At 39.2% G+C, this 61,661-nt stretch overlaps 3 protein-coding genes across 3 annotated transcripts; all 3 read right to left on the bottom strand.

Annotated features, from left to right (window-relative positions):
* Nucleotides 1–12,084: 12,084 nt before the first annotated feature.
* Nucleotides 12,085–15,616, bottom strand: LOC148845184 (protein NRT1/ PTR FAMILY 5.4-like). Its single transcript, XM_088954988.1, has 4 exons — nt 14,804–15,616; nt 14,466–14,683; nt 13,822–14,351; nt 12,085–12,999 (listed from the first exon to the last, which is right to left on the bottom strand). Exons 1-4 carry the CDS (start codon nt 14,865–14,867, stop codon nt 12,162–12,164), a joined length of 1,650 nt encoding a protein of 549 aa, XP_088811114.1. The 5' UTR covers nt 14,868–15,616; the 3' UTR covers nt 12,085–12,161.
* Nucleotides 15,617–20,680: 5,064 nt separating this feature from the next.
* Nucleotides 20,681–49,177, bottom strand: LOC148845185 (signal peptide peptidase). The gene is made up of 12 exons (XM_088953520.1): nt 48,846–49,177; nt 48,407–48,631; nt 44,781–44,896; nt 43,310–43,461; nt 43,102–43,187; nt 41,169–41,296; nt 25,620–25,670; nt 24,576–24,662; nt 24,363–24,432; nt 22,620–22,756; nt 22,298–22,375; nt 20,681–20,982 (listed from the first exon to the last, which is right to left on the bottom strand). Exons 2-12 carry the CDS (start codon nt 48,444–48,446, stop codon nt 20,884–20,886), a joined length of 1,044 nt encoding a protein of 347 aa, XP_088809646.1. The 5' UTR covers nt 48,447–48,631; nt 48,846–49,177; the 3' UTR covers nt 20,681–20,883.
* A 9,464-nt stretch (nt 49,178–58,641) lies between these two features.
* On the bottom strand, nt 58,642–60,012 carry LOC148845186 (uncharacterized). Its single transcript, XM_088955853.1, has 2 exons — nt 59,893–60,012; nt 58,642–59,559 (listed from the first exon to the last, which is right to left on the bottom strand). Exons 1-2 carry the CDS (start codon nt 60,010–60,012, stop codon nt 58,642–58,644), a joined length of 1,038 nt encoding a protein of 345 aa, XP_088811979.1.
* Between the last annotated feature and the right edge of the window lie 1,649 nt (nt 60,013–61,661).

The following is a 61,661-nucleotide window of genomic DNA, read 5'->3' on the forward strand; positions in this document are numbered from 1 at the left end:
AAAAAAGAGGCTTCATTGGTTGCTTTATTGTGGTGGAGAGAAGCATAAACAGAAAAATAAAAAAATAAAAATAAAAATAAAAAACAAATAAGACTTGGGTGATGAAGAGGAAATACGAGAACTTTAGGTTGCATTTGGAAACAATGCAAATAAGTGTGAATGCAAATATGTAGAGAGTAAAACGGTTCATATAAATTACAAAGTTGGGTTTGTTTTACATTGACAAATTTACCCTCTTACCAAACAGACATTTAGTTATAATGGATGCAAACATGAATTCTAATAAAGCATATGTTTTTTTTTTATCAAAAGCCCAATTGAATACAAATTTATTTCTTTTTTATTAATGTACTTTTACATCTTATTGTCAATGTAAATATGCATTGGTATATCATTTGTCAATGTATAAATATAATGTTGTCAAACACAAGCAAAAGTGAACCAGAGTGCAAATTTACCCTAAACCAGGATTTACACTCCATTTGCACGTTTCCAAACACAACCTTAGTGATATTGGGTTCCTTCATTTGGAACCTTGACCAAGAAAACCAATGCTTTTTTCTCCCACCAAATCCTTTAGTTCGCACTTGTTTTAGGTTGTTAGGATAGAAGACTTCATTGGAGAAATCAGAAGAATCATAGATATGTCAAGAACAAGAGAATGAATTGAAGAATATTGTTCGGTGGTTATCTTAAGCACCAACCGTATTATATTTATATTGAGAATAGTTACATGCAAGGTAGAGTTCTACACGGTGTGGGAATGTACAGATAAGAGAGAGTTTACAGATAACCACAACTAAGATAAACTGATATGAAGTACATCCTAAGTGCTAGATACGTGATGAGCTGAGTCATGTATCCTTCCAGTATCGTTATCCTCAATATTCCCCCTCAAAAGAAACGGAAGACGTGTAGCTTGGGTCAAAGATGAAGGAATTGTGGAGTTGGTATGGCGTTTGTCAAATTATCAACTATCTGATCTTTAGATGAGATGAACTTTACCATTAGCTTCCTTTTGAGAATTAAATCACGTAAAAAGTGAAAGTCAACTTCTACGTATTTGGTGCATGCCTGGAACACTGGATGAGCAGCCAAATGGGTGGCGCCAACATTGTCACACCATGCAACCGGGGGCACCTTAGAGAGAAAGCCTAGATCAGTCAAAAGAGATTGAATCCACAACATTGAGACCAGTGAGCATCAATGGGAGCATGGAGATATCTACAAACCTTGTTGATGGAGAAGGCAATATCATGCCGGGTTATTGTAACATATTGTAGTGCCCCTACGATGCCCCTATATTCTGATGGATCCAGAAGAGCAACACCTTGAAGTTATGACAACTTGCAAGACGGTGACATAGGGGAAGATATGGGTTTGGCGTCAGCCAGCTCACTTCGCCATAGAAGATCAAGAATGTAATGGTGCTGAGATAACATCAGTCCACTAGATGTATGATAAGCTTCTATGCCCAGAAATAAGTGGAGTTGGCCCAAATCTTTTAATGCAAAGATAAGAGAGAGAGAGAGAATAAAGAACTTGGCAAACAACTTGAAAGGAGGATCCGGTGACTAAGAGCATTAACCAAAATGAATATGGTTACCTGGTCACGTTGGTATACAAACAAGGAGGGGTCAGCCTGAGAGCACCGAAAACCAAGGCTGATGAGTTCAATACTTAGTCGAGAAAACCAGGCCCGTGGAGCTTGGCGTAGGCCATACAATGCCTTGCGCAGTTTACATACATAAGTGGGATTAGATGAATCCTCAAACCAATGATTATACGCACCATTACTGGTTTTACCACAGGACTAAATGTATCAGAAAGATGATACGGAACAAGTTGCCAAGTGTTGTTATCAATAAGAGCACAATATTCTTATTACATAGCATGCTGCCATAGAGGATTCTTAGCCACAACAGAGTATGTGGTGGGTTCACATTGATCCTGACTGATGTCGGCAGTGAGGGCAATAGGAATAGGATACCAGGAAGTGACTTTTACAAGAGAGGTTGCATAACTCATCAATCTCATTACCATGGTGTGAGGTCATCTGGAAACAGGGGCTGGAACAGCTGGAGTTGAGTTGAGTAACTCCTGAACTAGTTGAGTTCATTGTGGGGGGTCTGAAGTAGATGAGGACCTGGAGGTGGAGTCGGCAGCAATTGGAGTAGTGGAGTTGACTGCTACAGCTGGAGTTGAGTCGAGTAACTCCTGTACCAGTCGAAATTGTTGTGGGGGGTCTGAAGTGGATGAGGGCCCGGAAGTGAAGTCAGCAGCAGTGGGAGTAGTGGAGTTGATTGGGGAGTTTAATGGTGACGTTGATTCATGTGAGTGCGTAGCTATAGTAGAGTCAGCTAGAGAGGGAGAATTGACGTCGTTCATTGTTGGAGATATACCATCAGCATTTTCATGAGAATTAGATGAATGTGGGATACCAAGAAAGTATTTAGCCTGTGAGTTGCGTTTTCCTCGTCTGGGGTTAAGTTGTGTTTCTTCTGTCTAATGGGTCTAATTATAAGATCAGTATTTAGCATATGAGTTATGATGTTAGAGTCTATGTCGGGCATCTCTGCCGTGGACTATGCAAAAACATCTAAATTTCGAAGTAAAAAACTTACAAATTGAGATCGCAGGGGCTCCTGGACTGAAGCGTCGATTTGAAGTGTCCGAATTGGGTCCTCCGTCGAAGTGGGCACAAGAACAGTCTCTTCTGTAGGTGTAGCTCGTTCTTCGCATTGCTCCGCAGGTCGCTCCATCTTGAGGTCATCGGCCACCTTGGCTTTCCCTTTGAGGGCAGCGACGTAGCACCCCAACTCCGAAGTTTGTGGGGAACTTCATCGCCAAATAATAGGTGAAGACCACCACACAAAGAGCATGGGTGATGGGCCGACCTATTATGGCATTGTACGAGGAGGGAGTTGCGACCATCAAGAAGTCGTGGTTAAGCCTCACTATGCTAGGCCAAGTGCCAACCTCCACAGGAACTATGATTCTCCCTAGGGGCTTGACTTCCTCTCCACTGAAGCCTACCAAGGGAGTACTTGCGGGCTTGAGGTCGCTCTCTCGGAGTTGAAGCTTGTCGAATGTTGCCTTGAAAAGAATATCTGTAGAGCTGCCGGAGTCGACTAGGACGCGCTTGACTTCGAAGTCATTAATCCTTATCTTTACGACGAGCGCGTCATCGTGGGGGTAGTGGACCCCGCGTGCATCGTCCTCAGTGAAGAAGATTGGGTCTTCTGTCCTTGGCCGCTTTGGGGGGTTCTGCTCCTCCCTTCCGACCTCTCGAGCTGAAATCCGAGTTGCAGCCAAAGTGCAGCCCGCAACGATCGAACCTCCGATGATCACATGAATAATCCCTCAAATTGGTCTCTCTTCAGGGGGCTGCTCTGCTTGCCTAGTGCCGGGCTCGGGATCATCTCTACCATGCTCCCCTTGCCAACCTGCCTTATTATTATTATTATTTGTACAAAATTTCTTAAGTATCCGCAACGAATGAGCTCTTCTATCTCATCGCGAAGGTTCTTACAATTCTTGGTACTATGATCGTGATCTTTATGAAAACTATAGTACAAGTTCTTATTTCTTACATTGGGGACCCCTTTCAGCCGGGGTGGCCACTTCACATACGGGGCATCTTTGATCACCATAAGGATCTCTGCCCACTTCACATTCAAGGGTGTGAAGTCAATCTTTTCTGCTAGAGGAGCTCGGAAAGGATGCCTTGGCCTTGCCCCCCAAGCTGGGTCTTTTTTCTTCTTGTTGTCCCCTTTGATCAAGGACTCACCTTCCCTTTTCCTTTTCTCGGGCACACTTTCATTTTTATGGTCGATCTCCTCCTCTGTCCCTATGAACTGGTCCGCGAGCTTGAGGAGCTTGGTTACAGTCTTGGGCCGATTGACCACCACGTGTCACTTGAACTCTTTGTGCGTGATGCCTCTCTTGGCTGCAGTGAGCCGCACTACGGGGTCCAAATCGGGTATCTGCAAACAAGCGTCATTGAACCGCTTGATGTAACTCTGAATGGACTCTCCTTCCCTCTGGACTATGCCGAGAAGACTCTCCTAGGTTCTCGGGCACCGCTTGCTGGTGATGAAATGAGAGGTGAAGACTTGTACGAACTGCGCCCAACTCCTTATTGATTCGGGCGCAAGGATCCTGTACCACGTGCGGGCTACTCCTTTGAAAGTGGTGGAGAAGGTCATGCACATACAGGACCCACTGTCCCTTGCCAAGTGCATCTGCGACTGGAAGGCGTCGACATGGTCATTCGGATCAAATGATCCGTCATACTTGTCCAAGGAAGGAAGCTTGAAGTCCTTTGGCATAGGGACAACTAGAAGTTCTGGAGACAGGGGGATGGTACTGAGAGGAGCGGAGTGGCTTTCACTTTGCCCGAGCTTACTTCTTCCTTACCCTTGAGCTCAGGCAAGTTGTGAGTGGCAGTTCGGCGAGCTCGACAGCGTCTCCGCTGCTTCATTGGCCCGGCATTAATACTTCTTGCTTCTGTGTTGCTAAGCTCAATAGGCCCAGGAAGGGGCTCAGATTGCTACTGATGGCTATGAACTGAAGGGCCCTGCCTATGATTCGCAGCCAAGACATCAAGCTAGTTCTCAATGAGCGGGATCTTGAATTGCGAAGGCCGAGGCGATGCAAGCTTGGTTGGCTGAGAGTCTCCCAACCTGACCACATGCTGCGAGGTGGGGGGGAGTGGCTTGCCTTTCCCTTCCGCGGGATGAGACCTAACTCCCAAGAGGGTTTGGACTTCGGGAGGTCTCTCCCCAATGAGGGGTTTGCTAGCTACGATAGTAGGGCTTGGCCTGCTGTGCAATGGGGTGTCGAGGAGAGACTTGTTGTTGGTTCTGGGGCAGTGGTGGAAACTGTTGTTGATACTGGTGCTGATAGACTTGGTGCAACACTTGCTGCTGATACAGCTGAAACTATTGAAACTGTTGCATTTGGGCCTACATAGCTCGCATGCAGTGTACCAGGTCTTCAAGCTGGTTTTGGCCAGTCACCGGAGGGATAGAAGGTTCAGCGAAGGTTGCTCCTACCGTGGAGGGAAGTGGAGTGTTCACGGGTGCCATTATCTGAGGCACGTTCAGAGTAGGAACTCTGTCTGCAGAAAGGGGGATAGTGAATTGTCCAATGCACACCGTCGGGACCTGGAGTTGCTCTCCAATGGTGTTCATTTCTGCGCTACGTCCGGCATTGCTAGAGTAAGCCATGAAAACTGAAGTCTGTAAATTTAGTGGAAGAAGGCTTTTTGAAGTGTTTCCCACAGACGGCGCCAAATGATGGCGTGCAATCGGGTCACTCCTATCTGGCAGGGGGCCACACTCCAAGCTGTTGACGGACGGTACCTGAGAAGAAGAAGAGAATGAAGGATTCTCGGGGAGCTCTCCCGGCAGGAACACTTCGATGCTTAAGTTAGAACTCTGAGAGAGAAAATTGTAGAGAAGATGAAGGAAGCTAGAGTGTACATAGCGCAAATGCAATTACCTTTGCTCTTTCGGGGTAGGAGCTCTTATATTACGGTGCTCTGTCAAATCTGACATAACTGCTTCTGATTCTCTGTCACAGCCATTACTTGCCAGGGCTATGCAGATCACCGTTGCAGGGTACGGCTCTGTCAAGCGGGGGACACCTCTCAGTTTTGGTAGGCACGACGCCGCCTGGCGAGAGACGTGGGTGCAGGGCTCCAAGTTTGGCAGGTAGGGTTGTCAGGGGAGATCTTCCTGTGATACACCGAGCTGTCTTCCTACAAGCTACTTTGCACCAAGCTACCCTATGTCAAGCTGTAGGTGCCATACTGAGGTGATTCTACCCAAGGTGGCCTAGTTAGTTCAATCGGAATAAATTTATTAGGAGGCTCCCGAGCTCACCCCGAAGTGCCTTGAGCTCGGGAGATCCCTGCCTTGCAATACCTTGGCTTGGGATGCCTGTGGAAGAATCTTAGCTCGGGGTGTTCCCTTCTTGAGGAGGAGCTCGGGGGCTCCTTTACTTAGGAGGAGCCCGGGATAATCTGAGTGTCATCTGGTGTCGAGCTGCCACGCTGGACCTTGGCGGACTAGTCGCGCTGAGCTGTCACTTATGTTGAGTCACACCCACGTGTCCCCTAATGATGAGGCTGGGGCATTATGGACGGACCAAGTCCAATATTGGCTCAATCCAATATAAATTCATTATGGACGGACCAGGTCCAATCCAATATGTCATATTGGTTCGTCTAGTCCGTCAAAATTCAATATGTCTTATTGGTCTGTCCAATCTGTCCAAATGGATTTTGATTTGGATGGAGTCCAACCCAAAACTGGTCCATTGACACCCCTAATTGAGACTGGTCCCCATACATCTGAGTAAATAAGATTTAACGGTTATGCTTAACAAAAAGAAGAAGTTGGAAGATGTTGCATATGACTCTTGCCCATTGACACGACTAACATATAGACTCACTAACATGACTCACACATGGGCAAACCATACTTAAAAATAACTTGACTCATTAATTTGAATGCAGCATGACCCAGTCATTGATTCCATCCGGATAGGGTTGTGTGCTTTCCATCAAAGGCAACCACTTTATTGTTGACTTGTATTCCTCCTGGAAAGTAGTAATGACCATCTCTACTGGCTCCTCTAACTATGTCTCTCCCCATATAATCCTTCACAAGAAAGAAGTCCGATGAAATTCAAAATAAATGTCATTGTCCTTGGTGAATTTGCTTACATAAATCAGATTCTTTGTAATTTAAGGCACATGATAAATTTTGTTTAAAGCAAAAGTATGATGATTATGTTGCAAGGATGATGACCCAGAACGTAAAAACCTCAAACCTGATCTTTTTTACCAACTGTAACTTGATCCTGACCCGTGTAGTTTGATCGGGTCTACAAATTCTCTATGTTTGGAGTGAGATGATGTGTGGCACCTAAGTCTGAATACCATGTGGGGTCAAGTTCAGTCCCCATACCCGAGTGATATGTTGTTGGGCCTAAAGTTTTCTGTTGCTCTCCTTGATAGGCTAGATCGTATTGCCTTCTGCAAGTAAGTGCTTCATGTCCAAGCTTGCTGCAGACTTGGCATATGATAGATGAAGAGTTTCCTCTACCCCGTCCACCATTGTTTCCTCTGCTATTGGTGGGATGATTTTGATAACCCCTTGGGTTGCGACCACCATGACCCCTACCATTGGATGGAGGGAAACCACCACGATTTGTGTTTTTGCGGTTCCAATTATTTTTTTCCCCTGTACAGCCAGATTTGTTGGAGGAGGATTATCATAAATAGGTTGGTTGTGTTGTTCCAATCAGGCCTCATGATTTAGCAGCAGTCCCATTACATCATTAATAGTGAGATTATCAAAATCATGTTTATTAGTAATCACATTAACTATAGATTCATACTCAAATTCAAGTCCATAAATAATATAAAGAATAAGATCATCCTTGCCTATGGGTTTAGAGATTGCGGACAAATTGTCAACCATTACCTTGACTGTCTTTACATATTTTGTTATGGATTGGGAGCCCTTCTTGATGTTTTGCAGTTGGCGTTTCAGGTGGAGTACTCTCCACCTAGATATAGTGGAATAAGTTGCAGACAAGGCTTGCCATACCTCGGCTGAAGTGGCTAGGCCAATTATTTCTGTTACCACTGATAGCTATAAATATAACCCTAGCAAGTGCACTAGTTATTAAATAGTATAAAAATATCGTTCCCACGGAGACTTAACAAAATAAGTATTAGAATTACAGCCTTCTCTAATTATTTAGACAATCGAATTTCAGATTTAAGAGTAAGAACTACTAAAAATAGAAAATAGAGAAAGAAAATAAAAGTAAGGGCAATCAATAATCGAATATGCAGTGATTGAGTAAAATTGCTAGGACCATTGGTCCACCTAACCATTCTAATGAATATTAATGGATGCGATTAACCAAGATCATTTGTCATTCCCATAAGTTGAAGTTTTTCTCAATTTTATTTAATATTCTTTCCCAATATATATTAAACATATTTCTATCAAGTAACCCCTCGATCCCTCAACTAGAGTTCTCAATGATAGAAATGCATTAAGTGCAAGAAAAAACCCATATATTCAGATGAATCATGTGTATATATCCCTATAAATCATTCAATTCACACCATGAATTATGTAGTCGAATATATAAATTCCTCTCCCAATTCATTCATATAAACCTAATCAATTAAGAGATGGCCACTCCTAATCGCATTAAGCAAATAATTCATAGACTATATGGAAATCACGATCTTGGATAAATCAGAATGATAAAAATATAGTCATTATCATGGTTAAGCTTTCCACAGCCCTAGCTATAAATAAATCAGTTCATATTAGAGGAAATAAAGCAAACAAGAGGAAAAAAGAACTCATGGTGTCGCCCTTGGAGCTGAGATTTCCTCTTCTCCTTGCCGCCACCTCCTTCTTGCAGTCTTCTTGCTTGATAGATTGGTTGCTCATCTGCTTCTTCATGACTCTCTAGTCCGCCTCCCATCACTTTATATAGCTTAAAGGGGAGGGGGTGGTCTCCAACTCCTTCTTGGAGTTTATCTTTCGAAAATAGAAAGTCCTAGTCTAATCCTACTCTTATCTTTTTATCTAGTGAACTCAATCTCTTTATCTTTTTAGGATTACATCACAAATTTAAATCTGGTATGACTCTTCTCAGTTTCTTGTTCTTGCATTCGTATTAGGCTTCCTCTGCGAATTGGGTTGTTGCAAGGCTTTTCTACAAGTTGGGCTTCAGCTGCGAATTGGGCATTCCTACAAATTTGTCCCGAATTCAGGCCCGGATTTGACTTTGATGCAGGCCGAATCTGTGAAAGCCCAAAACATGAAAGTTGTAGCTTTCTCTCTTATCTTTTCAATGAATCTTAAATCATCCCAATAGGATCTCTGATACGATAGTTAGGTTCAGATTACTGAACGGTGCTGAAACTGTGAAAAATCATCTGATTTGCCTTGCTTTTCTCCTGATACCTTCTTTCATGCCCTGAACCAAAATACAAGAAATATGAGTCCAAATAAGTACTAATTCAATATAAAAGACTGAACATTTGGGGATAAAAATATGATAAATTTTGTTCTCATCAACCACGCTTCCAGTGAATGAAGAGATGATTCATCCAAATACTAGTTGATCAAGTTGCACCTAGTTTTCATAGTCTAGATTCACCACTCTTCTCTCGTTTGGTCCATCAACTTCAGTTGGTGGTGCCTGCACTGTGCCTTCCACAAGTCCCAGTAACTTGTGTGTTCTGAGGACAAGAATCATATGTGCCTTCTAAGAAAGATAATTATCATGGTTTAGTTTGATTGGGAATGAGTCAGAGATGTTGGAGATGTTAGAGACTACCGATCCCAAAACAGAGCTCACTAGAGGGTTTGGTCCACTCGTGTTCGAGCTTCCTACAGAGCTGATGCCGTTGAGAGCCATGGCTCTGATTCCAAATCAGAGATATGCCAAGAACAAGAGAATGAATTGAAGAATATTGTTCGGTGGTTATCTTAAGCACCAACCGTATTATATTTATATTGAGAACAGTTACATGCATGGCAGAGTTCTACATGGTGTGGGAATGTACAGATAAGAGAGAGTTTACAGATAATCACAACTAAGATAAACTGATATGATGTACATCCTAAGTGCTAGATACCTGATAAGTTGAGTCGCGTTTCCTTTATCCTCAATAAAAGCAAGATGGGAAACAGGAATTATTGGTTTTGATCTTTTGCAGTTTTTTCATAAGGTTTGATAAAAGTTTTAGTACCAACTACCCACTTGACGCAATCCTCGACCTTTATTCGGACTTGGGACCTGTGCCTAGCGGTGTAAGACAAACTTATACTTGGACCTAATTTGAAAAATGTTTTGCCAATTAAACCTCAAGAATATGGATCTTTTGGGGTTTTTTCACCTAGTGTGGAATGGAAGGGTTTGAATGTAAAAGCCTAAAATAGTATTGTCATGGACATAATTACAAGGAAACAAATGTTTATTGAAATAAGAAGCAAACAAAATGCTTGGAATGTGAGGAGAAAACAAAGAGAAATTTGTTATTTGGTGTTCTCATTTCCCCATATAATCACTCTAAACGGATGTGTTCAACTTACCCGCGAATCAAATTATTTGTTTGGAATTTCTGAAGGGATGTACTCCTTCAATCCTACAAAAGAAAGATTGTGACAGGCGCGTCGAGTAGGAAGTTTTAGTGTTGTTTTGGGTGTGAGTACTGTACTGAATCGGCCAATCACCACCTTCTCTAGTGCCCATGATCTTCTGTCAACAAAACATTTTCCCCCTCTAAAAACATGATTTAACACCGCATATCTCACTATGAGATTGTAACCTATCATGTAGAGATGCGAGGTGAGGTCATGTTGGTAGAGGGTTAGAATGTGATTTGTTAACAGGAGATCTAGAACATCTCATACACGGTGGGTCCCACTTTTATGATACACTCCGGTCTTCGTAGTAAGATGTACAGTGTCAAATCATGTTAGGTAGGGTGTTGGAACATGTTGCGCAGGAGATCCTAATTCTATAATTCATGACTTATACGCAACATGGGTGTTCTTTGATTAGATCCCAAACGTGTGAGGCTGTAACTGGAAGTGCAATTAATCTGCAAGTAAAGGGTGCAGGAAATTCAGACACTCTAACGCAATGTTTGGTTTGAAGGAAAGAGTAGGGAAAGGAAGGGAAATCTATACAAGATTTGTAAAAGTTTCCCTTCCTTTCCTTTCTTTTCCCTACTTTTTCCTTCAAACCAAACATAACCTAAAATGAATGTAAAATGGAATGTAACATTTTTGAGAACTGGAGAATCAACAAATTTTCCAACACATGTGGCAACTTCTTTTTTTCTTCCAAAATAGATCTATAATTCCAGTCCACATTTGCAACAATATGGTTTTAGTACTAAATTAAACCATGAAATACAATGGGGGCCACAGTATAGCTAGCCATTGTTTCACAGTTTTAGCCCAGGATTAGATAATCCAGGTAGGATCAGCTACAAACACATGCATGTAAAATTAGCTACGTAACCAATCATGAGGAAACACGTCAGTGCTCTATACTCATGATTGGTACGTAGCTCGTTTTTGCATGTATGTGTTAACAGCAAACCCAAAGTGGACTACAGTAAAACCACATAGAAATGGATTGTCCTAATTCCTATAATGTCAAAATATTAAGTGCTTAATCAGTTTGCTCACAAGGGTGTGCCTACTAGATCATATCCAATCTCCAAGATAATTAGGCTATTCTTTGGATTTCACTATTGAACCTTTGAACGGCTACTATCACTATGGAAAAATATGCAATAAAAGGAAGGGGTTAGGGTTAATGTGGACCTTCCAAATGAACACTTGGGGTTGACCATAAGATTTTATTGAGGTGGATAAGGTAGGTAGAATTAGGGATGAGCATGGATCAGCCCGGTTTGGTTCCAAGGTAAAACTTTGGACCTATCCCGTAGGGGTCAGTTCCAGACTTTTAGGTTTTTGCAACGAAAACCTATCCTACGAAGAAGGGTTTTAGGGCCTGTTTTGGCCTGTTCCAAGGTCTACCTATGGAGTTTGTCCTTTCTTTATCCCCCAAAGAAAATGGACCATGTTCTTTAAAAACTATAATATAGTTAAAACTTGTATTGCCTCATTGATCAAATTGATTAGATTGGGTAATTTAAGATGTAGATCATAATATATTAATATATAATTCAAAACTTATCTTTATAATTTAAATTTTGTAAATATTACCTTCTATATTGCTTATTATACACATTCAAACCTTGGCATCCTCAAAATATTTTTGAGATTTATTTCAAGTCAAGTTCGGTTTTAAGTTCAGTTACGTTCCACCAAGATTGGTTCAGGTAGGGTAAATCCCTATACCTAGAACCCACTTAAGTGGGGGTTGGTTCTAACTTTTAAGAATTTAAAACCAGACCCTAAAATTGATTCAAGGCCAGTTTGAGGTCGATTTCAGGTAGAACCTACCCACTTATTAAGACATTCATATAGCCATGACCACCATAACAAGCACTCATCATGTACTAATTTCTATCCTTGAACCATTAATTTGTTACCAACTCTAGAGCTACTTCTCATCTGGATGGATTTGAATGGTCAAGCAGCAACACCACCACCAACCTTCTTGTAAACAAATGACTTAGCCAAGCCTATATACATAGCAAGCCATAGGCTACTCAGCCCTGCTAGCACCCAGTAGTAGTACTCAAGGTGAGCTAGGTTGAGGTTGTCACCCAACCATTCATCACCAAACCTTGAGCTAATCGACTGCACAACAGATATAATGACGCTGCTGAGCAAGCTCCCGACCCCATACACACTAAGGAAGGCCGCAGACCCAATACTACGCATCCCATCTGGCATCTGATCGTAGAACAGCTCCTGCAACCCAATCGCTGCAAACACATCACAGACTCCTGAGCTCATGTACTGTGGAAGCAACCACCACACACTCATGGGCACAGTTGCATTTGTTTGTTCAACGAGACCATGCTGTTTTGCAATCCGATTCCTTTGGCCCTCTACTAGAGCTGCTTCGACCATGGTGATTATCGAAATGGACAAGCCGACTCCGATCCTTTGTAGCATTGTTATACCAGATGGGATTCCAGTGAAGCTTCTCGCCAATGGAACAAGAGCTCGATCGTATATGGGCACAGAGAAGATTACTACTAGGGTAGTAGACATCTGAAGAGATGCAGCTGGTACATGGAAGTTGGATCCGATCCTTCTGTCCATTGTGCTACCTTGCTTTGTGTAGAAGGTGCTGAGCTGCGCAAACACCACCGTGTACATCAGGCAACTGAACCAGATCGGAACCAAGCGGAGGAGAAGCTTCACTTCTTCAACTTGAGTCACAATGCAGAGCCTCCACTTGTTTCTGCTGGTGCTTGACATATCAACATTGTCTATGATCGTCGCTTTGTCCAGAAACCTGTAGCTTTGTTTCTTGTTAATTCGTAAGTTGATGGGAATGGGAAGGCTAGACATATGCATATGATTGGGTTTGAATTGACAACTTCCTACCTGCTAGATGTGTTTGTGACAGATCTTAGTCTGATTATATGATTAGTAAGGACTCGGATTTGGCCCTGCTTAATTCAACTGTGATTTACAACATGATTTGTGAAACTGCAGCTAATGTTTGATTCATGGTCTTCCAAGCATGGATCCCAATTGAACCCAATTAAGTGCCAATCAACATGAATGGAGTCTGGATTTGATCCGTTTCATCGTCTATATTATGATATTTATTTAGTTTAAAGGCTAAGGGTACGTCCTTACAGTATCTGTCTCGGGGCACAGGACCCATAGATGATTTTGATTTTTGAGGCCCCATTATATGTTTGACTGGGTGACAATCCAAAGCAGTCCCTAAAGCTGAACTTGTAGGGAAGGCTAAAACTGAATGACTTATTGCTGTTTATTGTCATATAGTTAATAAAATATTTTGGGGCCGGGTGTAGTAATTAATCAACCAATTAAACATGCTGTTCAGCCATTAAGCTAGAAACCATTTATTCATCACTAAAAGACAAAGCACTAAGTCATTCAGTTCAGCCACTCCAGCTGTTATCAAACAGCCCCTTTAATCTTAATAGATAGACCAAATTAAAGATGATATAGTTTATAACATTTTAATTTTGAGTACGTTTCAACCTAATTAATTATAATCAAAGGCTGTACTTCTTCAGTTTTCCATATATAGTAAGCATTAAATTAATGATATAATCATGAAACTTTGGTGAAACATTACCTAAACTGATCAGTAGGAGCCAGGGTCCTACTGGGCTGAACCTCCATGGCTAAACCATCTCTCCTATCTTCAGCACATTCTCCATAGCCACCACCCTTTGAGTCAGGCAAGTGCCACTTACGAGCAGCAGCCACAAACACCTGAGCCACCCGGGTTAATGGGCTTCCAACCGATGCTTGTCGCCTATATGATCTCCAACCCAACAAAAACAACACGAGCGCAACCGTCATTGCAATGACCAGGATTCCGAAACCAACACCCCACCCCACATTGTCCTGAACGTAAATTGCTATCAGCATGGCTGCCGAGGCACCACAGCTCATCCCAAAGTTCCACCAATTAAAGAATGAGCTCTTGGCTTTCCTCTCCTCCGGCTTATCTTCACTGAACTGATCCGCTCCAAATGTCTGTACGCACGGCTTATGCCCACCTTCCCCTACTGCCACCATGTAGATAGACAGAAAAAACAGCTCTCGTCGAAAGCTTTCAGGCACCACCGTCGACACCGATAATGTTAACATCACTAGTCCCTGTGGTTCAATATTAAATTATATTGATTAAAGCATCCATGATCAAGGCCAGACTTAACCATATATATCTAGAATATTTCCACAACCCCAGAACTCAATAATCAATTAACCCACCATGAGAAAGATAAAGGACGAGAACAAGATGGTTTTAAAACGACCCAAGTAGGAGTCAGCAATGAGTGCTCCAAACAAAGGGAGGAGGGTAGCTACGCCAAACCAAAGGTTCACGTTCTTGGCTGCTGTTGCAGTAGTCTCGTGCAGGGCATCTGTTAGATATGTGATGAGGTTCCCCAGGAGGCCATAATAAGCGAATCGCTGTGCTGCTCCAATGCCTGTTTTGCAGGATATATTCAGAATTAAGAAAACAGTAGTCAAAACCTCAACAACCTATAGTTTCATGTTACGTAACTACAATTGATGAAAGATGATGTAGTCTTCAAAGCGAGTCTTACCAATGATGTATGTAGCTGATTTCCATCCCCCTTTAGGTGAGTCTTGTTGCAGAGGGGCCTCCATATCTTCTTAATCATCAATGTTTAAGAAAGAAGATTATAACAGAAAAGTCCCCCTACTATATAAGCACTAAACAGTGTATATGGAGAATAGATGGGGACTGGCCGTGTAGTTCATCACTGCACTGTTCGTGGTGGAGTAGCAGCAGCACAGCGCATGATTCCAGCCCATGATTCATTGTAATTTCCAGTTGATTGCCATCACAAAGGCAATAGAGGATTCAGGAGATGTGGCCAGCAATGTGGTTTTCATTCATGGGTGATGGTTGGATGCATGCATGATCTTGTATTTGGAGCCTAATGTATCTGGCCAGTCCCTTTTAGCTTAGAACGACAACCCATGTCGTCCATGGCTAGCTCTAGCTCCTCATTATTGAGCTTTCTGAGGTAAAAGTTGTCTACACCTTTCCATGTGCCAAGCTGCGGTATTGGGGTTTGTGGGTCAGCTTGGCCATTGTTTATCCAAGTCCCTAAGTGCTCCTAAAAGAGAGTTGATGTGATAAGTCTCATTCTTTATAAAGAAAAAGTTTGGTTCAGTCCTTTTGAAGGGTTTCCACATATCCCATATACACCAAGGCCGTGTTTTGATGGTGGGAGTGGATTTGGGTTTGAATCCAAGTCCAAAGTTGATTCCTACAAGTGAAATGACTACCCCTTCTATCATGTCCTCTTGAATTCCCCTAAAAAGTAGAATTTGAAGAATCCAAAGTTTTTGATCTATGTGTCCTGTCTCAGAAATTCTGGCAGAAGTCCAATTCCATCTCCATCCTCGTCCGTTATTTAGAGTGAAGGGGTGATGGGCTGGTCTTACGAAGCACAACACTGGACAATGGGCTGAAAGTGGTGTTGGACCAAGCCCGGCATTCAAATTTATTCAGAAGCTCTGTTCCAGGCCCAATGAAAAGTCATGCAATTTCAGGGTGTCATACCTGAGTGACCGATTCCTCTCTCCTTCTCAAGGCTGGGGTCCATATTTGCTGGGGTCCATATTTAGAGTTGGTCTTCGATTAGACCTTAACCTGATCCAATCCATCTAATTTATACCTATACTTAAGTTATTAAAGAGAGTCAAAAAGAGGTTGAGAGATCTAAGAGGAAAGGAAGAAGTTAATGAGTTAGGGGAGATGTTAGCATGTTAGAAGCATTGACTACAGAATTTTAAGAATGATCTTATGGGCTTTATTGGAGACAATTAAATACCTAAGAGAGTCTTTATTTTAACTATTTATATTTTTAATAATTAATTCAAAAATAAATAACTATATGTATAAAAAATAAAAGAATAATGAGGGAATTTGGATTAATTGAATGCATTAGCTGTGTAGCAGGCTGTGTGACAGTGATAAAATACATGAGACCCACAGTGATGGGTTCTATGGTTGTGGATCCCATTGCAGTAGAGCATTATTATTGATTCCACAGCCTGTTGAACAGCAATTGCATTCAGTTAAATGTCATGTCACGAAAGAAGGCATTATCTTCAGTGTTGGCCCATTGGATCCTAATTTACAGGTCATCCCATATTCAAAGGATTCATGTCTAAGTGGGTCCATTATGGATCAAAAGTCAGCTCAGACTATGAGTGCAGTTGTGTATTTTGCAGCATAGAACGAAAGTTGATGAAAAGCTTTATCAGAACTATAGAAATAAATAATGAATTGAACAGTTAAAGGTCATAATCTTTAGTAGAAGGAAGCTTCCAGTCTTCCACCAAGTGTGTGGAGGAATAAATTAAAGATTTGCATAAATTTGATGTGTACTAGCTAGGCACTTCTCTGAAAATAAAAAATACAGCCAGTCTCTTATGTTGGGACCCATGTGATGTGGGCCCTGACCTCCATAGAGAAAGTACAGCCGTATGGCCTAAGACCCAAGACAAACAGTAGTAGCCTTCAAAGATTTTTTTTTTCTCCCTCATTCATATGGAATTAAGAGTGCCCAATTTTAGACAGTTTTTAGTGGTATAGCCTCAGTAGCTAGGAGGATGAGAATTTCTAAAATGGGGGAAGAGCGTCCAACATCCAATGATGCAAAGATGCAAATAGCTCAAATGGACCAACAGCACTGAAGATATGGCCATTGTAGATCTAGAAGTATTATCCACCACCCATGGAATGGACACTGAACTTATCTGTAATCCTTCAGTTGTGGCTGAAAGAGAGTGTGTCCAAGGAAGATTTGTGATTATCCACCTGGAGAAACTATACCCATTGAATTGAATGATGGATCTGGAAATGGTAGACAGCCCAACTGACTGGAAATGGCACTGAACAGAATGGAATGGCAGAACAGGATTCATGTATCCGACCTTATATAGAGTTGGGTCAAGGCTGATGATGATGATATTGGTATGGCTGATTGGGCATATTGAATTTAAGCACATGTTTGGTTATGTCGTCTGTTCGAGGTGTGATGTGTTTGAATCCATTGGACCCACTGTAGTGATTCAAACCACATGCATGGTTTGAACCACACCACATTTTATAAGTAATTGTGTAATGTGATGTGAATGTGATAGCAAAATTTCAAACAATATACTTCAGTCAAAACAATAATCATTCAATTTATTGTGGCATGAATAGAAGAACTACAAGATTTTATCATAGAAAGAAATAGGCGATGCTTCCTGAAGCAGAACCATCATCTATAAATGATTTCAGAAAACACCCCACCCTAAGGGTGTGTTTGGTTTGAAAGAAAAGGTAGGGAAAGGTAGGGAAACCTATGCAGTATATAGGTTTTTCTACCTTTCCTTACCTTTTCTTTCAAACCAAACACAGCCTGCCTAATGGGTGTGATGTATTCTGGAACCAGTTGATCTACAGAATATCCACTACAGAACACTCTTAGTCATAGACTTGCCCTTGTGGTGTGAATTGAACCACAAGATTTTATCAGGGAAAGAAATAGGCCACGCATGTTGAAACAGAACTATCATCGTCTACCAACGATTTCAGAAAATGCTAGACCAAAGTATACCTAATGGGTGCGATATGTACTGAAACCAATTGATCCACGGGATATCCACACTACAGATCATACATAGATATGCTCCGAATACTGTTTCAATTTTGTGCTGATCTTGGCACTGATACTACTTTTCTGGTAATTCACCTTCGCTCTACTGCCCTTTATTGCAGTTGGAATATATTGAAAAAAAAAAATGGGGAACGAGAGTTTAAGCAAGAGTTTGTTAACCGCTAAAATATGTGCTGAAATGAATTATAGAAGAGATTCCGAACTTAAAAATGAATTAAATAAATGGGTATAGTTAAGTTGGTATTTAACCATTTATATGATAAAATTCTTAGGCTGTGTTTGATTGCACTACAAATCTTGCCTGGGTGCAAAATTTGTACTTGGTTCAGTTTTTCTTTTGCTTGTTTATAATTATAGTTTGCATTCTTACCTGATACAAAATTTGTCTTTTTTTTTTTATTCTTTTAGACTTACCGGAAATGCAAATTTTGTGTCACCACCTTGCTCCTACCTTATTCCTGCCACTCCAGATCTCCTACCCAAAAATTCTTCCCACAAGACATTACAGGCATGTATTGAAAACATCTCTCCATGAATGACAAGGGAGATATTCCCAAGATTGTAGTTCTGTGGGTAGGGATGTCCTCCTAGCTTAATTTTCTATCATTTATAGTGGTAACTTCATTTTATTTTTCAAAACAAATAAAATAATGTCAAATTTGAAGCAAAAAATAAATTAGAATTTAAATCTTCTGCAGTCACATGCATGTATTTACACCAGTGTAAATGAAATTGGTACTGCAACCAAAGCCGTCAGTGTAAAACAATAACCAAAAAAATAAGAGAAAAATATTATTGTGTTCAATGTTGTGCAGAGAGAAGATCCAGACCAATGTTTTTTAAACCGACCCAATAATGCACTTTCCTTCCTAGGTGATTCGTCAGTGGTTTAACCATTTGGATCAAATAGTTCAACCCATCATATTATAAATTACATGATAAAATATAAAAAAAAAAATTATTCATCATGTTATAATGTGATTTTTGTTAATGATGAAAATGGCTAAAAGTATCAAAAAAATGCAACTAAAATGTCTAACCTATGACCCGCTTTTTTTTGGTAAAACACCTATGACCACCAACCAGTTCAAACAATCTAACGGTTCAACTAGTTAGGTCACCAGGTCATTGAGAAAGTAAATGGTTTTTGGAATATTAGTGTAAAGACACTTGCTATGCATATGAGTAAGGGTGTCAATGGAGTGGTTTTGGACCGGACCCGTCCAGTCCAAAATCAATTTGGACGGATTGGACGGACCAAGAAGACATTGGACTAGACCAATCCGGTCCAAAATATTTATTAGATTGGACTGGACCTGGTCCATCTGTATGGGTTCAGTTAAATTAAGCCAATATCTGGTCCATTGATCTAAGATAAGAATATAGGTGTCAATGGACCAGGTTTGGTTGAAACCAATTTAAATTAAAACGAATTTGAATAGATTGAATGGTCCGGATATTGAACTAGATCGGTCCAAAATATTCATTGGATTGAATTGGAACTCGTCCATTTGTAATGGACTCACATTGGACTGGATCGGATTGGACCAAGTCCAGTCCAGTTGACACCCCTACATATGAGCAAGTAAATGTAAAGATATAAATCATATAATATTGATCTTATATGATATGATACTCATTTAACCTTTATAACATAGCAAATATCAGCACTATATAGAATTATAAATAAACACTTTGGGAGTAAAACGAACCCAAAAATATGCCTATCCGACCATAGGTTGCAAGCATGGTTTTCAGAACCAGACCGGACCAAACAGTTGGAGTGGAAAAACCGAAAACCAATCATCTGACAGGTTCCGTTTTTCCCTAAAACCATTGATTTTGGTCAGCAAACCGCTGAACCGGCCAATTAACCATTCGTACGGCTTCGACCATTTTTCAATTTTTTAATTTTTTTTTTGTCAGACGACCCAGTAACCGGATCCCTGACCGGTTCAGTCGCCGGGTCAGTTTTAAAAACCATGGTTGCAAGCACCGACCCAGATCGATCCAAAACCATCTAATAAAAGCAAATAGCCCAAATCTCTACATTTTAAAACATCCGAGTAAATAAGAATGAAAAGCTCCAAAGGAACCCGCCTGATGATTACAGTCAATGGACAAGGACAAGCTCTATATCCTCTGCTTAACCTTCACATGGGCTAGAGTTTAATGGTGTCAATAGATAATTTGAGAAGCTGTGATATTAACAGAAAATGCTTACAACAGATCGGAACTCCACCCCTTGCGGCCAGAACCAAGATTTGGATAGATATTTATGATAGAAAAATATAAAGCCAATTTAATTTCGGGTTGGGCTAGGGTTGATGCCTTGGTCAATCCGACCCAAATAGTATCTCACATCAACTTGATGGAATTGGAAGCACGTGTTTTTCTGCTCTTGCAAGCATCTTTGCACTGGTCTAGGGAAAAACTACATTTTGAATTACATTGAAGTTCACCTTGTTTTGAAAAAATACACATCCAAGAAGACTTTTTCGCTGATGTGGCATTAAAAATTTAAAAGAAAAAAAAAACGTATTGGAGACCCCCCCAAAAAAAATCACATCCTCCGTTAACAAAAGAACTGCAATAAAAGGAAAGAAAAATGAAAGAAGAAAAAAAAAGGATGAATTAAGAATCTACTCCCAATCCCCCACCAAAAAAATGGAAAGCCACTGGGTTCTTGTCAGGTTATGAAGTTATGAAATGTCATAGAAACATGTAAATTCAAAAAAAAAAAAAAAAAGAATCAGAATAACGAGCACACACAGAGAATGTATAATTAAAGCAATCCATTAGTTAACAATTATATATGATTCATTCATTAAAATCAAAATCTGTTACACTGTCATTCTATCCCAGTCTCATGAGTTTGTTTGTGGTTTAGGATTGAAGGCGCTTGACCCTACTTACTCAATGTAAACTATCGCATTTCTTACCCAATCAGGGAAAAAAACTCCAACCTCAGCCGCTTGACCCTACTCTACTTTTTTGCTCGGTTTTTCATCACCGCTGCTTGTACGATCCTCTTCTTGTGTTGAAGCAGCCTCAGTCTTAGATTCGTCAAACTCCAACAACTATACAACACCAGAAAATAAACTCAGTATTAAAACTCAATAAGCAATAAATCCTAAAAACTGCCACATCAAGAGCATTCCAATATGCATTGCCACTTGTTATTTGTCAAAGGCTAATCTTTCCGACTTAATTTTTTATTTTTTTATGAGTTCAAATGCTTCCAATAATGTAGCTGAAACCAAATAAAACTGGATTAAAACAAGAATATTTTCCTCAGTATAAAGCAATCTAACTTGTACAGCATCAAGAAATCACTTTACATCTTTTGGGCAGAAGCCTGGAAGTAAACCCTCATTCGCTTGTTTTTTTTTTTGACAAAATTCCAGAAGTATTGGTTTTGAGCGGAACATTGCTTGGTGTGATGGTTAAAATCTCTAGTTGACAAGCATGTAAACACAGATTCTAGTCTGAATTGCTATTTCGTGCAAAATATAGTGGTGGTTAGGTCTGTATTAAGTCCACTCCTCCCAAGACCGATAATTAGGACCAGACCTTTTTAGGAAATAAATTGTATCAGTAACAAAAACTGATATTCTGACAATAAAAACTCGGAGGATTAGTTTTGAAAAGTTCTGACAATAAAATCTGGTAAAACAGTAACCCTATACCCAAGACCAAATAGTTCAGATAAGGCTCCATGGGATTGATCTTCATGTAGTTAGCTCTGATCTTCATCATGTAGTTAGCTCTGTGTTTCCCAAAATGTCAATGTCTACTGTTCATACTTATCAATCATAACATCCTAACCACTAACCAGTTACCCACTTGCCCACCCAGAGTAGAAATTCAGCTGGAGGACATCACAACAAAGATAGGATGAATCGATTCAATGCAGCCAGAGGCCCAGAGCTTAACTTTGAACAAAAAAATTGAGCCAGTAAAAAAACCTCCCACTGGGACCTTGGTCTAGGAAGACCAGAAATTGAGCTCAATCAATAATCAATATAGCCACAAACTGGTCCAAAAGCAGCATCAGTATAACAGACATGTAGATGTAGTTTTCCACAAAGCAAGTATCTACCCAGGGCAACCAAATCAATGGTAACAGAAAAGAAAGAAACAAAGAGAAAGAAACTTCTAAGGTACTTGTAAAGAATGATCCACCATTATGATCCAACACCTTATTGATATTTCATGGGCATGGCTTAAGGCCTAAGGACATAAACAATTGTAAGCTGGTATGCTATGGCTTGTAAATACTATTATCACATCTTAGTGCGTGGATAGAAATGTTGCAGATAAGTAAGTCAAGGTAAATAGAGTTAAAAGAATAAAAAGATTAACAGATGAAAAACATATAGGTGTAGAACAAACCGGCTTGACTTCCCCATTCCAAATGCAATGAATAGCCACAAATCCAATAACGGCTGGTACAATATACAGAAGCGCAGGCTGAAAGCACAAAGAGAAAAACTGTAAGATAATAGACGGCAGAATAAAAGTTCATCCCACCCCCACCCAACCACCCCCAGTCCCTTCTATGGGTACAAAAGGATGCTCATCATTTGATACAGAATATTTAAGAATGTATTAGGCCATGTCCTTTGATTAAGGATAAATTGAATATGGAATTCAAAAGCTAAAATAATTCAAAAATATAACAGAAAAATGAAGAAAACGGATCTATACAAGTTACCTGTGCAGCTTGAAACCAGTTCATCACAATAATTGTTAGAATTAGACCAACTGTGTATCCAAAAAATGCACTCCTGAAATAACGGTTCTCTTTCCCTCTAGATACATCAAAACGCAATGCCAGTGCAACAAATATACCTTTAGGAAGGTGAAAAACAAGAGTAAATGTTAACAAAGTTTTCCTCTTTTCATCTTACTGAATATGAAACCAAAATCTAATCACTAAAAGCACATTAGAATCAACTAAGCACGACTAAGGTGTAGACTCAGCATTTTAGAATTTTAAATAGTGAAGGGCAATATTAAGTTCAAAAGTAACATGCCTAAACCAATTAAGGTTATACTTTTTTTTGGTAATTCCAATTAAGGTTATGAATGACCACAAAGTTATAAAACTTTGCAAATAGTATGGCTGATTACCCATCTATTTGTATTACTTTTTAGTAATGATAAACATAAAATAAATCTATAAACAATAAGGACAACAGTACTTCTAAACTAAAAGGACAAAAATAAGTGTAACCATCACGATGCATATAGGACAAAAGGTTTCCTAATCAGGTCACAAGTAGGAAGATTTCTTACCCAACGTCACTTATTTTTAACATGGACTAATCATTGGCTGATCCAATGATTAGTTCATCAGATTGCAGGTCCCTTAATTTAGATTAGCCCACAAGTCCACTCCCTTGGTCCGTATCAGCTCTATGCATAATCTTGCATTGGCAGTTTACTTGATTAATTTATTCATTCACACAATTCTTCTATTTAAAAAGAAATAAAGGAGGTAGAGGAAAAAACAAGGAAAAAACAGGGAGGTAGAGGAAAAAATGTACTAGTAACCCATCGCTGTCCAAAAACGGTGGTCCAACAAAATAAAGAAAAAGAAAATGTACCAAGGGAATTATCCAAGAGTGGTCCATACTTTGGTAATTGGCACCACGTGTGAATTTTAAAATAAGCTCACCCATATTCAAAAATGCATGGTGTGAGGGGTGCTCATCAATCCAAATCCTACCGCAATCTACGTACATTCCTAATTTCCTAATGCATGGGCTCTTTCAAATGTCAAAATGCTTTTTTTCTGTTCAAGGAAGGCTAACCACTTGGACCACAACAGCATTGCAACATCCAGGTGACAAGGCATGGAGCAGTAAGAGTATCTTTCTGCTGTTCAAACCGAGTAGCAATTATGATACTAGGAGTGCAACTTGGGCCGGCATGGTTGAGCATTTCATAAAATTTGAAGGGGCATGGACAGATGGACTATAAGGGCCCAGGTAGATGCAGTGGAAATTCTTCAAATTAGGTACCAATCTGCACCCTAGCACCAACAGGAAAAAAAGACTGATCTTACTAAATTGAAAATGCTTCTACACTGTAGAAGCATGCAACTAGATTGTCCTTTAAAAAAGGCCATTACCCAATATTGGTCCCAGCTATCTAGGGTCTTGGGAGTAAACTGGGCAAGGTCTAACCTTTGGCATTTTTTTCACACAAAGTAGCCACACTCAGGCTCAAACCATGTGCTCACTCTTGCCAGACCGAGATTTTACAATTACCAACAAGATTGCCCTTTACAATCATCAAATAAATCCTAGATTGTCCTTCATCTACATGAGGTTTAGCTAAATTTAGCCCAAACATCTGTGGTAGCAGACCTCTGAGGAAAGAACATTTCAAATTGTTCTGAAAAGCATGATTCAAATGCATTGGCAGCAAACATAAGACTTGAATGACTTACCAGGGATTACAATGTCACCAAGTCCAAGCATGGAATACGGCCGTGCAGAATCTGCTGTTGGGAACAAAAGCTATAGAGAAGGAACAGGAACATGCAATTAGATAAAGCAATCCAATAGCACTTTCATTTTTTTATTATAGATAAAATAAATTAAATATTCAACAGCATTTACAGGTTTGGAAGTGATGGTTTCAAGTACTTAGAAGAACTGACCTTTATTGGGGCATCAAAAGATTTTGCAACACTAACCATCACAGGAGTAAAGAAGACCCAAAAGATATCATATACGAAGAGTCCAGCCTGTAATTGCAGAAATAAATGGCAAATACAATTATAACGAATTATCTTTAAGAGAAAACATGGAAATGCATGCATAAGAGCAAAAAAGGAAAAGGAAGTGGAAAACTATCTCATTGACTAAACAATAATGGTAACTTCATGGACAACTAAGATAAAGCAATACCCTTCAAATAAGAAATTCAGTCAACAATTTAACCAGAAAATGAAGAAAAGAACCAACCATTATAGAGAAAACAAAGGAATTGAAACAGATAGAAACAACCAACATTGGGGAACAGCTCAAAAAAGGTCAAGCATAAATTCTGCACAGTCGCATAACCAAATCGAGATAGAATGTGCATAACTAGTCTCCCATATGGCTCTTAACTACACCAACCAGCAGACCCAGAAACCCCAATAATAAACACCCAAATGCAGTGTGATTCTCTCATGAACATCCTGATAGCATTAACTCAATTACATAGATCATATCATTTAATCAATAATTCTGTGAATATTGTTAAAGATTTCTCAACCAAATAGCAACAAAATCTTCATTCTAGCTTCCAAATTTCAGTAATTTTGAAAATCTTCCTTAGAATTTATTGTACCAATTTTTTCCATATAACATATTATTATATATGGCACAAAAAGGATACGAAGGCCAGGCTGTTGTTAATTGAAGATTAAAACAGGGTATATATTAAAACCAAATGCTCTCCAAAAAAGCATTCTCAAATCTCAATAACTTACATAACCAAGACAATATTAAGATATATGAAGAATGGTGACAAACGAGATGATGAAACATATTCAACATATTGTGCATGGCTGGTTAAGAGGGAGTATCACATTCAATCACTGCAAATAAGTAACCGAATATATCATATTCAACATATATCTGTGTGTGTGTGTTTCCAGTTCTTAAAAGCAGACAAATGACTCAATGAACATGTAACCGAATACCCAGGTTCTTACCAAGAGAATGGCACCAGTTTTAAATGATCCAAGAGAAAGCATTTCAATACCCTGAGGAACAATTTTATAAACACCAATTAGATAGCATATATCAATTGCTCTATTGAACCAAATGCAAGAAACTGAAAATAATGAAGCATACCCAAACCAAAGACGACCAGGCAATACCAAAATGATCCAGAAGATAATTAAATGGTTAGCCATATACAGTATTGCCATCAAGATTGATATCAAAAAAATTTTTTTTGATGAATAAAGATTGATATTTTTTATTTTAGATTGGTATCAAAATTAAACATATGATCAAGAATCATCAATGGGAGAAACATTGAGAATATTAGCCATTCTTAAATGCCTAACCATCAATGTTCAGGGAACCAACCAATCAATGAATGATGGATGTAAGGATAATGCACAAGCTTGTTTTTCTTATTATTAATAAAATATCTTTGATAGTTACTGATAAAAAAATGGATATAGGAACAATAAGAAGACTGGAAGAACATTAAGTTTTACTGATGTTGATGATGAAGAAATTGATACTAATGTAAAACCAAATTAACATCAATATCCTGCAGTAAAAAAGAGTGATAAAATGATATTTCTGAAACTCAAAGGTTTGCCCAGACTCAACCCTTATTAGGTAGCTACCGGTACAGAAGGGTGGAAAAATTCTTTCGGCTACTCTGGAAAAAGATACGAAGCGGTTCTGAAGAGGAACAAGAGAGGCTGGTTTTTCACAGTTTAAGAACACTTTGGCATTAAAGAAAAGCAGATGATTTGCATGCCTCAAGGTCTGAGGAAACAAGGGTGGGCCTCCTTTGCTGGCAGTCTTCAATCTTTCCTCTTGAAAGTTGAGAGTGAGGCAGCAGAAGAATCACCGAAAGGAAGCAACTCCTCCTCCCAGTGGTTACCTAACACCAACCTGGACCAGACCCCCATCTGTCAAGAAGTAATGGTAGCAAGCTCAACCGTACGTTGGAGATTAACAGTTAAAGAATGGAGGAAAATTTGGGAGCAAAGAATGGTTCTAACAGTTGAAAGGGAAGTAAAGGACTGGACAAAAATCCTAGATGCAGTGGCACAAAAGTTAAAGTTGGAAGGTGATGCTATACTATTGCCTTTCTCTGAGAAGAAAGCTATCCTGGAAGTTGACGTTCAGAAGTGGAGCTTCAACACGATACAGATCGATGGTGGATTGGTACAGATACAAAAATGGATCCCAATCTGTAATGAAATCGAACCAGAAGAAGGTAGCTTTCGGATTAAGTTGCTAGAACTTCATTTTCACCTCTGGAATGAAACAACTTTTGAAAAAATAGCAAAAACCTTGGGTGGAGTAGTGTTGGAGATAAACTAGAGGAGCTTGCGAGCAGTGGAACTTAGAGTTGCAGGATTGAAACCAGAACAAGTGCCCCGTTCGATTGAGATATGCTCGGATGGTGCCTGGAACAAAGTTTGGATAGCCTCAGAAGCTGAAGCGTCGCTTTGGGGAAGACGAACAGCTGAAAAGGGAGATGCTGAGGTGGCCGGTTGGAGTACACGTGGCTTTCAGGGGCTGAAGAAGACTGGTACAATGAAAACAGAAGGGAAACAGTCGCAGGAGGTTAACCAGTCCCAAAGCACTCCATTTAAAGCAATTAATTCAATTTTTTTTTGAACTAAAGACTTTTGGCTATGGTCGACAGTCCTAAGCTGATGTGGCAAGAAGGGGTTTGGGTTCGGATGGTAATAACCAGGGCGCACACTCTGAGCTGGTTCGAAGATTGGGTGAGCCAGATAGCATAAACACTCTTAGAGACCCACGGGAAAGAAAGAGGGAGATGATAGATGAAAAATACCATCTATCCCATCTATCATCTTCCAAAACTGCACTGGCCGAACTGGAACAAAAGGAAAAATGCCGAACAGAGAGAGAAACTCGATCTCTATGTTGGGTCCCTCGACTGGGTGTTAAGGAACAGGAAAGTAGGGCAGCAGATCCCCCTAATCCGCGCTATCTGAGGGACAAGAAAGAAGAGAGGGATGTAGAAGACCAAGGGTGGATAAGCTGTGGTTCAGACAGTGACTTTGAGGAGGAGAGTTCAGACGACATCTCAAGTTTTGGAAGCTTGGAAGATGATCGATCTCAAGAGGACCATAACAGGGAGTCCCTAAACTTGGACCTATTCCATGGAGATTTGATGGGAGCACAAGAAGGGAACGAGGAGGCAGAGATGCACAACACAGAGGCTGAAAACAGAGAGACTCACAATCAAAGAGGTGGGGGGCAATTCTGGTTCCCAGAACTTGAAAAGCCTCTCTCAAGCGCTAGTGTTGTACGGAAAACCGAGGTGTTAGCTGACGTTAACCCAGAACTGAGCAAGAATACATCACAGAGTAGTAAACAATTGGGTAAGGGGAGCAGTCGTGAAAACAGAATGACGTGGAATATTTCCCTCCAAAACAAGGAGACAGAAAACTCCAATTTTGACACACAGGGCTTGACAACCATCTGTCCGCCTACAATCCCAACTCCCTTTGCCCAGCCGAACCCAGGTAACCCTGCTAACCCTGTTCATTTAGCTTTTGCTACTGATGCGGTTTCTGTTTCTGTTGTTCCAGATTCCATTCCCAGTCCAGTCTCAGAAGCCCATGAGAAGGAGGCCACACTGAGTCCTCAAGGAAAGAAGGGGGGAGAGGTGAGGATGGAAGGAACTTTAAGGGAAGAAAGAATATGGGGAACCATTGAGAGCATAATGGGTGAAATCGAGAAAAATAAGCTACAAAGGAGAGTTACAAATGGGTCTGAGCTGGTGTGCAATGAGGAGGAGGAGGAGGTTAGAATGGAGGAGAGGACTAGTTATGGAAAGAACATAAATGAAAAAGGGAAGGAGACCAGGAAGGATGATTTGATAGCTGAATTTGTTGGAAAGCTGGGGTGTAAGCTAAAGAATCTAAATGATCTTAAAGTTTCCCTAATAAAAAGAAAGGAGGAGAGCAAGATTAAGAAAAGAAAATTGAGTGAAGTGGAGAGATTAAAGAGAGATATCGAGGGGATAATAAGTTTGGGGTGAGAGGGGATAGAAGGAAAGGATTCAAATAGATATCTGGTGGTTTTTTAGGGTTAATTCTAAAGTTGGGATGAGAATTCTAAGCTGGAATGTGAGGGGATTGGGTAATGCAAGGAAGAGAGCAACTATCAAAGAAGTAATTAGGAAGTTCAATCCAGATGTAGCGTTAATCCAGGAGTCCAAGAGAATGGACTTTGATAGTAGATGGGCAAGAAGTGTCTAGAGTTCTAAAGGGATAAAGTGGGTGGCTACTCCATCTTGGGGAGCCTCAGGTGGGATCATAACATTGTGGAAGGAAGATGTGGTGGTAGGTTTGGAAGAACTGATAGGGGATCATTCAATTTCTATGAAATTTAGGCAGGTGGAAGATGGTTTTGAATGGGTACTAACAAAGGTATATGGCCCCAATGACTATAGGAAGAGGAAGAGGTTATGGGAAGAATTGAGTGATATTAGGGGCCTATGGAAAGGACCTTGGTGGGTGTTTTAAGGAATTCCCAATCCAAAGCAATATCTACACTTGGTCCAACCCAATCTGCTCTAAGTTAGATAGATTCTTGTTCTCAACAGATTGGGAGGAGCATTGGGGAACCTAAATTCTAGAGCACTCCCTAGACTCACTTCAGACCATTGGCCTATAGTGTTGTGTAAGAAGGACTTTAAGAGGAGGTGGACCTGCTCCCTTTAGGTTTGAGAATATGTGGTTGATCCATCCGGGATTCATAGAGAAGATCAAAGAATGGTGGGAACAATACAATCCATCAGTTGAATGGGAGGGGATGAGATTCCACAAAAAGATTCAATTCCTAAAATCTCAAATAAAGGAGTGGAACCGTCTGGAATTTGGAAGAGTGGAGGAAAGAAAGAAGATTTTAATTGAGCAAACTGAGGAACTGGACTTGAAGGAGGAAAGGTGTTGAGACACAAGTAAAGGGAATACAAGTGTACAAGAAAAGGCAATGTCAGCCTTTAAGTAATGTAACTGGCAACCAACCACTAGAACAAACTAAATAACAAGCTGGACAAGTGGAGAGGCTGATATAACAGAATTGTAACAGAAGTGTATAAATAAGGAAAGGAAGCCAGACAAGGAATTATTGATTTTGGGAATACAATCTCTCTCCCTCTCTCTCTTTCTTTCTTCTTTCTCTCTCTCTCGTTCAGGAGGCTGGATTCCTCAAAAAAGTCCCTGAGTTAGGCAGTTCCTAACAAGTTGGTATCAGAGCCAAGATGCCAAGCACAAGGTTGTCCACGATGGAGAACAGGGTCGACAACGTGGAAGGAGAAATGCAAAGATTATCGACTGACGTCAAAGAAATCAAAGAAAGCTTTGCATCCTTGCTTGAACTAGAACATACACCACCAGCACTGATTCGGGAAGGGCAGGAAGAATGCAGTGACACCAGTCATCGAAGCGGATCAAGAACGGCAAGAATCGAGTTTCCCGTCTTCGCAAGGGGAGATCCCACATTCTGGCTTCCGCGAACAGAAAGATATTTCGATTACCACGATATGCAAGGACCTGATCGTGTTCCATTAGCTTCCGCACACCTAGAAGGAGAGGCGATCACCCGGTACCAGTGGTACCGGCGACGGCACCCAAGAGCCACATGGTTGGACTTCATCGATGCCTTAACCATGAGATTTGGTCTCGACCTTTGAAAACTATGATGAAAGCCTCGCTAAGCTACGACATACTGGCTCCGTCCAAGATTATCAGATGACATTTGAAAGGTTAGCTGTGTGCGTGCAAGGGTGGCCAGAAAATGCACTTGTCAGCAGTTTTGTTGGTGGACTCAGGGAAGAATTGCGGCTGGAGGTGAAAGCCATGCATCCCACCACCGTTCTTGACGCAGCAACCTTAGCTCAACTCCATGAAGACAAACTGAATCAAGCAAGGAGAACTAATCGACCTTTGGGAGCTGCGGTCAGACCAGATATACCGAATCCAGAACAAGGTATCTTGGGTAAACCGGAGTCCAAACCAGGAGTAGGAATCACGGGCAAGGACGCCAACTCTGGTTCAGGCCCCAGCTCAGCCAAGAGGTTAACTTGGGCTAAGATGCAAGCCCGACGGAAAAAGGGCCTTTGTTATGCATGTGGAGACAAATTCGGACTGGGCCATCACTGTAAGATCCCGCAAGTTCTCTTCCTTCAAACCGAAACCGAAAACGTTAAGCAATCAACAGACATTGAAGAGCCAGTGCACAACCAAGAATGGGGGCAATGGACAAAGGAATACCCGGAAGTATCCCTGCAAACCTTGACCGGCCTTGCTTCCTCTCAAACTATGAGTAACCGGACTGGTACAAGGGTGCCATGTGTCGGTTCTGATAGACAGTGGCAGCATTCTCAATTTCATTACCCAAACATTGGTCAGACAACTAGGGATTCCGGTCCAAACATGTACAGCATTCCGGGTGCACGTAGCTAATGGGAGCAACTTGGTGTGCGACAGTACGTGCACAGGATTAAAGATGAAGATACAAAGGCACGAGTTCAAGGTAGATCTACATCCCCTGAAAATTAGTGGAGCATATGTAGTTCTCGGAGTCCAATGGTTAAGGCAACTAGGGCCGGTGATATGTGATTGGGCCCGTCTCACCATGGATTTTCAAGTGGGCAGCTCAGATGCATATTCAAGGACAGTTGTCCAAGGGTCCAGGACCCATTAGTCTCGCCACCCTAAGAAAACAGGCAGCAAACCCAGCCCACATCATTTTAATGCAGATAGACTCCCACGGGAACGGCCCAATTCTAGCCCAAGGAAGTAATTCTAGCAAATCCGAAGAAGCCCACATACAACTACAGTCGCTACTTCAAAAGTTTTTAGTGATCTTCCAAGAGCCTAAGGAACTACTACCGAAACGTGCCCATGATCATTGCATTCCATTGCTGCCCGGAACGGCACCCACAAATGTAAGGCCCTATCGTTACCCCTATTTTCAGAAACTAGAGATTGAGAGACAAGTGCAAGATATGCTTGATAAAAAAATTATACAACCCAACCAAAGCCCATTCTCCTCACCGGTATAACTTGTGAAAAAGAAGGATGGGACATGGCGGTTTTGTATAGACTATAGGGCCCTGAACAACATTACTATAAAGGATCGATTTCCCATACCAGTAATCGATGAACTACTAGATGAACTCGGCAGAGCCACCATATTCTCTAAACTAGACCTGAGATCGGGATATCATCAAATTCGGGTCCATGAGGGTGACATCCATAAGACTGCCTTTACACAAGGGGCATTATGAATTTTTGGTCATGTCGTTTGGGTTGACCAATGTGCCAGCTATGTTCCAAGCACTTATGAATGACATATTTCAACCCCATTTGCGCAAATTTATACTCGTTTTTTTTATGATATACTTGTATATAGCGCTACATGGGACGAACACCTAGTACATCTACAAATCACCTTGGAACTACTAAGGACTCATAAACTCTTTGCAAAGGAGTCAAAGTGCGCATTTGGACAGACGCAAGTACACTACTTAGGGCACGTAGTCGAAAACGACATTGTAGCAGCAGACCTAGAAAAGATCTCAAGCATGATAGATTGGCCCCAACCTCAAAATGTTAAGGAGTTACGGGGCTTCTTGGGTCTAACAGGGTACTACCGGCAATTCATCAGAGGGTATGGACTAATTGTTGCCCCCTTGACAAGTTTACTTAAGAAGAATGGTTTCTATTGGACTAGGGAGGCCCAACAGGCCTTCGAGATGCTCAAAACAATTGTCTCGTCTCCACCGACGCTCGCACTTCCAGACTTCTCAAAGGACTTCATCATTGAATGTGGTGCGTCAAGCCAAGGAGTAGGTGCGGTCCTCATGCAAGAAGAAAGGCCACTAGCGTTTTTCAGCAAAGCAATGATAGCACAGAAATGGGCCAAGTCAATATACGAACGTGAACTGATAGCAACTATTCTCGCAGTTCGGAGGAGGCGGCCCTACCTTCTAGGGAGGAGGTTCATCATACGAACTGACCACCATAGCCTGAAATTTCTGTTGGAGCAGTCCGTACTATCCCCAGAACGGCAGCGATGGATAGCCAAATTACTCGGCTACGATTATGTCATTAAATACAAGGCAGGGCACACTAACAAGGTGGCGGATGCACTGTCACGCCAACCACAACTATTTCCATTACTTCTCACGGGTCCAACATGTTCCATCATGAGTCAGTTAAGGGAAGAAGCTGAAAGACACCCACAACTGAACAAGCTGCGTTCACAGGTCCAAGAGGACCCTACTAGCCACCCAGGGTACACAGTGCAGAATAACTTGTTGTATAAACGCCAAATGGTGATACACAGTGCAGAATAACTTGTTGTTGTATAAACACCGAATAGTGATACCACAGGATTCAGCCCATATTCAGTAGCTTCTGGAAGTGTTCCACTCATCACCAGCAGAAGGACACTCAGGGATTTTGCGCATTTACAAGAGACTAGCCACCCAATTCCACTAGAAAGGCACGTGGAATTCGGTCCAGAAATTCATAGCCGCATGCGTCATTTGCCAGAATAACAAGGCTAATACCCAGTCTCCAGCAGGACTGCTACAACCACTCCTAATTCTTACACAAGTGTAGGCGGATATATCCATGGACTTCATAACGGGGTTTCCCCTTTCCTATGGCAAGTCCGTCATTCTTGTAGTGGTTGATAGATTCACCAAATACTGCCATTTTCTCCCTCTTTCCCACCCCTTTACAGCTTCAATGGTGGCTGAGATTTTTACTAAGGAGGTGGCACGACTGCATGGTACCCCTAACTCTATTGTCTCAGACCACGACCCAATTTTTATGAGTCGTTTATGGGCAGAACTTTTTCGACTACAAGGAGTGAAACTCTTCAAATCTACCAACTACCATCCTCAAACAAATGGGCAAACTAAGGTGGTCAACCGGAGTTTGGAAACCTATCTAAGGTGCTATGCAGGGGATAGGCCACGTCAGTGGCTCAAGTGGCTTCATTGGGCGGAATGGTGGTACAATACCAATATCACAATGCAGCAGGAATGACTCCCTTCCGGGCTCTATAATGGATGGGACCCACCTCCCCTACTCCCATATGAGAAAGGGTCTACAGCAATAGCAGCAGTGGAACACCAACTCCTCTAGCGAGATTGGGTGTTACAAGATCTCAAATCCCACCTCCGTCGAGACCAACAATGGATGGCGGACTCTTACAACAGAAAGCATAGGCTGGTCCAGCACCAGATTGGGGAGCAAGTCTTCCTTAAACTACAACCATACAAGCAAGTTTCAGTAGCAGGCCACAGGTGGAACAAACTGAGCCCAAGGTACTACGGCCCATTTCGGATTGTGGAACGCATTGGGTTTGTGGCATACAAGCTTGACCTTCTAGCAATATTAAAATTGCACCCTGTATTCCATGTATCTCTATTAAAGAAATGGCCAGAAACAGGAGCAGTAACAACAACCACCCTCCCATCATTCTCGAAAGATGGCCAAGTTCAAACTAAGCCCACCTAGATAACAGATTTCAGGTGGATATGCAAAGGGAATCACATCGAACCAGAGGCATTGGTGGTATGGTCAGGTCTCCCGCTTGAGGATGCAACTTGGGAACCTTACTTGGACTTACAGAATAGATTTCCACATCTTGACCTTGAGGGCAAGGTCACTTTCAAGGGAGGAGGGACTGTTGAGACACAAATAAAGGGAATACAAGTGTACAAGAAAAAGTCACATCAGCAATGTAACTGACAGCCAACCACTAGAACAAACTAAATAACAAACTGGACAAGTGGAGAGGCTGATATAATAGAATTGTAACAGAAGTGTATAAGGAAACGAAACCAGAAGAGGAATTATTGATTTTGGGAATACAATCTCTCCCTCTCTCTCTCTCTCTCTCTCTCTCTCTCTCTCTCTCTCTCTCTCTCTCCCCCTCTCTCTCTCTCGTTTAGGAGGCAAGCTTCCTCGAAAAAGCCCCTGAATTAGGCAGTTCCTAACAAAAGGAGTTCTTTTGGAGAAGAAGACAAAGGACTGAGATGGAGGGTTAGAGAGCAGTTGGAGGACCTCTTATTGCAGGAAGAGATAAGTTGGAGACAAAAGTCTAGATGTAAATGGTTGAAGGAGGGAGACAGAAACACTAGATTTTTTCACTCTGTAGCAAACACTAGAAGAAGGAAAAATATCATTTCTAAGCTAGAAGTTGATGGAATTGTTCTTTCCCAACCAGCAGAAATAGCAGAGGCTTTTGCAACCCATTTTAAATCAATTGTTACAAGGCCTCTAAATGAGAGGATTTGGGTGGAGGGGATGGAATGGCCAACTCTTAGTTTAGAAACCAAAGTGGGGTTAGAGAAAAACTTTGACTTAGAGGAGATAAAGAAAGGAGTATTTTCAATGGATAGAACGAAAGCTCCAGGCCCAGATGGATTTACAATGGAATTTTATTAGGATTGTTGGGATATTGTGAAGAAGGACCTAGTGTTGGTTTTTTGAGGAGTTCCACAGGAGGGAATCATTAATCAGGGTTTAAACTCCACATTTATTGCATTGGTCCCTAAGAAGAAAGAGGTATCACATCCAAGGGATTTCAGGCTGATTAGTTTGGTGAATAGTCTGTACAAGATAATTGCAAAAGTCTTGTCTCTAAAAATTAAGAAAGTTCTTCCAGCCATTATCACACCCAATCAAGGAGATTTTGTGAAGGCAAGGCAGATCACTGATCAAATTTTGATTGCAAATGAGAGCTTAGAGAATTTTAGGAAATCCAAGAAAAAGGGAGTGGTTTGCAAACTAGACTTAGAGAAGGCTTATGACCTAGTTGACTAGTCCTTCTTGGTGGAGGTAATGAAAAGTTTTGGTTTTGGAGACAGATGGTGTAGATGGATCTGGGGTTGTATCAGGAGTTGCCATTACTCGATATTGGTGAATGGAACTGCGGTGGATTTCTTTCCAGCCATGAGAGGAATAAGACAAGGTGATCCGCTCTCCCCCTTTCTATTTACTCTGATTGTAGATGTCCTGGGGAGACTGATACATAGAGCTGATTCTAAAGACTTAATAAGAGGTTGGAGAGTCGGAAGGGGGTTAGTACCACTTACACACTTCCAGTTTGCAAATGACACAATCCTATTTTGTGAGGGTGGGGATATAAGATGGATCAGAAACCTAAAACTGACAATACAACTCTTTGAGTAGATGTCTAATCTTAAGTGAACTTCGATAAGAGTTGTGTGGTGGGAGTGAATTTGGAGGAAAGGGAAGTAAGTGATTGTGCAGGAGTGTTAGGGTGCGCTATCTCAAAGTGGCCTATCACTTATTTGGGCCTCCCCCTAGGAGATAACTCCAAGAATGAAAGCTTTTGGAACCTGCTAGTAGAGAGATTTGAGAAAAGGCTTGCTTCTTGGAGGAAAAATTATCTTTCTCTTGGGGGGAGAATCACCTTGATGTCTACCCTTTCCAACCTTCCTATTTACTTCATGTTAGTGTTTAAGATTCCTACAAAGGTCTCCAACAGGATAGAAAAATTAATGAAGGGTTTTTTATGGGAACCAGGAATGGAGAAGAAAGACTATAGGGTGAGGTAGGAAGTGGTAAATAGGAGCAAGAAGCTAGGGGGACTTGGGATTGGGAATATCAGGAAAAGGAACATGGCATTATTAGGGAAATGGTTGTGGAGATTCCCGTTGGAAAGGGACAAATTGTGGACGAAGATTGTGGCTAGCATACATGGGCTGCATGAGAATGACTGGGATCCTGGAATTTTGGCAATGACTACTGCTACATCCCCGTGGAAAGCCATTCATGATCTGCTTCCAGTTTTCTCCCCTTGGATCAGGTACGATTTGAACTCCGGTAATCGAATAAAATTTTGGGAGCAAATTTGGGTTGGGGACCTACCCCTGAAAGACCAATTTCCATCTTTGTTTGCTTTGTCAGATTTGAAAAATGAATTCATTTCCTCCTTGGTTCCTTCTGATTCTTCTTCTGGGTTTGGGTGGAATCTGGGGTTAAGAAGGGCAATAAGGGATACAGATTTGGGGTGTATGTCATCTTTGCTAACCATCCTTGAAAATGTTTTCTTGAACCCTAGTAAGGGAGACACCAGAATCTGGACCCCTTCTTCATCCGACTCTTTCTCTTGTGCTTCGTTTTTTGAGACATTAGTCCAACCTACTACTACGCTTGGGTTGTCATTCCTAGTTAAAGAGATTTGGAGCAAACCCATTCCTCCTCGAGTTGGTAGTTTTTGTTGGGAAATTTTCCTAGAAAGAGTTAACACAAATGACTTGATTCAAAGAAAGAAGCCCAACTACTGTTTACTTCCCAATAGGTGTATTCTTTGCAAAGCTGATGGGGAAACGGGTTATCATATTATGGTTACTTGTCCAGTTACTAAAACTATTTGGGAATGGGTGTTTTCCCTTTTTGGGTATACTTGGAATCCCCCCGTGAGTGTGCAATGCTTGTTCTCTCCTTTCTTTAGTTGGCCTAAGAGAAGGGAGAAGATTATGTGGAGAAGCATCAGGGCTGCAGTGTGTCGGTCAATATGGGAAGAAAGAAATTCACGAATTTTTCCAGATAAGGAAAGAACCACAGAAAACCTAACAGATTTGATACTTTCAAGGGTTGCTCATCGGGTGAGATCAATGGAGATGTTCTCTGAATTAACTATGGCAGACATGCTAAGAAAGTGGAAAGAGGTTGCTACTTCTGTTGTGTATAAAAGGAACTGTAGTCCCACTTGGACCCCCCCTCCTATCGGATTCATAAAACTGAATTTTGATGAATGTAGCTTAAGAAATCCAAGGCCCTCTGGGATAGGGGGTGTTTTCAGGAATGAGGGGTATATTACTGCCATGTTCTCTGGGCCAATTGGAGAGGGTGACTCTCTTAGAGCCGAAATTCTAGCAGTTCTTGAAGGAATCCAAAGAGCAAGAGAGTTAAGCATTAGATGCTTAGTGATTGAGGGGGACTCGAAGGTGGTGATTAGGTGGCAGAAAGGAGATATCAATGGCTTGCAGAGCTACAGCAATGAGAAGAAAAAATTTAATTGGTTGTGTAAGGACTTAGAGGTGCAATACAGCTGGGTGAAGAGGAGTACTAACTCAATGGCTGATGATGGGTTAGCTAAGCAAGGGGTGGCTAAGGATTCTTTGTTTTGGGCACACTTTTAGTTTTTTGTTGCCATTTTGATGTTGGGGAGTTAAGATAGTTTACCTCCCCGTTTTCAGTAATTAATTTTCACAAGTATTATTCACTAATAAAGATTTCTGTTATCGATCAAAAAAAAGTGGTAAAATGAGAAAAAAAAAGGTATGAAAAGTAAATAGAATATAAAAAGCTCGCATAAATAAAAGTAATCATACACAAAAATAGCTCTCAAGTGAGCTTATATCTGGCAAAACTTTAAGAAAAGCCATAAAGTGTCTGAAACTAGCTTGCCTTGCCACACCAATGGGAATAGAGAAGAAATAAAGAACATTTACCCTACTCTTGATTCGGCCTGAAGCTCAAATCCCCACAAAATTTTCTTTATTTTTATTGGACAGAAATTTTATTTATTATCTGAAAAAAGATGTAGAAAGAGCAAATCTTCCATCGAACAATGGAGAAGACAAAACCAGGCTGGCAGCCTAGCACAGGGCATATTGCGAGAACAAATTATAAAGGCAAACTACGGAGAAGACTTCCCAGTAACTTCAGTCCTTCTAATCATGGTCTTAAAAGTGCAAGGCACACGAAAAGTGCAAGGGCCTTCGGGTGCCCAGCATGCAAGGCAAGGCATGAGCCTTTTTGAAGCAAGCACAAATTTTTGAAAAACTTTTATATTTGAAAGGTGAAAATATAAAAGTTAAAGAAAACATATAAAGCATATTCAAAGTGAAAGCGTGGAAGTTAAAGCAAACATATATGGATTGTACCCAAGTGTTTCAAGCATGTGAAACTTGCAATCTGTTTATTTATCTCCTAATTGCACAACTTCAAGTGACTAGTGTATGTTAAACATCTTATATTCCTAATCATAACTGGTTGGCCCTCCACCTCCATAAAAGTCCCTTCAGGCAAGCCCAAACAAGTCCATGCAGGGGTTTGGGGCAGCTTACAGATTTTTGGGCTGTATGGGCTGGTTTTGTGATTTCAGTCATACTTCATTCTATTTTAGGATTACAGATCAGATATTGATTGTATTAGGGCCCAATTGGGAGGGATGGGCTGAAGATTCAGCTAAGCTTGTTCAGCTGCTTTGAAGCGCTCCAGATAAGCTATTCAAAGAAGCTGAAGCAGACAACCCTTCAAACAACTGACAGCTGATTTGATCTCTCCAGATTTTTCACCAAACAAAGTTTATAGACTATCCATGAGGGGCCCACCTCAGAAATCCAGAAGCCACTACTCTTCAGCCCTCTCAAATCGGCACTTACTGTTGTTTCTTCAGTGAAAACTTTGCTATTGAGATCCTATTGGCAAGAAATAAGGCTTCAGGCATTTGAAATGTACTTTTTGAAATGTATTTGTTTTTTGTTTATTTTAATAGACTATTACAGTCAAATATTAATAAAAGGTAATTAAAAGTTGACAAACTATTACAAAGGTGTAAAATAAGTTTGAATTTACAAAAACAAAAACAAAAAAGGCATACACTTGGGCTGAGACACAAGGCATACCAAGTGCACACCTTTTGAAAGGGATTCTGCTTGGGTTCAGGCAAGGCACATGTCTTAAAATGTGCCTCATTTGTGCATGGCTACACCTAGATGCACCTTTTAAAAAACCGCTTCTAATACCTCTTCTAGCTAGAGAGTTGGCCAAGGAATTAACTGATCAAGGTACTCATCATTTTTTTGATGAACGAGTAAAATTTTATTAAACCAGCAAATAAGAGTTACACGCAACCTATAGAAAGGCATGAGATGCGACATTTCAAGCTAGTTACAGAATTATAAGTATAAAAGAAATTACACAGAAGCCCAAAATAAAGTATCCCGGAGAACCCCTTGTTTTGCAAGTGAATCAGCCATTGAGTTTGCTGATCTGCCTACCCACTGAACTCTGATTGTCATATTCCTTGTTAACCATTTAACATTTTTGAGAAGATCTCCAAAACCCCAAATCACAGTGTCCGGATCCTTCAGCCAACCCATTGTCACCTGGGAATCCCCTTCAATGATTAGATGCTTTATGCCTAGCTGATTTGCAAGCTGGATTCCTTGTACAGCAGCAAGTAATTTGTCCCTTAACGAGTCTCCCACACCCGCAGGATGTGGGAATGCTATAAGTTTTACAGATTTTAAAACATCTAGGTACTCATCTGGACAAGATTTTTTTAAAACATATAATTTTACAAACCTTAAAAGTGTCAATGCTATAAGTATACTCTAGGAGTGTCCATGCAGTATCCTTGTCATTTCGGATACATATCAGGTCTGGCACTGGTACACACAGCATGTACAGGTATAAGGTACAACAAAAAGAAAAACCAAAAAATACGGCTGGAAGCCTAGTATAGAGAACTCACTCTCCAAAAACCAACCCCAGAGACTAGCCCTGCATTGCAGCTGCCCCACACAACTCTTCCCAGGATATAGCTTGTCTACTTAGAGGAACTTTTTTGGTAAGGATGAAAATTATATTATCAGAAGAATGGATCACCAAGAATTTTGTAGAGATCATGGGCCGAATGGGCCTTAGTTTCTTTGTGTTTCTTTAAGTTATGTTTATGACTTGTGTTAGTAGGTAGTGGGTCAAAGTTCTGGGCCTATGTTTCTCTTTTTTTATTGTTTTTTAATACTGTCTTTAGTGATGGACGCCCTACTAAGGGTACTCATGCAATTGTCTTTATTTTTTACAACAAGAGAATAAAAGAGTTCATTGGGGGCTGAAGAGAGGTTTGGAACTACTCTCTCTTCTTCTTTTTTCTTCCATCTTCCTCCATCACTTCTCTCTCTTCAATCTCCTTCTTTTCTCTTGTTTCTTTTCTTTTAATTCAGATTATTGCAGGTGTGATTTACAACTAATTTCAATATGGTAAAAACCATAGTTATAGTTAGGTAGATAAGTGTTGGTTTAATATCAAATGGATTTCCATACTGGTGCAAGGTATTAACATTGCCTAAGATGAGTTCCCTTTATCATGCATCAAAGGGGCTAATGAAAATGGAAAGCAAGCATAGATCCAAAAGAATTAATGCAAAGCATAAGTAAACAAGAATTGTTTTATCCCCAAACCACCAAAAAAACAACTATTTCCATAACCAGTTCATTAACCTTTCAATATCAATCAATGACTAAGTTTCAAAGCACAAGTAAAGAATAATTGTTTTATCCCCAAGGCCCAAACAAAAAAAAAAAAAAACTATCTTCATAACAAGTTCATTAACCTTTCAATATGATCAATCAGTGATTAAGTTTCTCTTCATATCAATTACTCAAGATGTCATCCCAACTATTTACCAACATGGAAAACATAATTCACAGGTAGTTAACTGATAAAGAGCATAACCAGACCTGAATGGAAAATGCCAACCCCAATATATTATTTGCCAGCCAATGCTTCTGTTTAGCATACCATACACAGAAAAAGGTTCCTGGGATTGCAGCTACAATCTGAGACCTTGTAAACTCTACCTCCACAGCTGTGTAAGAAAGGCACAAAGATAAACATCATTCTGCATCGTAAAGGTACAATCAGATGTCCACATATTAAAGGGCAACTAAAAGGATGAGAAAATGTATGCAGAGAGTGCACTAGTATATTGCCAAATACAGTGATTAAGAATAAGAAAACCAAATAGTTTACTATGACCAAGCCATGTGACAACTCAACAGACACTCTTTCCTTTCCAAAGGAAAAGGGAAAGTCAATGATGATAAGTGCTACTGCCCACTGCAAAAGATCCTCTTACCCAGACATCTATGGATGCACATTATGCATGTCAGACACTTCTATTTTTAATTTGAACTCCATGTCCAAGACCTTGTCCAGCTGTGTCTGGGTAATAGATACCTGGTGTCTTTATCACTTGGCACTAGGATAGAAAGAAAGTCATTTGTCTCTCTAGAAAAGTGGCTTTTAAAGTATATCCAGACTGCTAAAATTCCAAGTGATCAAGCAAGTAAACAGTTTTCAAAAAGTCAAAATGTGTATCTAAGCTCTAAAAAATTATTAGATTATGTTACCAATTGAGGTTCTTAAGAAGTTGGAGCAAGCAAGATAAAGGGCACAAATCATATTTGATATATTCTACAGCATTGATAGGATCAGCGAAATGTTCCATTGTAGAGCATAGTTGTCAAGGCGTCACCTAGGTGTTGCCTAGGCGACAAGGTGCCCTTTGAAGCTCGCCTAGCCTAATTGCCAAGCAGTTTTCTACTTCCTACTATAAAATATTTTTTTATTCATTATTTTTTTATATTATAATTATAAAATAGACATTATTAAACTAAAATAATCATTCTGTGTGTTTATATACTAATTTCTTTTTATTATTTTCTTATTTATTAGGGTTTAATCAACACAAATATTGCTGAATGTTGTATTGAACCCTCAAAGACTTAAAACCCGAACCAATAAGTAAGGAAAAACTTGAAATTTTATCTGATCAGCACATTTTCCTCTTTATATGCTCTTCTTCTTCTTCTTCTTCTTCTTCTTCTTCTTCTTCTTCTTCTTCTAATACTACTACCAATACTTTTTATTTTCTTCTTTTCCTATAACAAAAATAAGGGTTCAGCCCCTGTATTTTTTGAATTTTATTTTCCTTCTTCTTTTTCTTCTCATGAATATGTTGATTTTCTGTACTTTAATATGAAATGTATACTTTTCTTATGAAAATCACGAATAATTATTAAAGAAATATGATTATGGTACCTAGGGAACTACCCTAGGATCTATGTTTTTAACATAAAAAAAAAAAATCCATCACCTAGGCAACAAGGCGCCCCCCAGTCGCCTAGCCTCGCCTTGGCACCTTGAAAACTATGTTGTAGAGTATAGGACAATAACAGCCAGTGGCCCTATCATATAAAATCATTATGTGCACCAAATATCAATAATATCACCATGCTAATACAGGGTACATATCAATAAATATCACAGTATACTCTTAGTAATGCATGAGAATTTATGTGCACTCAATTTCATGCGTTAGAAATAGAGTACAGACAAGTAGTTTGTCATGCCATCAGGTGTTTGACAAAAGAATATGAAACCACAAATAGCTCCACAGTTCTGTGCATGGAATCATGCACACCAAGATTCAAGATTTTTGGGGAGAGAAATGATATATTCATTGCTATGCAAAACCAGTTTGTACAACAGGGGATGTATAGCAGACAGAAGAAAACAACACTCCCAAATAACCAAATAACTATTGGTATTAGGAAGAAGCTCATAATAAGCATTTGGAAGAACAAAGTGAAAAAGAAGGCAATCACATACAACGGAAATATGGAAGATGCAACTTAATGGAATCATCATTCCAATGTCTCGGAAGAAACCGCCTAATAGCAGGTAGCAATGTTGCACTGTGGAGGTGAAAAAACAAAGGAAATTAAACAATGAGGACAAAATAGAATTATAAGTCACATCTGACCCATATCAGAAAAAAAGGAAAATATATACTAGAATTTATGCAGAAAGAACATACGAAAGCGCAATGATTCCAAGTACAAAAAAGTAGCATGTCAGTACAGCATTGACCAAGTCTTTTGATAGGAACTTGAACAATAAGAACAGTGATAAGAGCATCGCACTTCCAACTAAGGGAAAGCGCACAGCATGTTCATGTGACATTGTCTCCTGCATGATTAGGCGAGTGAGATTAGATGGAAAATACAATAACATTTAACTGTAGACAAGAAAATAACACAGAAACAAACAAAATATACAAGTAGGATATATAGATCCAGGAGCTGATCCCTCATAATGAGCATAGCATCACACCCAACTTGGATGGATGCTTGTTGGAGCCACCCTGGTAAAGAGTCTAGAGTCTTTATGAGAGGTGATAGATCCAGGAGATGATCCCTCGTAATGAGCATAGCATCACACCCAACTTGGATGGATGCTGATGGGTCCAAGAGACTTGGCAAGACATAAGGTGCTGCTTCTCCAGGTTTTCATCCATCTATATAGTTTCCATGGGGTATAAGGGGCTCATCACCAGTTCACCAAGGGATAACTAGATTATTGAAGTGGATGAGGAGGAGGAGGAGGAGGAGGGGAGAGAGAGAGAGAGATTTCAGTAAAGACTTGGGTGGTCTTCAGCATGCTTCTAGAGAATTTGGAGGATTTTTATGCCTCTATTTAAGCTTGGATATGCAAATATCACCATTATAAAAAAAGGAATAAGAAAAAACTTCTTTGGGCTGAAAATCATCCTTGGGACCGACTTTGTGCATGTAAAAAACATTAGGCTTCACAAAAGATTCACTCTCTGCTTCAAATAGCAAAGCTGCAGAGCAAAATTTTGCAGCCACAATTGAGTGCAAAACAATTATAAGTTCTATATTCAAGAACTTGAAACCATTAAAACTAAAGACCTATCCATCAAAAAGCGAGCCCCCCCCAGAGCAGTGTAACTAAATTTCAATCGCTGCTGCTTAGGGATAGAGGTGCATTTAAGCATGAAGAAGGTGATATTTTTGTTACCATATTCTAGCCATACAGAAGGGACTATTGTTTCGTACAATGATAAATAGCACTACCAGATCTGGCAACTCAATTAGAAATTAAAGAAAAGCATTGATTTAATGCCTTGGATTCATGGAAACTAGGGCATATATGGTTTGGATCAAGAAAGATCAACCTATATCCAGTTAAGGTCCAACATAGCATGGGAATTACCAAGTTTAAATCTGGCTCCAGCATCAAGTTTGAATCCTGTTACTGAGATCCATAACCAGCCCATTTTTTACTATATGGATCATATCTAGTCAAGTTTCATGGGTTTGCACATATAGCAGGCTTGAAATCAAATTAAGATTATATTAGATCCACATGGACAAATTCAAATCAACCTAACATGCATGCATCATGCTGTATTGGAGAGCCCCTGGTTGGGGTTGCACTGCCCTTGTCAATTGTTCATGGAAAAGAAAAAAGATACTTATACTTACTGATGGTGGTGTTGGCTTCACTGACCGATAACAACCAACATAAACAGTCAAAGATGCTGTTAAAATAACATTTAGATTTGGATCTACTTTCATAACAAGTGGTGCCAAAGTTAAACCTACACCCAAAAAGATAAAAATAAAAACAAGTCATATAAAACCATACCAGAACTCCTGAGACATAAGCAACATTGGATCAATCAAATATAGAAATGATGCATGTTGATGCAGTTTAGGATACCGAAATTAGCATCCAAGTTATGATATTACTATTATTCAAGCATTTTTCCAGTTAGAAAGAGTAGAGCATGTTCCACAAATATTTATTTAGATAAAGAGCAACCCAGGGCAAGCAACGCTAACACTCTTTTCTGTGTTGATCAGTTTTTTTTTTTATAATTGAAAGTCGAATTCATTAGCAAAAAAAATATATAGACTGATTTTCTGTGTTGATCATTTATCAATGCCATCTCCTTTATCTCTTTTTGGTGTGAATAGGCCACCATGGCAAACAATATACTTGATGTTGTAGGTAGAAGAATCAATGAGAAAGATAGGGCTTCAGTCCAGGTGGTTAGACATTCTAACAGGGCCATGAACAACATGAGAATTGCAGAACACGGCTTTTCTCCACAGATACCTACCTCATTGGGAGATTTTAAAACATGCAACCCAAACCAACAGAAGTTGAAAGTTGGGTAACGATGGTGTGGTTGTATCTGAAAGATCCAGAGGAGAGAAGACTATGCAGTGGACTCCTGTTAACTGTCTGATCAAATGAGGCTCTAGAGGTCCTGGATAATGAGCATAGAAAATTCAACAGTTGCAAGCTCCATCTTGTGAGATGGAGTTCATCAGTGGGTACAATTAACATTTCCGCTGGCTATGCACGCTGATGGGTGAGGATATTTGGAGTATCTCTTAATGTGTGGTGCAAGTCCACTTTTACGGTTTTGCAGAAATAGAGAATGCACTGGAAAGCTTATACTGATTGATGGGGATAACCACTTGATTTTTTGTAACTCTTAATTAGAGGGAAACCTTTGGCTCTTATTCCAAAAATACAGGATCTCATGTCTCTGGTTAGTTACATGTTATATGTGTGGAAATGGAGATTAAAGATTGGGGAGTAAGAAGTCAAGAACCACATACTAGGAGCTTTACCTCTTTTTTTGATGACTGGAAGTCATTCACTCTTGGTTCAGAGGGTGTCTGATCAGCATGCAGCTGGAGACCTTGGTTATATTAGATCCTCATTTTCCCCCTCTATTGCTGCCATAATTGAAGGTGTGGAAGGGAGCTGGTTTTGTCTCTCTCAGATTCATCAAAGAAGGTATCAATCTTGAGAACTCAGGTCAACAGGTGATGATATGGCAACGTGTGTGAATTAAGTCACTGTTACCTGTCACCCCTTTTGAAGCAGTGGCAGTTCAAATTTCAGGTTGATATTTTGGATGCCTCCTTTTAGATTATGTATATGTATATAACAAAGTGAAGTATGGACAATCCAGGATTTTTCCACTTTGGAGATAGTGTCATTTAGTGACTCCAAGCCGATTGAAGAAGGCCAGGTGGGGAGTGGTCTCAGCAATAGGCAGGAGCAGGACCAACTGAGTTTGTAGGTTGTGCCTGGAGTGTCTGAGCCCTTAGTCCCAATTAAGCTGATTGAGATCACTCAATGGTCATTATGGGGTTGAACAGGCCAACTATAGTCTATAGCTATTGTAATATTTGTTATGGAGCAATTTTCTAGACAATCAAAAACAACATTTCCAAAAAAAAAAAAACTGAGGGTAGCAGAAATGTGAATATTAAGATGGACAAGTATGAAATGGAAAAGATAGGATCAAAAATAAGGAAACATTGTAGCTATGATTTTTGGCCCTTTGGAGACTCACTTAAGAACGAGATGGGAGAAATTCTACATGGGGTAAGACTAGCCAAAGCCATGAATCACAGAAGCTTGACTTTATTTATCAGTCACAGAAAACTGACTATTGAAGGGGACTCCATAGTAGTAGTAGGCTGGATAAGGGAAACCAGGAGGGTCCTTGGAAATAGATTCGAAGATCTGCAAATGGGTTGGCTGATGATTTCGCAAGAGAAGGGGCTATAGGGAAGTTTGCTTTGGAGTCAAGTAATGTGATTGTACTGCTGTTTTGCTGTTGGCTGTCTTTTTTTTTTTTTTTGGCAGTGTTAGCCAAGGCTAACAATCCCATTGGATGTATCTTTCCTCTTGACATCTTAATAACATTCTGTCAGTTATTCATCCAAAAAAATTGAACATTTATATAGGAACCTGGGACTAGGAATAGGGATCAAATTTCTGACGCAACCCATGTGATCCACCCACTTACAATCCACTAAATCGACCCATTCACTTAGCAGATTAGAATTTAGAAATGGGCTGAATTGCCTATTGGGTATATTTAAATGGTTTTTTTAAGGCAAATAGAAAAGAAAATTTAATTAAGCTAAAAGAAAGAAGCCTACAAATCAGATGATGAGCAATCACCGCAAAGAAAAACAAAACGAGAGACAGAAACAAACAATCCAAACCAGTTCAACCCTGCACCAAACTGAAGATACGTCTCTCTCCTCTTCCCGATCATCCCCCCGACTGTCCTCTCTCAGTCTATCTTCCCAATACCTCTCCCCCAACTTTTCTCTCCCACCTAACAATAATATGAGACCCACATTGTTGTCCACCATGGTGATGGCCCAAATTGATTTAAAGAACTTTTCTATCATATTTAATAGCTCACGTCAACCCAACCTAAAAATGCCATGTGACAATCTACTATTGCCCAAAAAATGCAATTGGTATGTTATAAATATTTACGGATTGATTAGGATGGGTTCAGGTTGGATTCCACCCATTTACATCCATTTAAATAGGTCAGCTGAATTGTTGACAATGTTTGCTTCTGATCAGGTATTTAGCCGTAGTAAATTTCTCATATCGTTGATCCGGAGTCCTAATGGAAACTTATGAACTCCAGAATAAACCAACTACATTTGACCCTGGATCCTTAACGCGCGTGATTCTATTTCCCCTGGAGATTTCAACTATGTGCATCGACCAATCCAACTAAAAGCACTTGAATTTCGACTAAATATAACCAAGATGGAAATTCAGTTTCCTTAACTGGTAAGAACACAAAATTCTATGGTTTCAATTTTTCCATGTATGAACAGAAAACAACACAACCGGGGGGCATCATAGGTTCCACATTAATTTTGTCGATATTTAATCGATCAAAAAAATGTTTTCGAACACTTTGGTAACGCCTCTCCTACACATAAAAGTGCGGAAATGGCATTCCAAAACTGTAAAGAAAATCGTTTTACAGTAACAGGTATTGCTTTCAAACCAGCATTTGTAAACCAAATTCATGGAAAAAACATGAGACTGGAGGGAGCCTGAGTTCCAGATTATATATTACATAAAAAATGCACCAGAAAAAGTATGTAAAATTAGAACCATCGCATTTAGCTTGGAATCCGCCAGATTCACCCTGCATTCAATTATTTAGCTCTTAAACATAAAAACAAATTTTCGTCTTCCACAAACTGAACCAAATCTGCAACACGTTCACTGGCCTACAGTCGATCAGAAAAGGCAATACCTGCTAGAGCCAAATTTGCAACACGCTCACTGGTCTTCATTGTGGGCAAATTAGAAATCAACCTTATTAGCTACAACCGATTCTCCCCTCGTTTCTCAAGTTGCATGTGCAGAAACTAAAACCCTGCCTTTGCTGAACCTCCAATGTTTGAATTACCAAAGCTTCAATAACCAAAACTAAGCCCCACTTCACCGGTAAGGGTCTCTGCTTCCGCAGATCACGATCCTGCAACACAAAACTCAACCGTCACGAATCTACAAACAAAACCCTAGACGTAGGATTTTAACAGGTTGTATCGATCGCTGAGCACCGGAATTGTCTTCATCAGTTCAAAAGCAGAGGATCGATTAGGGTTTCCTTCTTCTGAATATTCAAAAATAACTGCAATCGGAAAAGAAATACACGATGTGATGACTGAGAGGAGGGAGATTTTGCGTACCAGTGTTCGGAGGTTTAACAGATCGAAGATGTGTTGATGCAAAACAGAGACGAAGAAATATCTTTGAAGAAAATGCAGAAAGAAAATGACTAAAATATCTTTGAAGAAGAGTGGGGCATTTCTTGGCGCTAAGTCAAACTCATGGTCTTAGCTGTTACAGCTCATCATGAACCGTTGTTCCGGAATATTTGGTGGGCCCAATAGCCTACTGACGTCAAACGACAAGCTGGCTCTACGCAAGATTCGTGATTAACGGAATAAGTTCACTCATAATTCATTGATTCATACTACGAATTTACCCGACTCGTAACATTAGCATTGCTCGAGCAATAAATTGACCGTGGACCTGAGTTAATGTTTTGATTATTTTATTATTAAATAGTGATAATTGACTGAAGGCGCTTAGGCTCCGTTTGGTTTGAGTGAAAGATGAGTAATGCTTGCTCCACGTGCCGTGCTAGCAGCTACCGTGCTGTGCTGCTAGCATGTCATTAATATCCGGATTTCTTCGGATTGCTCGATGGGTAAAGGTGAGTGTCCCTAACGATAAGGCACGTGTGGTCCAACGTACCAAAGAGAAAACCACGTATCAGACCGGAACTATTTGACTTCAACCCAAACTCTTGGTAGGGGTGTTCACGGTTCGATTAACCTAATCATTGCAGACTGAATCGGTGATATTGGTTTTTTCATTTTTTTCATATCGAAATTGAATTGGTATCACCAGTTAACCTGTCAATTTTGGTTTTTGACCACCAGTTCAATTATTCATTTTTTGGGTTTTTTATATTTACGATATATATTATATAAATATATGTATAATATTATATTATAAATAATAAATGATTTATAATATATTATAAACATTTTAAAAATATATAATATTTATAAATAGATTATTACAAATATAATATAAGTATATATTTATATATAATATATAAAAAATATGTCACATATATTAAAAATATATATAAAATATACATATAATTATATATACCAGTCGATTTGATTAATTGTTGGTTCTTTTGCAGGTTAACTGAAAACCGAACCGGTCCTTTGGTTTTTCAAAAATTTCAAACCAAAATTAAACTGATTGATTTGGTTAACTGCATTTTGTGGTTTGGTTTTTCAATTTTTTTTGTTTTTCATGAACACCCCTACCTAGTGCACTTCAAAAATTATTAGTGTTTGGTTATATGGGCATTTATAAATGGAGTGTTTCTAGATAAGTGTTTAATTAAAAATGTTATTTTAAGATGTTTAATTTCCATTCATTTGAAATATGGTGCTAATTCATCATTAGGGCATTGTTTGGTATGGCTTATGTTTATTTGATAAATGGTGATATGTCATTGCCAAATCAACATTCATACCATCATGTTATTTTGTATGTTTAAACAATGATAAATTTTTGTCTTGATATATATGTAAGTCAACCAATGGGGGGAGTTTCATTTTCATGCTTCCCCCAATGCAAAATTATTTATTTACTATTCTACTGATGTGGCGCCTAATGGAGAAAGCGTTTATCAACCACTTTTTCTTAGTTTTAATGACAAATAAAGTACAAAACGTTTATTTAATAAACATAAGCTATACCAAATACATACTAGGTTTGTCCCAAAATGTTATTTGTAAGTCTATTTATCAAATAAACATTTGTCTCAGTTCATGTATAAATCAACCATCGGAGAAAACTTCATTTTAATGTTTCTCCCAACACCAAAGTGTTTATTTACCGTTCTACTTATGTGACACATAGTTGTCAAACAACAATGAAAAAATGTTCGTTTTTTCCTGGTTTTGAAGATAAATCAAATACAAACATTTTTTAAATAAACAAAGCCATTCCAAACATCACCTAAATGTTTATTGTTGTTGTTTGGTTGGGCATTTTGTGGATGTTTCAAGTAACACACCCATAAAGCTATCTTCCACCTCAGCTAACAATGTTCCAAGTAAGCACTTCATTTCAATAAAACGTTTGGGATGTTGGGAGAAACCAAAAATTGAAGTTTCTCCCAACTCCTCATGCACAAAATTAAAAGAATGTGTTTTTTAATATTTACTTGATAAACGTTGAAACCAAACAGTGGTTCCATGCACAATAAACGCTAATACCTAAGTAGTGCTGATGTGGCCACATTTTTTCAATAAACACCCACATAACCAAACATATCTTGAGTTGAATGGAATATAGGTTGGTCCAAATTTGATTCATTTATATTTGAATTTGAATAGGATTATATCAATACAGTTTATATCGTATTTGAATCAAATAGAATTGAAATCGGATAAAAAATGTAAATAAATTAATTTGAATTAATCAAATATTATATTATTAATAAGATGAAATAAAAGAATGACATAGGTGGTGGTTGGGTCCATTGCCAACGATATGCTAGAAGCCATATCAGATTTTGAGCAAAACGACAAAAAATGTGCCATCATATGCTTTTTGGTTAATCATTTTCTCAACAAACGGCTCATCTCAAAAACATCATTTTTTACATTTTTTTTGTATGACAGTTGACATGACCCCTATGTAACACCGTTTTCTAATAAAATGGCAATGGAACCAGACAACACTATGATGAATGTTTTTTCAACGCAATATCTCTTTTTGAAAAAATGCAATGAAACTAAACACCTCCTTATTGAATCCAAATTTAAAAACACAATGAAATAAAAGACTTAAACATGCTCTAAGTTTTCATTAATTGACTTAAGCATACCTTGAATTTTTCAAAAAGACTTAAAGACACCTTGTGACTCTTTTACCCTCCATTTTTATTTCAAATTTTAAAAAATAACCAAAGAGATGATAAATTTGAATATAATAGATTGATTGATGACCCCACACAATTCAAGATGAATTTTGGCTATACAAATTCTGGGCGTTGGATGTTTTAATAATAATAGATATTGGCTACACAAGTACCATTTAGTTATTGTGTTCAAAATCAAAAAACTCATCTTGAGATTGTTTGATGTGTTCCATCAAGTTCATGTGAAATTTTGACACCATTTTAAACCCTATACAAGTTTCAATATTATTGATTGATGATTCCAATACCCAAAATGTACTCTCTTACATAATTAGAAGCTCTCATTTCTCAATGTTTGAAGTCAGATCTCTTTTACACCCATAAATCACAATATCTACGACTGTTAAAACATCCTGTTCCAAATTTCAAATTTTGTTGAATAATGATATTGGGTGTTTGGGATTTTGTTTAAGATAAACTTTAGGTCAATTCAAGTCAACTTTGCTTTGTCTAATCAAAATAAAGGTTTTTCTTGACAAACATGGGGTAATGAACAAATGAATAGAGAGCAAGGTTTCATCCGTTAAAGGGCAAAATAGGATTTTAAAAGTTTTAAATAAATTCACATATGACATTACACTTATGGGGTATTTTTAAGTTCATTTGAAAAACTCAATGTATGTTTAAATCAATTAATGATAACACAATGCATGTAAAAAGTATTTTACCCATACATTAATTGTGTTAATCGACAATGGGATACCATATTCTTCTTGTTCTATAAAGATAAACGATAATCAAACAATTACACTTAGGGTTAAGTTGCAATGGACGAGTCCTCTAGTCCTCATTCTCCTCTGATATTTGATAAAAAATGAAATATGATTTAATGTTGAAATGTAGATTGTCTCAAGCTTATAAAGTATAGTTAGCTCCATGCTTTGATATTGGCATCACGAAGTTAAAGTGGAATTGCATGTTCTTTGTGATCCTTTTTTTATTTTATTACTAAATCTGAAAATGTATTTATTTGTTTCAGCCTACTCTATTCTTCTTTATCCCCAATAGAATTTTGTGGGTTTTTTGTTTAATAATAAATAAATGGTTAATTACTTATATATATATTACGTATATTTGATAAATTATTTATATATACTATATACATCTGAGAAACTATTTATATATACCATGAGCTTTCAAAAACAAAAACAACTTATACATGCCTTGTTGGCTAGCCCCACATGACATAAACAAGATCATCGTTAGTGCACCATTTAGAGCCATTAATACCTTAAATTCTATGGCAAAAAAAAAACTATAACCCAAAAACAAGAGGCAATAGGTTGGTGATCATTTAATTAATATAAAGTTCAAAACATAGTAAGAAGAACAGAAAAGTTTTCTAGTTCCCCATGTAATTGTTCCCTATTGACGAATGACACTTTTCCATGAAACAAAAGGGTGAGTTTCGTTGGCTCTGATATTCAAGTTGGCTTTTTGTACTTGGTAAATAGATACCAATCAAATCATCAAAACTCTGGCACAACATATTTCCAATGTCATCGATGTCCTTACTAATAGTTAGAACAATATTTATAAAATCCATGAGATTTGTAGGTAATGATTATTTTCAAAAAAAAAAAAAAACAAGGAAGCAATTATGACCATTTTTACAAAAAACAATGAAGTACCCATAATCAAGTTATTCTTTTTAGTTGAGCAATGTTTAAGGTAGAAGACACTGTTTCGCATAGGGAAAAAGTGTCCTATAAATATTTCTTATTTTTCCTAGAAAAATTAGAGAAAATGGGAAAATGAAAAAAAGGGAAAATAATGTTCATCATTTTTTCCTCCCAAACATCGAACATATCAACCGTTGGCAAAAGCCATTCTAGCTTTATTGTGCTTTCACTTTGAAAAAAATAAGGTACCAAAAATGCTTATTATGTTCTAAAACTACCTATGCTTCTCATATTTATAAATAAATAAATAACTTGAGTCTAGTTTGTAAGGTTCAATAGTTAAAAGTACAAAAGCCTCCCATGACTCTATTATGTTCTCAAAAATGATTTACCAAAACATAATCTTAGCAAAGAGTAATGAAAGATTTCATTACCAAAACACTACTCCATTGTGTAGTGGAGCTTGGGATAGTTGTAGGTTTTAAGTTGCAACAACGTTAAGAGAGAGAGAGAGAGAGAGAGATGGGCTTGAGGCGGTGAGATCTCTTGTGTTGGTTCAAATTTGTGTAAAATACAAAAAGAAAGGAAGAAAAAAGAGAGGAGTGGATGGCATATTTTGAAAATTATGTACAATGTACATATAAGCATGGTTTTCAAAACCGGACCCCGACAGAAAAACCGAGAACCGGTCAAGTGACCAATTTCATTTTTCCCCAAAGCATAGATTTTGGTTTGCAAACCGCTGACCCGGGCGGTTAATCGTTCGAACGGTTTTGACCATTTTTTATTTTTTTGTCAGAACTGGTGGACCGTTCAATTCGATAACCGGACCCCTGATCATTTCGGTCTCTAGGTCGGTTTTAAAAACCATTCATATAAGTAAGGGTTAAATACTTAAACACCCCTAAGGTTTAGCAAATGGACACAAACTTACCCTACTATTTAAGAAATTACTAAAAGTACCCTAGACATTTCTAACAATAGGCAAATGTTACCTTACCGTCAGCTTCCCGTTAAGATCCACCAGTATGCACTATCACGTGACATTATTACATTTTTTAAATGCTGAAACTACCCTTTTATGGTCGAAAATACCCTTCAGTCTTTGATTCTCTTCAAATTGGACAAGGATATCCTTTGCCATAACCTTTCGTCCTTTACATGTTTACTCCATTAACAACATCAACAACCACAACAAGTTGAGTTGCAAGCAAGTGAGGTGGGGTGATAATGTGTTTGGTCACAGGGGGAGGGGAGGGTTTGTCAAAATATTAGGGGATGCCCTTTTATGTGTACAGTGCATAATCGTCTTGCCTACACCCGCCCACTCACGCCCCCACACTTCGCCTGCCCATACATTCCAACCCACATGCCTACCCCCCACCCCTTGCTCCCGCACACTCCGCCTGCCTACCCTGCCCACACACCCATCCGCCTGCCTACCTCACCCACCACCATCAACTTTCCTACCTATCCCGCACATCATATGCTTGAATTACTCTTTTTATGTTTCTATTTTTTTGTTGGAATTATATTTCAACTAAATTATGAAGATCAATTATCCGTGCGGATGCAGAGAATGCACCACCATGAAATCTAGAAATGGGAAATTGGAGAATAATGGGCGCAAGTATTATGCATGCCCTTATTATGTGAGTGAATGTAATTGCATGCATGCAATTTCAATTGTAACGTTAGTGCGTACGAATAACTAACAATTGTTATTAGATTGTTTTAGCATATCAAGAACATTAGTTGCAACTTCTTATTATGGATAGGCGAGGTGAAAACGTACCCATGTGAACTTGGCATATGTCATGTGTTTTCATCCAAATGGGCTGGCTCATATGATAAGTGATTATAGGTTTGTGCTAAGACAGAGGTAGTATACAACTTGTCATATACATTGTTGTGCCTGACTCATACGAATTTTGTCAAATACATAATTGTGTCATGATCTATTAATGCAGGAGGAAGGATGGCGTAGGTTTCTTGCTTGGATACATAAGTAAGAAGAACCTAACCAAGTAGAGAACTCATCAAGGGGGAGTTTCCACATCATCTACATGCAAGCTTCATCGTCTAAGAGATACACTAGATGAGGTTGAATTGGTGTTGCAATTAGAGAATAACAAGTTGTAATTTGTCTAGCATTATGATCAACCTTTATTGTTATCAGAATATTGATTGAACAGTCAAGCCAACTTCTTGGAATGTAGTCATCATCTTGAAATGATCATAATAAACCCATAAATTTTATAAGGAATTAATTGATCTTCTCAAACATTCACAGTCTAAGTACAAGAATAACTCAATCCAATGTGTTAGATCAAGTTAAATCATCCGGGTTAAATGTGTTGAAACTTTATGGTTGCAACTCATTCGGGTTAGATCAAATTAAATCAACAATAGATCAATATAATCTGTTAAAATCTTACCCTACAACCTTAAGTCAACCTGATTAGATGAATTTAAATAAAAAATAGGTCAATCCAATGTGTTGAAATCTTACCCTACAACCATAAGTTAGTCTGATATGATGAATTTAAATCAGCAATAGCTCAATCCAAGAAGTTGGTTTGGTACATGCTACCAATGGTTAAGTCAAGATGGCGACTACATTGTGGATAGACAATGGTTAATTCACATTTAAGAGGCAAAGGAAAAAAATATTGACATCCTAGTATAATTCATGCTAATTGGAGTCATAACTAAAGCTTATTTAACCTAGGTCATACCTTGTTAGTTGAACTCTAGTTTAACATGGTTGGGCTCAATAGTCTAAGCATGGTTGGGCTATTGAACCTAACTCATATCCTGTTAGTTGCCATGACATGAGGCACATTGCCTTAGGAGAGATGCATGTCCAAATCCAGAATTAGAGCAATTAAACTAGTTGGTTTAATTTTATAAGAACCAATAAACTAGCTGGTTGGTGAATCCAGCTACCTCATGCACCAACCGATTTAACTAGATGGTTTAATAAGGTGAATCCACCTATGAGTCCCATGCAAACATCAGTGGAAAATCTTGATTACTTAAACCCATCAACCAGAACAGAGTACCTACTAATTATTGTTATATAAGGTGAATCCAGTTAGTTCTCTAGTTTTATAGTTACAAGTCAAAAGGTTATGGTTATATAAGGTGAATCCAACAACATCAACTATTTATGATTCTTGTTTTCTTCTTTATAGTGTACACTTCTAATTCTTTAGTTTTGCATACCAACCAGTTAATTCTCTAGTTTTACACATTAATTGTGTTGGACTTTAGTTTCATGTTGATCATCCATGACCTATGACAAGTAAGTTAGGTAACAAGTGAATCAACACACTATTTGTGAGCAAGTATAGCATAGAATGTATCTAAAAACAAACAAAAAAAATAAAAGTAAGGATATTCCCACCAACAAATATCTACATGGAACAAAAAAATTAGATGCTGACATATGGTGCATTATATCAATGTGTGTATCATGTACCTGTGCAAAAAAATATGTTAGGACCTATAATGTGGTGTGTGTCATGTTGTGTTAGTTATATGCATACCAAACAAAAAATACAAACCAAAATTGGGTTCTTCCGTTCAATAGACACATTTTGGGAGTATCTGATCTGTTGGCTTCAAGGTTCCTGTCCCTGCACACGTATGGACATGAATTAGAAAATGTTCTCTTTGTTAAAAAGATTAAGAACATTTAAGTTAAATTTTGGGGTCACTTACAATTGCTTGGTTGGGTGGCCCACAACAGCTGTGGAAGGGGGATGACTCTGTCCGAGGATGGAATACTCTACCTTCCCTAGTACTGTATTGGGATGTCCTCGTGGTGACACCTCCTCTGACTCAACATGGGGCTGGTTTGGGGATTGAACCCATCTCATGATTCATGAACTGTTGTAGTAGCTTGAGGGGAAGATGAACTAGCCTTATGTGATGATTGTACATGGGTTGCCATGTGAGAACCCCTTCTTGGGCGCATTAGTTCATTTCTCATTACTTAGCTTAGTTGAGAAACATCATGTGCAATCCTCTACAATACAAAAAATGCAAGTTGGAAGTAAATTTCATCATATTGGAGATAATATCAATACCTTACCTTTGCCCCTAAGCCAGTAAGTGGAGGTGTACAATAGTTTCTTTTATTGTGGTAGAACCCTCCACACAAAGAACATTTAATTGTCTTCCTTTCAAGATTGTTATGGTGCATTGGTCCCCTTTCACCTACCTCTCTCCTCCTCACAATTGGTGGTCTACTAGGCCTTTTTCTCACATTAGGTGGATTAATTGCTCGATCTTGCACTTGGGGCCAATATTTTTCTCTTGAAATAACACGCACAAAGTGACTATACATTTACACATACATAGACTTGAGAAATGCTCTATCACAATAGTCTTCAATCTTCCCTCAGGTGTATGTTAGCACAGCTAATGCATGTGCACAAGGGATGCCACTCTTATCCCACACCCGACATGTACATATCCTTGACTCTAGGTTTATGACATTATCAACATGGTGATTCCTCATAGCCTAATATTCATGTAAGCCTGACCTCAACACCCTAACCAACATGCACACCCATGTATGATCAAATGAAATTGCATTCAACAAAGTGGGAAAGTTTGTGTCAATTTGAAAAACCATAGGGGTAATTAAAGTATTTAATCATAACATATTTGGCTAAATTAATTTGCATTCAACATAACGGGTTAGTACAGAAATTTACCTTGCTTCCCTTAACCTTCTTGCAATGATCTTTTGTATTTTAGGCAGCAACTCACCATTAAAAGTTTTGGCCTTCTCGTGTCTCTCCTACATCTTTTCCATCCAATGCTTCCAAATGCCATCCAAGAGTTGAACAATTGGCTTTGATCTTGCATCCCCAATCTAAGCATTAAAAGACTCAGTCTAGGTGTTGGTAATATCATCTGCTTTTACAATGGGATCAAACCCATGCCTAGACCATGAATTGGTGGGTGTTCTTGCAAACCACTCATAAGCTTCCTTCAAATAGATCTTTACTACCTCCATGTAGTACTGGAAGTGATAACTTGTGTAGGCCCTGCCGGTTGACCATAGTGCATCTTTCAACACTTTCCCTTTGTGTACTTTCTCAAGTTACAATACAAATGTCGCAAGAAAAACCTATGATTTGCCATTGGCATGACAACTAAAACCCCATTTACAATACCCGCCATTAGTCATCAACATGTACATTACTTAGCAATAAGTTTGTCAGACATATGTAATGTTGAATGTTTTTATTGTGGTACAAAACACACCTCTAGTCTATGTGACATGAATGTCCACCTAAGTGGATCATCAACACTAGCATCATCTTTCAATTATGTTAAAAACCATATCCAATTCTCGTTTGTCTCACTCTCCACTACACCATAAGCAAGTGGGAATAATCCATTGTTCCCATGTAGCCCAACAACTGGTAGAATAATACCCCCAATTGCCCGAGTCTTTATATGGCATCCATCAAACCTAGGGATCTTCTTGCACCCTTCTAAGAATCCCTGCTTAGGACCCCCTAAGTGTATAAAAATCCTCTTAAATGTGCCAACTATGGCTCTCTCATAATCTAATGGAGCATGCAACTTCACAATGGTGCCCGGGTTACTTTTCATCAGTACTGCACAATACTTAGGCAATGATGAATATGACTCATTCAAACAACCTTGGGTCATGTCAAGAGCCTTTGCCTTGGCCCTTTGAATTTTTCTCTTATGCACCTCTATGCCATACACTTTTCTAATCTCACCCTGAATGACATTTATTGATATATTAGGATCAACTATCACAATCAATGTCTTGACACGAAAGCTTCCTCCATCATGAATAAGTGATGCATGATTTCTCCAATCACATCCCTCTGCATCACACCTCCCTGTGAACATACTCTTCTCATTCTTCACCCTCTTGACCTGGATACCATCAACAACAGCATACTGTCTCAGAGCTGATATGAACTCTTTAACATTAGCAAACTCCATACCCACCTGGAACTTTGGGCATGAAAAACTGAACTCAAGATTAGCAACCCTTTTGCTCACACAGGCTTTACCCTTCATTGAACATGTAGGACTCTCATAGTCACTAGCCGGCTCATAGTTAGACAGCAAGTCAACATCCTCTCTTGAGCCACCACTAGGACCAAATGTCTCCGCTGCCCTCCATCTTTCCACCCATACCAACAGAACATTCATCATTCCAATCTTCAATGCCCCATTGAGATAAAGTCCATCTACATCATCCTAGTCAACATCACACACATTTATATCATGCTCATTTTCTACACCCCCTAATGAACTTCATCATCATCAACAACATTTATAGTGGGATGTTGCTATTGTAGGGCCTTCCATCCACAACACACGCTTTTTACACTTTCAAAATCAGCATACAAAATTATCTCCCTCAAATCACCATGGCATACAAACATTACTAATATATCATTCTCACATCCTAGTTCCCCAATTTTCTCTTCCAATTCCCAACCAGGAGATTTTGTATTTTATAGCGATAATGCTTCCTAGGGGTATGTTGCACAATTTTCATAACTCCTCCATGATGTCAAGGTAACACACCCGGTCACTATCAACATTCTCTATGAACCCAACTTCACCATTTTTGTACTCTAATTTTGAGTTTGTTGAAATACAATGGCCACCATAATTCACTATGAACATAAACTTCCCACCCTCCATTCCTACAAAATATTTCATTTCAACAAAAAACATACATGTAAGTTATAATATTTGCAAATTATTAACACTAAATTATAATACATGCTTGTCATTTGGACATTCTATCAAACACCCAGATATTAACACTTAATTATAATATATGCTTGTCATATGGACATTCCATCAAACACCTAGATATTAACTCTATGATACATGCTTATCATTTGGACATTTCATCAAACACCCAGATATTAACCCTAAATTATAATACATGTTTGTCATTTGGACATTTCATCAAACACCTAGGTATTAATACTAAATTATATCATCAAACAACCAGATAATTAACACTCTAAATTATATCATTTGGGCATCTCGTCAAACACCTAGATATTTACACTGAGTTATAATCCAATGCTGATCATTTGGACATTTCATCAAACACCCATGGTTTGAACATATATTAAACACTGAATTATAACCCAATGTTGATCATTTGGACATTTCATCAAACACTCATGGTTTGAATTGATATTAAACACTAAGTTACAAACCATGGTTATCATCTGGTCACTTCATCAAACACCTATGGTTTGAACTGAAGGTCCAACCAACGCCTGTATTAAACACTTGTGCCTCATACTCATGTGAGTGCAATGCATGCATTTGAACAAGCACATGGTCCAACCAAACTAGGGATGGCAATTTCCCCCATAAAATCGGGACCCCGCCCCACCCCGAATGGGGACGAGGAAAATATTTTTTCCCCAAACTAGAGATGAGGTGGGGACGGGTTTTGTATATAATTTCCCGAACCCGCCCCAAACCTGAAGGTAAAATTAGTAAAGTATCTTTTAAAATATCTCTAAGTTTTTCCTAAATTCTTAAAAGCCTAGAATCCCATAATTCCATTTTTTAAGTACCCCAAAAGTATTATAATTCAATTGCTAAAGTACCCCCAAATTCCTATATTATATGTGTAAATTGTCCATAAAATAAATAATTTTTAAGAAGTTGCCTTGGAGCGGGGGAAAGTGGATGCCCCGCCTCGCCACTGGGGACGGGGAGGGTGCCCCGCCCCAAACCCACTCCATTGCCATTCCTAAACCAAACACATAGTAAATGTACAAACAATGACTTCAATTAGTAAAAAATTGAAGAAACACACACTTGGTCCCCACAACAATTAACTAAGGATATGGAAAGTGCAAAGGATGAGACCGGTGAAAAAGATATATCAGACATGACAGCTTCTGCGCTTACATTAGTGGTCACATATAGGTAATGTCTGAACAATAAATATTCCAACGAATCTCATCGCAAATCCCTCCACAAATTATCTGCACAAACCACAAAAAAAAAAAAAAACTTGTTATTTTTGCTGCATGCTTAGTTGGGGTTAAGATTTAAAAATCCTATTCGAAGGTTTAGCCAATGGACAACAAAGTAAATATGCTACTTACCATTGGTAACAAGAGATTATTTTGCTGGAATTTGCAACGGTTATCAAAGATGAAGCTCGGATTTGTAGCATTTTGCTTCCTCTAATATCGTTTTTACATTTTACCATTTGGCAGTGAAAAGGTAACAATGAAGACATTGGGCAAGAAAGACATCTTGCCTTCGAATGCATTTTTACAGTTCACTTGATGGAAGGGCATTAAGGTCTT

The sequence above is a fragment of the Nelumbo lutea genome, chromosome 7 (assembly GCF_056320005.1).
Source record: "Nelumbo lutea isolate HS-2025 chromosome 7, American lotus-T2T, whole genome shotgun sequence".
Classification (NCBI taxonomy): Eukaryota; Viridiplantae; Streptophyta; class Magnoliopsida; order Proteales; family Nelumbonaceae; genus Nelumbo; species Nelumbo lutea.

What these genes read in the sequence shown, in the direction of transcription:
- LOC148845184 (XM_088954988.1), bottom strand. Translation starts at nt 14,867, where the DNA reads ATGGAGGCCCCTCTGCAACAAGACTCACCTAAAGGGGGATGGAAATCA. An exon ending in ATCAGCTACATACATCATTG is followed by an intron (nt 14,684 to 14,803) that starts GTAAGACTCGCT and finishes CCTGCAAAACAG; the next exon opens with GCATTGGAGCAGCACAGCGA. An exon ending in GCTCCTACTGATCAGTTTAG is followed by an intron (nt 13,000 to 13,821) that starts GTAATGTTTCAC and finishes ACAAAGCTACAG; the next exon opens with GTTTCTGGACAAAGCGACGA.
- LOC148845185 (XM_088953520.1), bottom strand. Translation starts at nt 48,446, where the DNA reads ATGAAGACCAGTGAGCGTGTTGCAAATTTGGCTCTAGCAG. An exon ending in AAACTGGTGCCATTCTCTTG is followed by an intron (nt 24,663 to 25,619) that starts GTAAGAACCTGG and finishes CTGCAATTACAG; the next exon opens with GCTGGACTCTTCGTATATGA. An exon ending in ACTGGTTTCAAGCTGCACAG is followed by an intron (nt 22,376 to 22,619) that starts GTAACTTGTATA and finishes TTGTGCTTTCAG; the next exon opens with CCTGCGCTTCTGTATATTGT.
- LOC148845186 (XM_088955853.1), bottom strand. Translation starts at nt 60,012, where the DNA reads ATGGAGGGTGGGAAGTTTATGTTCATAGTGAATTATGGTGGCCATTGT. An exon ending in AGAATGTTGATAGTGACCGG is followed by an intron (nt 59,560 to 59,892) that starts GTGTGTTACCTT and finishes GATGTTGACTAG; the next exon opens with GATGATGTAGATGGACTTTA.